At 49.8% G+C, this 71,720-nt stretch overlaps 1 protein-coding gene across 1 annotated transcript; it reads left to right on the forward strand.

The window, feature by feature from the left end:
- The first annotated feature begins 27,131 nt into the window (after positions 1-27,131).
- On the forward strand, positions 27,132-57,733 carry CDH5 (cadherin 5). Its single transcript, XM_032424424.1, has 12 exons — positions 27,132-27,279; positions 38,757-38,975; positions 42,792-43,080; positions 43,260-43,376; positions 44,316-44,480; positions 45,337-45,524; positions 46,300-46,550; positions 49,643-49,785; positions 51,377-51,501; positions 51,834-51,942; positions 54,031-54,276; positions 55,585-57,733. The coding sequence occupies exons 1-12, from the start codon at positions 27,271-27,273 to the stop codon at positions 56,103-56,105; spliced, it is 2,382 nt and encodes a 793-aa protein (XP_032280315.1). The 5' UTR covers positions 27,132-27,270; the 3' UTR covers positions 56,106-57,733.
- Positions 57,734-71,720: the final 13,987 nt, after the last annotated feature.

The following is a 71,720-nucleotide window of genomic DNA, read 5'->3' on the forward strand; positions in this document are numbered from 1 at the left end:
ATCAAGGGCATGAAACTGGTGCTATGCTAAGAAAGGGCTTTCCATGCAGTGGAAGCCCAGTGGGGGAAAGAGATTAACTCTGTCTGGAACAGTGAAGGTAGGCTTCGTGGAGGCCTTCGAGAGATGAATAGAAGTTCTCCAATCACACAAAGTACAGGGGAGTTCTAGGTAGAGGAAGCAGCATATCCACTGATCCCTAGATACAAACAAGCAGGGAATGTTCAAGAAAGGTTTAGGTGATTTGGTTTGGCTGGAACTTGGAATGCTTGAGAAGAACTGGCTGGAGTGGAGACTGAGGAATTACAGAGAAACCTGATAGTGGCTGGCCCCGAATCCCAGAGCGAAGAACTTGGATTTTATTCTGAATATATGGTGGAGCACCCACAGGTGCTCCTGAGCAGGGGACTAGCAGGCCAGACATGGTTTTTGGAAACACGGTTATCGTGGCGAGCATGCGGGCATGAGATGAAGGGCTCCCCTGGCCACAGGGCACGTCTTTCCAGGCTGCACCGCCCAAGCACGAGGCAGCAACCTGGGGGTTGCACTTCTAAGTGAAAGCCAGAAGACAAACACAGGTCTGGAAAAGACAGAAGGCCCACAGTTGGAAAAAACCAGGGAGCTGGAGCAGTTTCCTTCTAAACAGCTGTGGTGTACAAGCATTTGGATTTGGCTTGATTATTTAAATGGAATGTACTTCTCACTGCCTCTCCTTGTTTTATATCAACATCTGAGGTGGCCGCAACAGTATCCAAATGATCCAGGGACTTGCTCAGCACACAGCAGACGCTCAGCCACGAGCCACAGCTGGAGAGCCCATTTTTCTATGGAATTTCCAGCCATAAAAAGACCCAGATGTTCTAAGATGATTTTCTTGGTGCTGAAAAGATGCCAGGTCTTAGCAAAGAACTGCCAAGGAGATGGGTATCTTAGAGTGGGTTCCCTGGAAACAAATTCTCGGATGGATACTTGCATATGGGAGGTTTACCGGGAAGTGTTTCAGGGAGACAGCCCGGTAAGGAAGAGAGGAAGGCAAGGCTGAGTGGAGGGAGAGGCCCACCTGCAGTGCAGCGGCGAATGAGGCTCAGCCAGTGCTACAAGAGTTCTGGGGCACCGAAGGCCCCAGACTGAGGCAAGGAGGCAGGCCTCGAGTTCACTGGCCAAAGGCTTTTATCGAGGAGGAGCATAATGTTGTACACGGAAGTTGCCACCACTCAAGGGTAATTCTCAGTGAATGCTACAGCTATGAAATGAGGTACTCAGCAGCTGAGGGATGAGTGTGAGCCCTGAAGTGGGGAACTGGGCCGAGTACTCCAGTATCCTCCACAGTGGGGATCCAAGTCAGCCTCCTGATCCATAAGCCCCCAAATGATAGACCATGTACTTAGAGCCGATTCAGGAACAAGCCACATTCAAAGGAGGGGACCCTCTGCCCAATTCATGCCACAAACTATGGCCTCTGCAGTCCTCTGGGTCAGCAAAGTGACATCCAAGCTCCAGGGCTGCCTTGCTGGGCAGTGATGCCAGGAACCTATGAGCAACCACAAAGCCCAGCTAGACACCCAAGATGACTCCAGACAGCCGATTCCACTGTCAGTAATCCACACGGGGGGTGGTCCGTCTAGACAAATGTCACCAAGTTTTTTATATTGATGACATGTCTATCAGGGTACCACCAGACTTTCTTAAAATGAAAACTTTTTTAAAACGCACATGCCGCCCCCACTCAGTTCCTACTTCAGAAAGTCTGAGGCTGGGATGAGCCTAGGAATCCATATATTTCAGAAGCTGCACGGTTGATTCCAATGTGCAGGCCTCTTCAAGACCTCTCTCCTAGACCAGCCTGGACTGGCCAGTGTACAGACCTGTGTCAACCTGGGGTCACAGACCCAAAAGCCCCCCAGAGGGCATAGGCAGGTATCCCTATTATGTGAAACGAGCTGAATGAAGGCATCATAAACACAAAGTGGAGAGAGCACATGCCCCCATGTAAGGGAAAATCAGGACTCCGTTCCAACCGATAGTTGCTATGTGGGAATAGGGTCTCACTGAGGCCACAGCTTTCCAAATAAGCAAGAAAGCCAGATTTTTATGTGAAATCTGATTTTTAAAATGCTGGCAATGAATTCAAATATTCTTAAACTTTTGTAAGTCACATACAACCAATCTGTAGATCTAGTTTTGTTCTTGGGGCACCAATTCATGACTTCTGGTGCAGATCCCCCCAGATCAAGCAGGGTGAGGAATCCTATATAGAACAGTATAGACCAATTGGGGTGACCAATATGGACAACTGTGAACTAGGCAGGCTAGCTATCCTGGATTTGACAGCAAGTGTAGTTCTGGATTAATCTGCATAGACCAGTGAATGTGAAAACAGGGGTAGTGCTGGGCTGGAAAGTATAGACTACCCTGGATTTGACAGCATGGAGAGTCCTAGGTTGGGCAGCAGAGACCAGTAGTTCTCAACTGGTGGTGATTTAACCTTTCAGGGGACACTGTTAACGTCTGGAGACATTTTTATTGTCACAACTCGGTGGGGAGAAGCACACTGGCATCTAGTGGGTAGAGGCCAAGGATGCTGCCAAATATCCTACATTGCACAGAACAGCCACCCCCAACCCCAACAAAGAATTATCCATTCAAGAAGTCAATAGTGCCACTGCTGAGAAACAGAACAGACATGCAGACCATCCTGGATGAAAGCATGGACACTGGGTAGAACAGTGTGGAACCATGCAATCCAAAACGATAGCACCAGTCACATACATTTGAATATTTGCAATGTGACTAGTGAAACTAAGGAACGAAATGTTCATTTCATTTTAATTCAATTTATATTTTATGAAATCTCAATACTAATCAAGTTTTCCCAATGAAATATTAACACCTGAATTGAGATGTGCTATAAATATGAAATACATAGCAAATTTCAAAGACATAACACACAAAAACGTAAGATTATCTCATTGATAATTTTATATTGATTATATGTTAATATTTTTTTACCTATTCAGTTAAATAAATATTATTAAAATTGATTTCACCTGTTTCTTTTTACCTTTTTGAATGTGGCTACTAGAAAATTTTGAATCTGCGACACACATTATATTTCTATTGGACGGAGCTGGTGTAGAACATCTTGAATTCTCTAGCACAGATGGTCCTGGGTTGGACAGAAGAGACCACCCTGAATTTGTTAGCATGGATAACTCTGGGCTGAATGAGGCAGACCAGGCTGGATGGGAGAGGCGGGGGGAGGGTAGGGAAAGAGATGGCATGAAGAGGGGACAAGAGGGTGGGTCACACAGGGTGTGGTGGGCCCTGATGAGTAGTTTGTATTTCCCCTGACCTAAGTGAACAGGGAGGCCCTGGAGGGTTGAAGCACATGATGTCATTGGATTTGTGTTTTAGGACAATCCCTCCGGCAACTGAGTGAAAAGTGGGTGGGTATCCTGGATTTACAGCAAGTGTAGTTGCCCCCCTCCCCTCTGGGGGCGACTGGGTGGCTCAGTCAGTTAAGCATCTGCCTTGAGCTCAGGTCATGATCCCGGGGTCCTGGAATCAAGTCCCTAATCAGACTACCTGCTCAGCCCAGAGTCTGCTGCTCTCTCTGCCCCTCCCCCCAGCTTGTGCTTGCTCTCTTTCTTTCTCTCAAATAAGTAAATAAAATCTTAAAAAAAAAAAAAAAAAAGAAACAAAGAAAGAAAGAAAGAAAGAAAAAGACAAGTCTGGCTTTTACACAGAAGATGCCCCGTCAGAGACTCTGACTGCACTTTGCTCCCCATTACATCCCTCATGCCACCTAGTACGTGGGTGACACTGAATAAATACTTGAATGAACCGATCGATCCATCAATAACTTTGGTATTCTGTTCCCTAGTTCAAGGTCAAGCAGATAGCGGAGCCTTTTTCTCACCTTCCTGGAGTACAAATTCATTCCCAGCTCCCACACTTCTATATGAAAAAGAGGAGAGCAAAGACAAGTATCATTTCTTGGAAAGAAAAACCTCTCTGTGGCTGTGTTCCCTCTTCAAATTCAGAGAGAGAGATAAAAGGGATAAAACCCAGCCTCCATGTCCCCTAAACAATTCACTTCTTCTCTGTACAAAGGGAAGAGAGGGGAGAGTGTAGGCAACCAGAATCTCCAGCAGCGGGGGAGTGGGAAACTGGAGAGACATGGGGACAGGGAGGGGTCCCCCCAGCCAGGAGGAAACAGACACTACCTGGGGGTGGGACAGGGGATGGGGCAGAGCACTGCCCCAGGACCCCAATGCCAAGCCCAGAGCAGATACGGTCTATCCAGGCTGTGTGGCCCTGGGCAAGTCAGCACAACCTCTCTGGGCTCGTCCTGCTCCCCAGGGGAGTTACGTGAGCACAGGGGGCAGCACTCAGGGTGCCCTGGCAGAAGTCACTAGATCCCACAAACGCACTGATGGCAGGGCAGGGGAGTGGGTCCAGGGACAGCAGACAGGAGCCCTGGCTGTGTGAGTCCCTGACTCACTGGGCCCCATCTGCCCCAAAGGAGGGGTGAACGGAAATACCCCTAAGCTCCCAGCAAGGCCGCGCAGATGGCAGGATCTCTGTGCGTGCCAGATGTCTGAAGCCCAGGAGAGGGCGGCGAGCCATATGGCTGCCTCTCCCAGAGGGGGCACGGGCTCCTAGGAGGCCTGGAGGGACCCCGTTTCCCACGGGCAGACAGACAAGGTCTCCGCCCATCCTCCATTAGGTCGTTGACAGCTTCAAGGCTGGGGGAAGGAGTTTGTCTCCATGCCCCTTCCCGCAGCCTGGCGCTGCCCACCCCTCCCTCCACCCGCAAGCCTCCCTTACCAGCAGGCAGAACACGTTTTCCTAGAATCAAGGGGAAGGGGGAGCAGCCCCTCTTCCACATAACACGGTTTGTGAGAAACACCAGCAAGGCGTGACAGCTCTGTTGGCTTTCAGATACTCTGCCCTGAAGCGGGCACACCCGGAGGGGTTCTCTCCCCCAGCGCCCCGCCTCCATCTTCACGATCCAGGGCCCCCACTGCCATCCAGCAGGGGAACAACAGGAAACCCCACCTGGAGCTCAACTCAGGAGCAAGGGGGACCTTAGGAAGAGGGAACAGAAAGGACAACATGATGGAGGGACAGGAGAGGCCAGAAACATTGTGCCACACTCAGGAGGAGGGGACGGATGCCCCACACCGGAACACAGAGCCTGGGAGATGCTGAAGGGATCAGAGAAGTCACCCCAGCAGTGTGTGTGATCAGCGGGCGGCAACCAACGAAACGGGAATGGAAAAAAATGATGTTCATTCTCTGCAATTTTCATTATGCTGGGCCCCGCCCTCCCTTCCACAATAAGAGACAGGGCCCGGAGAACATAAACCAAAATATTTACTGAGCACTTCCGATGGGCTGCCCCACCCAGCTTCCAAAACAAAGGTCCTCTGCCGTCCTCCAGAGACTGCTCGCCGGCCCCAGGGTCCCCTCCACTGGCCTCTCTGATACCTACCCGCCCCCCACGCCGGGGGCTTTCACGGCTTTCAGAGGCTGCAGTACCGCCTCCCCCATGACGCATTCCCAACTTCACAGGCCTCCTTTATCTGAATGTTTGCTGCTTTTTAAATATTGACCAATTGCCCGCTTTGTAAGACATGTATACAGTGAAAATCCTGGGATTTTGGGGGTTGGGTTTTTTTTTTTTTTTAAGATTTTATTTATTTGAGAGACAGAAAGAGCCCATGGCGGGGAGGAGGGCAGAGGGAGAGGGACAGACTCCCTGCTGAGTGGGGGGGGGGGGCAGATTGACGCAACCCTAAAATCATGACCTAAGCCCAAGTCGACGCTTAACCAACTGAGCCACCCAGGCACCCCTGAAAATCCTGTTTTAACCATCATAACAAGCTTCTGAGGCTGACTATAGCATTAGCCCCACTTTTCAGATGAGGACACCGAGACCTAGGGCAGCGGCAGTAAACAGTTCATTGCAGCTGGAAGAGACTCAGGCTGTGCATTCCTCCTCACTGTCACCAGCATCTCCATCCCCACCATCTGAGAGGGAAAGGGCCCATGCAGGCTGGCATGCTAAGGAGAAAGAGCACAGACTTTGGAGTTAGACCTGGGTTCGAATCCTGACCCTGTCGCTCACCGGCTCTGATGGGGGTAACCTGCCTCATCTGCCAGGGACTCAACAGTCTCAGCTGCAAACTGGGGTATTGTCATCCTGGCCCCATCAGGTAGCTGAGAGGAGATGAGGCTGCTCGGACAAAGCTCCTTGCCAGGACAGGAGAGGTGGCATTTTGTCATCGCCGCTGTGACAGCAGGTCACAGACAAAGAAACTGAGGCCCAGACTTGCCAAGCAGCTTTCCTAAGATACCGCAGCAGGCAGCTGAGCCGGGCTTCAGACTTGAGCCTCCTGACCCCAAATTCAAGGCTATTCTTTCTCCCTCTGTTTCCTGCTGAACTTGGTTCTAGAACAAAGCAAGCTGGACAACCCAGAGTCCAGCTCCTGCAGAGACCAACAAACAAGGCTTTTCATCCTGGACTGGGATTTGCTTACCGAGCAGCCGCGTGCCCCACTTCCCCTCCGCTCGGGCAAAGAAGACAAAGCTCAGCAGAGCCGGTTCTTCTGGCCCTTCTCCTGAGGCTGGCTGGCCGCTAGCCCCAAGCAGGACTTGGGCAGGGGATTTCGGGAGCCACCCTGCGCTGGGCACTGAGGAAGTGCTGGGCATTTCGTACTCACTGCTGCCCTCTAGTGTCCTTGTGGAGAAGGTCAGTAGCTCCAAGGCTTGGCGTTCATAGGCCAGAAGAGAAAATTTTAAAAAATGAGGGGGAGAGGAAGAAGAGCTGCCCTGGCATTACTGTTTGTAAGAAATGAGACTGTGCCCCTTCCATGGCCTGAAATCCTCTAGTGCTGCCCTCTGGTGGTCGATCTGATAGAGGAGCCAGTAGTCCCAGGGGGCTATCTGAATTTAAAGTAATTAAAATGAAACAAAACTAATCACACTCCAAGTGCTCAGAAAGCACACCGAGAAGGGGTGCTCTATCGGACAGCTCAGACACAGGATGTTTCCACCATCACAGAAAGTTCTGTGGGGCAGTGCTGCTCCAGCAGTCCCCACTGTTGGACTTGGGATGAAACTACTGCTCCCACGGGGGCCTACAGGTCCCTTCCTCTCCAGCTTTATCCTGGGCCACTGCTCCTTCTCAGGCAGTTCTCATTATCCCCATTTGGCAGATGAGAAACTGAGGCTGAGAGAGGTACAGTGATCTTCCCAAAATCAGCACAGCTAATAAATGCTGAAGCCTGAACTTGAACCCGTGTCTGGCCCATAAGCCTTCACCATCTCTCTGGTGCCTATTACCCCCACAACATTAAGGAACAGCCCCTCATCCTGCTCGTCCAAGCTCAGCTTGATCGCCTTCAGGCTCCTGTCCCGACAGCCTCTACAAGGCGGGAGCAGAGATACCCTTCTGCCCATGACCATGACCAGGTCAAAGGCAGAATATCCCGGGTGTGGCCCGGGCTCTTCCCCATCAACAGAAGGAGATGTGCCCTAGCTGCTGGCTTTTATTGGCCAAGAGCCCAGAGTTGACAAAGCAGGGGCAGGAGGGATTCTACAGAGCAGAGATTCTTTTAAGACAAGAAAACAGCGTGGAAGACATTCCTTGATGGCCGTACATGTGAACACAAGTTCACACACAGGATTGCACATGCGAGCTGGTGCGCACCCACACAGTCATGCATACATGCTGACTGACACAGACGTACACACTGGCCTCCACTCACACACACACACACACAAACACGGGCTGGCACACTCTCACACACATACACAGATGAGCACATTCAAGCTTGCACAAGCTTGTTAATATAGATGGCAGTGTCCACACCAGAAGCATTTCAGAAAGACGGCCAAGAAAGTGCGCCCCGACCTAAAGCAGAGCTGTTTCTCTACAGGCAGCGGCCTTCCAGTTTTGTCTTGGATAAATCTCCACGCTCCAGAGACAAGCATCCACAAAGGCTGTTCAGAAGCACACAGATGGCCATAAAGACTGACTACAAGTCAGAAACGTAGGGTGCAGGGACAGGGACAGCACAGGAACACCCAGGCGCTAACCGGGAACCCCCAGGTGACGGTCTGGATGGGGAACGAAAATGGCAGGACCCGGGGAAACAAACACCAGCCTGTCCAGCACCCTGGCCACAAAGTAGATGCCAGAGTCACCTCTAGGCCTCCCCAGGTGCCGCGGGGAGAAGCGGAGGGGCAGACGACCAGGTTGGGTGTGAAATGGGAAGTTTCCAAAGCTCATGGACATTTGCAAAAACACCCAGGGCAAAGAAATGCTCTGACTTTCCATAATAGTCCCAAACAGGAAAGAACCCAAAATATCCATCCACCAAAGAATAGACTGGTATATTCCATGTGGGATACGATGGAATATTACTCCGTGATTAAAGAAGCAAGTACGGACACACACAGCAACAGGAACGAAAGCTTCCTGGCACACACACAGGGAGAGAAGCTAGCCAGAGACAGAAGCGGACTGCATGACTCCCTTCCAGAAAATTCTAGAGCTGGCAACACTAACCTGTGCTGTTAAAAGTCCGGAGCGTGGTGACCTTGGGTGGGGAGGGAGTTAGACACAGACTTAGAAGGGTCACGAAGGGAATTTCTGGGCTGCTGGAGTTCTTTCCTTTCTCACTGAGCTGTACATTTCAGACGTGTGGCCTTCAGTATCCATGCTATACTTCAACAATTGTTTTAAGGGAGAGGGAACCTGCTGGTGAGCAGGTGAGTCTGTCAGAGCCCAGGGCCCTGGGGGGGGGGGGGGGGGGGGCGTCCAGCAAGCGAGGGCTGGTGTTACACCGGCCAGACCTCTGCAGGGGGCGCTCTTCCCACCCATTTGGTCCTGCCATGCCCGCATCCCTGTGGGCGGGTGAACCTGGGCCCCAGCGGAACTTACGAAAGGGATCTTGTAGGAACCATTCCAAGTGAGGATGGACCCCACCCCAGCCCAGAGGGGGCCCTCAGGTGCTTGTGCCACATGCGCACGCACCCACAAGCTGGCTGGGGCTGAACTGCAGGGCCTGCATCGGGCCCATACAGGCGCATGCAGTCTTGAGGAGGAAGAGGATGGGCTCAGTCACACTAAGCTTCAGTGCCTCAGGGTCAAGAAGAGAAACCCAGCCTCTCTGCCTCCACGTCCACCTCAAGGCAGGACCCCTGTGGTGTGGCCCCATTTTCTGGTGCAGCTCTCAGCTCCAGGACCTGTACTCTACCTGCCCTGACTCAACCTCCATGGCTTCAGTTCTGCTGCTGCCTCCTGGGGACTCAGCTTTTCCCATCTCTAAAATGGGGCCGTTACCCCCTTGACAAATGGCTGTGAGGACACAGTGTGGCCATGCTTAGCCTGGCACCTGGCACACAGAACATGCCCAAGTCCAATGTCTGTCCCCTTTGGTCTGCCCCCTTCCCTTGCAAACTGACCAGTGTGGCAGGGTCTCCTGGACTGAGGACAGAATCACCTGGGCCCTTATTAACCATACAGCGGCCTCCCAGGCCCTCCCAGGAGGTTGGGGCTCAGTGGGGCTGGGGCACTGTGTTTTTCACAAGTTCCCTGGTGACTCCCACATTGGAGACATCGGGGCAACTGTGCTGGGCAGTACAGAGTCACCAGGCTCCGGGTGGGATGCTGGACTGGGATTACTGCACCTTTCTTATTTGGTGGTTTCAAGGACTCAAAGATGTTACTATTCTGGGGTGTGTGGTAATCAACTTTCAGACCCCTAGCCTCAAGTCCAAGCAGAGAGCAGGTGCTCAGTCAACTGTATTATTACTGGAGACCCAGCAATGGACCAGGAGGAAGGGCCTCCAGTTAGCTATACAGCAAGCCAGGGCTGGGCCCCCCCAGGCCTCCTAGGTCAGTGAGGTGCCAGACAGGAAATGAAGGGTCCCAGCGGTGGGATACAAAGCTTCAGGACAGTGCAGCCCCCCAGTGGGGACCCCAGGAAACAGACCACAACCGGAAAAACTGCTTCCTGCATTTCTGACTGCCTCCCCCTCCCCCAGCCGTGGGAGCTGCAGACTCTGGGAGGTGCCTTGCCAACGTCCCACAATTTGAGCCCCTCGCAGGCCGTGAGGCAACAAGTGTCAGAACTGCCTGCTGACTTTCACGGGCCCTCAGTACTTCTGCCTTTGTGGGCACCTTCCTCCAGAAACCAAGCGGTTTAAAATTGTATCTTACAACCACATTGGTATAAAGATGAATATAATCCGGTCTGGATTACATTTACTTTTCTTCTGATTTGAAAAGAAATTAGAACAGTTCTGTGGGCCCCGGTAGCCATTTACTATTGTTGCTATAACCAGCTACCATAAATTTAGTGGCTTCAAACAACACAAATGTATTATTTTACAGTTCTGGAGGTCAGAAGTCCGAAATGGGTCTCCACGGGCTTAAATCGAGGTGTGGCAGGGCTGCAATCCTTCCCAGAGGGCTCCAGGGGAGAGTACCCTCCCCTGCCTTTCCCAGCCTCCAGAGGGAGGCACATTCCTGGCTGTGGCCCCACCTCTATCTTCAAAGCCCACCTACTCTCCTGCCCATCTAAGGACCCTTGGGATGACACTGGACATCCTCCCCAGGATAATCCAGACTAACCTCTCTACTTTAAGGTCAGCTAACCAGCAACCCTAATGCCTCTGCAACCTTAATTTCCCTGTGCCACATAGTATAACATACTCGGTTTTCAGGGATGAAGAATGAGCATCTTTGGAAGGCCATTATTCTGCCTACCACAGCCCATACTTTAGTATCTTGGGCCCTGCACTGTCCCTGCCAAGCCTAATGGGAAAATCAGCCTTGAGCATGTGTTCCTACTCGATAGCTGAGAAAATGGAAGCTCAGAGAGTGCAAGCAGTTCCCTAGCGGTCACACAGCATAGAGCTGAGGTGCCAGCTCAGCCTTGCCTGCCTCTGAGTTTGAGAATGGGGTGCACAGCTGGGGTCAGGATCTGGGGGAAGGTCATGCTGGGGCACGAAAGCCATCTGCACCAACAGCATCTGGAAGGGCCTGGCTTCATTGGGGATGGGAAGGTTGACCTAGCTCTTCAGAGCTCCCAGTACTCAAGCAGGAAGGCAATGCTTGCAGGTACTGCCAGTGCGGGGGGCAGGGGTGCCAGGGGCCCCATGATTCACAGCCCAGCAGATGCCTCCCTGGACCAGCGTGCTGATTCTTAATAAAACAGATTCATTTATCTCTGACATTTATGACCAGAGACAGAAATCATGTTGGGGGAAATGTCTTACTTTTCAAAAACACATTTGTTTCTTCCTCATCACCTACCAGTAAGCAGATGTGGGTAAGAGTTATTTATTTGAGGTTCCTATTAACCAGTAATTTCCTTGCTAACACACTATGAAAAATGCAGTTATGCAGGCAAGAACATCCTCTTCAGGGCAGACAAGTCAGGCGGTAGAACTGCGTGGAGACCCTGCCACACCCCTGCAACCTGGGGACCGTGACCCAGTGAGCCCAGAGAGGCCAGCAGCGGATAAGGGGTTGCCCAGCAGAAGTCAAGGACCCTGAACTCTGAGACCGGGAACTGGCGAATTTAAGGGACACCAAGGAAGGGGACGATGGATCATCCTGGAGCCGCAGTGGGGCTGGGAGCAGGACACAAGCATGGTGAAGAAGAGGACGGGTCCAGGACTTGAGCGTGGGGGCCCAGAAGCTCATTAGTGCGCACCCCAGAATAGTAACACCTGTTCACAGAGCGCCTACTGCGTTTTGGGTACTGGCAGACAGCTCCTTTGAACCCCCCAGCGTGATCGCCGTAGCTGACGGGTACTGTACGCTGACTGTGGGTGGTTCTGTCCCTGCATCTCACACGATGCCTGCCAGAAGTATCCCCAGCTTCCCAGGTGAGAAAACCAAGACACAGACAGATTAATTCACCTTCCCATGCTCACAAGCTCAGGGGCTGAGATTCATACTTAAGTGGGTGGGCACCCAAGACAAGAGAGGCAGGCCTCTCCTTGCTCTGCCCGGCTGGTCTGAGGGCCCAAGAGTCTCAAGGAGGCCCCACAGCCTCCCCACTTCTCCAAATCCATCACACACATCAGGTCGGCCAAGCCTGGGTCCTGAGGTTGCTGCCGCCCTCCCACTGACAAGGGGCTCCGGCTAGGAATAGAAGGGAGGCAGGGGAGGGAGGCCGGAATGTCCCTCCTCCCTGGCTGCCTGCCCTGAACCCCTCGCAGATCATTTTCTCTGATGTTTATTTATTAGCCAAGCTGTCTTAAAATTTATGCCAAATCAATGTCATAGCAACAGCTTAGCTGCAAAGATTTATTTCTTTTATTTAAGGTGAAACTAGTTTAGTTTAGAGGCCCCGAGCAAAATCTTAAGTTTGCTGAAAAGAAGCTGCTTGGCAAGAGGATTCCTGGGAAGAACCCCAAAAGCTGGAGCACCCCCGGCAAGCAGCCAGCCTTCAAGGCTAGTGGTTCCCAAGGCCGTGCTATCAACACCACAGAGGAGAAAAGAGGGGGAAGATGCACCACTGAGTAAGGTACTCACGCGCATGGCCTCAGCACACTGGGAAGGGCATGTCTCCCCTCAGCCCTAAATGAGGAAGCTGAGGCACAGAAACGTTGAGAAACTCTTCCAAGCCACCTAGCGTTACGACTAAATATACGGGAATTTTTTGAACCTGGCGACTGAGGGAACTTCCCCCAAGTAAATTCTCTGAGTTTCTGAAGCCACATCATAAAATGAATAAAATAGGACATTTTCCCACAGGAACAATGTAAGATATTCAGCTGGGGTTTCTGATCAATGACTGTGCATCCAGTACATCATAAATATGATGAACCCTGTATCATAAATATAGGTGTACAATAACTATAAATGTCTCAATAATCAGCTGAAATGTAAAACCTAAATGGTCATGTAAAATTTGTCACAAGTCCTAAAACCTGGGAATAAATACAGTGTGCACGTTTGTCATAGGAGAAACCCCAAAGTATTATAAATAACGCACACATGCAGTACGTAAAAAATAGAGTTCTCCCATATCACACACTTGGCTTTCAAGTAGTAAGTTGCTATGGCAGAATTATAGAACTGCAGAGGAAGGAGAGACCTTAAATTGTATTTATCCTAGTCTCCATCTAATGCTGGGATCCTCATCACAATGGCACTGCCAGGGTCTTCCGGCCTCTGCCTACACATCCCATGGGGAGCTCACTACCAACATGGCCTCCTGGTCTACTTTAGGCCAAACTTCCCTGCGGCTGTTCCCCATGCATCTGACAGTAGCTTGAAAGGAATGAACACAGCATTCCCAAAGGGGTCTGGCCGGCGTGGAGCCAGCAGGCCTCGGGGGAGGTCCCGTCATTGATTAAAGCTCTGTCACCAACTAGCTAGCTATGTGACCCTAGGTAAGTTACTTCACCTCCATGAGCCTCAATTTCTCCATCTGTTGAATGGGCATTGATAGCAGTATCTATATCACACATTATTGTAAGGGCCCGGTAAAGTCATCCATGTTAGCTATCATTATTGTTAATATTATCATTATCCCAACCATTGACCAAGCATCCTCAATTTCTTTCATACATGTCTCCCTATCTGTAGGCAGCGTTTCCTGATTTGTTGTTTAAGTGTCAGTGCAAGGCCTTCAATTCATCCTTGTAATGTTACATACGGTTATTTTGAATAATTTCTCTGTCTTGTCAAGACATCCTGACCCTGATGCCCAATGCATTCCCCAATCCACCGGAGCTGGAATAGCTCACTGTGTGGATTAGCAGACAATCAATGTTTTACTCTAAGTCACTGATGAAAAACGCTGATCTAGATGGGCCTGGGATGGAACCCTCTGGCTTACCACTGAAGATCTGCCTCTGGGTCAGTGTTTCCCAAACTGTGTTCCATAGAACCTTTACTTTCCATGAGATACAAATATGTTTTTGGGAATAAGAGAGCCTGTGATCAGATGAGGTTAACACACAACAGATGCTAAAACAGCACTTGCATAAAAAAACAAAGACACAACATCTACTGGTAAGCTTCCAGGCTAGATGGTTTCCCTTACAACAGCATAAACCCTTAGATCTGTTTTGTCCACTAAGTTTTTTTAAAAATATTTTATTTATCTATTTGAGAGAGAGAGAGAGAGCGTATGCACACAAGCAGGGGGGAAGGGCAGAGGGAGAAGGAGAAGCAGACTCCCCACTGAACAGGGATGGGGCTCGATCCCAGGACCCTGAGATCATGACCTGAGCCGAAGGTAGATGTTTAGCTGACTGAGCCACCCAGGTGCCCCGTCCACTGAGATTTAATTTTATATAAGAATTTCAAGCTACAAGAAAAGATGCTCGGGGCACCTGGGTGGTTCTGTTGGTTGGGCGTCTGCCTTCGGCTTGGGATCGAGCCCGGTATGGGACTCCCTTCTCGGCGGGGAGCCTGCTTCTCTCTCTGCCGCTCCCCCTGCTTATACTCTCTCTCTCTCTGTCAAATAAATAAATAAAATCTTTTAAAAAAAAAAGAAAAGATGCTCAACATCTCTAATCATTACAGATATGTAAATCAAAACCACAACAAAATCCCACTTCTCACCCAGCAGGATCCCCGCTACTAAAAAATTTAAATTAAAATTAAAAAAAAAAAAAACACAGATAATAACAAATGCCGGTGAAGACTTGGAAAAATGAGAAGCCACATGCACTGTGGGCGGGGATAGAAAATGAAAAATAGTATGGTGGTTCCTTAAAAAAGTAAAAATATGATTACCATGTGATCCAGCAATTCCACTTCTGAGTATACACCCAAAAGAACTGAGAGTAGAGACTCAAACGGATATGTGTACCCTTATATTTGTGGCAGCATTATTCACAACAGCCAAAAGGTAGAAGCAACCCAAGTGTCCATGGACAGATGAATGGACAAGCAAAGTGTGGTGTATACATACAATGGAATACTATTCAGCCTTCAAAAGGCAGGAAATTCTGACTCATGCTACAATATGAATGAACCCCGAGGACATCATAGTCACACAAACACTGTATGATTCCACTTCTATAAGGTACCTAGAGTAGGCAGATTCATAGAGACAGAGAGCAGAATGGTGGTTGCCAGGGGATGGGGGGAGGGAGAAAGGGAAGTTAGTGTTTAATCGGTATAGACTTTCCATTTTGCGAGATGGAAAGAGTCCTGGAGACAGACGGTGCTGATCGTTGCCCAGCAATGTGAATGTACTTAATGTCACTGAACTACACACGTGCAAATGTTCAGATGGCCAATCTTCTGTTATGTGTACATCCTATGGGTGCCCTGCCCGTAGCCAGTCACTCGCACCTTTCTCAGATGCTTTATTTCTCTCAATGCCCCTGCCCCTGGTGGAACGCCCAGCCGCTCCAGCCCCTGAGAGGTTTCAGGAACTTCCTGGGGGCCCTTGTTTGGTCCCACAGGAGCCAGCAAGGCAGGTAGCAGCCATCAATTTTGACTCATCTCTGTGGGCTCCTCTTCAGACCCTGGGCACCAGCTTTAAGAGGCTGCCCCCCACCCCAGCCACTTCAGGTCCCCCAACTGGGGGCACCACCCCGCCCCACCCCACGCCACTGCCTCTGCCGGAGCCCCTCCCAGGGCTGAGAACAGAACCGCTTGTACCACAAGAAATGGAGCACCCCAAATATTCCATGCTTCTCCCCCTGATGTCTGAGACCAGCACCCCTCTCACACCTGACCCACGGTGGCCATCTGTCAAATGAACCAATGCCCAAACAGAGGTCAGACAGCCCCAAGGGTGGGCTCAGCTCTCTTTCCCCAGTGAATGTCTGTCATTTCAGATTCCTCTCTGCCTCCCCCTCCAGTCCTGCCTGGGACCCAGCCTCCCCAGGGTTATACATATACTTCTGACAGTTGCTAAAGATGGTAAGGCAGACTCTACTCAGGACCGTCACAATAGCTACAGGGACCACTGCAGTGGAGTTTGGGGGGAGAGAGAGGGTGCAACTCCAAACATGCATGGGCAAGAGGGAACTTACAGCCAAGGAGCAAGGTGAGTGGGAGCAGTGGATGGAAATTTAGTAAGAAAAACATAAGGGGTAAGAGGAATTCTGCCTAAACTGACCTACCAGGATTCTTGATCAAGGCAGGCCAGGGAAATGAGACGTTACCTGGGGATGGGCGCCTCTGGTTAAGCTGACTTAGCAGGGTTCTTGCTAAAACTAGATTTTATGAAGAAGTGCACAGACTAGGCCTCGGAGAAAGTTACGGAACCTGCCCAAAGTTTGATCAAGAAGAGTATCTTCTTCCCCAGCCTCTCTCAGAGTTTGCAAATGGACTCTCATCAACAGTGCTTAAACATGAAACCTGCCATCATTCTACTCTCCTTTTCTCAAAAGACGCCTTTTGGACAAATGGGCAGCCCAAGTCTCCCAAAAACATCTGTCTTAAGTAACTGTAAATGGTGGTCTTTCCTCTTCCCATGTGTCCCCTGAGAACAGCGTCATTGGAAGTCCTGGAGATGCTCATTAGTTCCCACTAACGGCCACTAGATGGTGACATCCTGCATCAGTTAAAATTTTCCAAAGAGCTCAGAGAGGAGAACCAACACAGAGGTTCTAAATGCAGCCGCAAAAAAGGAAGGAATGGGAGGAAGGAGGGGAAGTGGAAAACAGGGACATTGGCTTCCAGCCCCTCTTCCTTCTACGTGACTATACAACCTTGGACATGTCCTTAAACTTCCCAGAGCTTCTGCACCTATACAATGGAGCTTGTGGGGGGGACCTACTCCCAAGGCAGTGATTAAAGCCCTGGGTGCACATTAGGACCTGCCAGGGAGCTTTTCAAAACTGTGAAGTTCAACTCCTACTGAGACCACTTAAATCAGAATCTCTAGGTGCGCCTTTCCCTCACGTGGTACTTGGAAAACAGAAAAACAAAAAAAGCTCCCTGGGTAACTGCAGTTGGGGCATGAGGGGAGGGACAGCACTTTAGGGCAGTTCTCTAAGTTTGAGCACACCAAAATCACTTGAAGCTCTTAAATAACACAGACTGCTGAGCCCCACCGAGTTTCTGATTTAGCAGATCTAGGGGAGGGCCCAAGAACTGGCCGATGCTGCTGGTCAGGGCCACGTGCTGAGAGCCACTACCACGGAGGAGGAAAGTGAGCTAATGCACACCAAGCTCTGAGCACTGCCCCTGGCCAAAGGAAGCCCTCCAATGAATATTCCTTTATTTTTTTAAGATTTTATTTATTTATGTATATATTTATTTGACAGAGAGAGAGAGAGCACAAGCAGGGGGAGTGGCAGGCAGAGGGAGAAGCAGACTCCCCGCAGGGCAGGCAGCCCGATGTGGGACTCGATCCCAGGACCCTGGGATCACGACCCGACCTGAGTCACTTAACCAGCTGAGCCACCCAGGCGCCCTCCAATGAATATTCTTTACTCTTTTCCTTAACCCACTGCCATGCTTCCAGGCTATTACGTGGGTCACGCTGGCACCTTCCTGAGCCCAGCTCTGAGGCCAGACACTTGGCCATCTACTAGCTATATATACAGGGATTAATCTTCGAGCCTCAACTTCAGATCTGTAAAATGGGAGTGAAAACTATCTTGCCAGGATATGATGTGAGATGACCTATGTATGGGACCTGACACAGGGTAGCTTTCAAAAAGTAGTAGCTAATCTTCCTGACCTTGGATGAGGGAATGGTTTCTTAGCTTTGATACCAAAGGTACAACAGACAAAAGGAAAAATAGACATAAACTGGACTTCGTTAAAACTAAAAGCTTTTGTATTTCAAAGGACACAATCAAGAAAGCAATGACAACCCAGAGAATGGGAGGAAACATTTGCAAACCGTATATTTTCTGAGGAACTTAGATCCAGGACATATAAAAAAAAACTTCCAACACAACAGCAAAAAGACAAATAACCCAATTAAAAATGGGCAAGTGATCTGAACAGACATTTTCCTAAAGAAGATACACAAACAGCAATAAGCATGAAAAGGTGCTTAACAGCATTAGGCATTTGGGAAATGCAAATCAAACCCACACGGAGGTACCACTTCACACCCACCAGGACGGCTATCATCAAAAAGACAGATATTAACAGGTGTTGGTGAGGATGTGGAGAAATCGGAGCCGCTACACATTGTTGATGCAAATATAAAATGGTGCAGCTGCTTGGGAAAACAATTTAACAATACCTCAAAGATTGAATTTCGAGTTATCATATGATCCAGCAATTCCACTCCAACTATACACTCCAAGAGAATTCAAAACATCTTCACACAAAAACCTGTACACAAGTGTTCACAGCAGTTTCATTCATAACAGCCAAAAAAGTGGCAACAACCCAGATGCCCACCAACTGCTGAATGGATAAACACACGTGGTATATCTATACATGAGAACAGTATTCAGCCATTAAAAGAAATGAAGTCCTAATACGTATTACGACATGGATGGACCTTGAAAACACCGCTGAGTGAAAGCAGCCAGCCACAAAAGGTCACATGGTGTACGATCCCGTCTGTATGAAACGTCCAGAATAGGTGACTCCGTAGAGACAGAAGAGTAGATTAGTGGTTGCCAGGGGCTGAGGGGAATGGGCAGCCACTGCTAACGCGTACCGGGCTTCTTCTGGAGTGATGCAAACGTTCTAGAATTAGATAGTGGTGACTAAAGTACGACCTTGTGAATATACAAAAATGAAGCAAAAAAACATTGAATTGTATGCTTTAAAAGGTGAGCTTTATGATACTTAATTATATTTTGATAAAGCTCTTATTTTTTTTTTTTAAAGATTTTTTTATTTATTTATTTGAGAGAGAGAGAATGAGAGAGCAAGCACATGAGAGGGGGGAGGGTCAGAGGGAGAAGCAGACTCCCTGCCGAGCAAGGAGCCCGATGCGGGACTCTATCCAGGGACTCCAGGATCATGACCTGAGCTGAAGGCAGTCGCTTAACCAACTGAGCCACCCAGGCGCCCTAAAGCTCTTATTTTTAAAAAGCAAGTATCTATATTCTTTACTGTTACTGTTTGTCATGGACAAAATGACTTTTCGATTGAATTTCAGGGAGTTGGAAGGGCTAGAGATTCTTGGGGAGGTGGAATCCAGGCAGTGGAGATGACCCATGCAAAGGCCCTGTGGCCTAACAGAGCACTGTGCTTGTAGGGAACTCAATCCTCCCCTCTCGTATGGCTGGAGCTGAGGGGCGGGGAGTAGAGCTGCAAGGGGCATCAGGGTGTTGAATGCCAGGCTGAGGAGCTTGGACTTTGTCCCAAAGAGTAAAATGATGGTGGCCGTCATGCAGGATCTGGCACAAACAGCAGACTGATGGGAACAGAGGTGGGAGGGGGTGAGATAGGGTGACGGAGGGCCATAGTAGGGGTCCCAGATATGAAGGTGCTGCAGGGCTGGCCTATGGGACAGGAGAAGGTGCAAACCATCCCCCATCAAGCCTTCTTAGTCCCCAGGACTCCAGACACTGCCCACCCCCACACCACAAACCGCACTGCCCTGACCCCAGCCGTCCCTCACCCCAGCAAAGGACCACCATATATTTCCAGTAAGTGTCCCCAGCCAGGACTCAGAGGTGGAAGGAAACTTTCCCAGAAGCACAAACAGTCCTGAGCTGTTCTCAGGATGGTCCCTCAGCCCAAGACAGAGGAACCCCGGATGGCAGCCAGATTCACAGACCCAGAGAGATACAAAACCAGCCCGAGGCTCTGAAGAGCTGTCCACACAGACAAAAGAGCCCCAGGTTCCCCACTCTCCACTGGTCTGGCTGCCCTCCCACTGAAGACAGGCCCAGCTCAGGAGTGCCCCAGCGCCACCCTGCCCCTTTCCTGCCCCCAGTCTTGTTAGAACTGTACTCGAACTGAGAGGTAACAGGCTCAGAGACACCCCTGGGAGCATGAGCTGCAGCCCAGGACTGGGGAAGATTTCTTTTGACTGGTTAGAGTCTCTCGTCTCCCTCCTGGTTCTCATTGGCATGACAGGTGGGTGAAGTGGGGGATCCCCAAGATCTCTGCCAGCCTAAGTGACTAGTCCCATCCAATCTGCCTTGAGTTCTCCCTGGCAGCTTCCTTCCCCAGGACCAGCTCCGACTCCCCTCCCCCAGCTGGACTATGCCCAGAAGACCTGACTCAGGCTATAGGAAAACAGGGAACAGAGTGTGCTGAGGGATCTGGAGACGGCCTGAAGAAGGGATGGATCAGCCCAGGCAGGAAGCAGACGCCCCAGGCTTGCCAGGTTCTGGCCCTGCTGTCACAATGCCATGCTTAGGGCTGGGGCCGGAGCCCTGTCTGTTTGCCCCCTCAAGAGGCAGGACTGACCTGCCCCTGACCCACCTTCCTGCCCTGCAGATGGCAAAGGCTCCGACCCATTGTTCTCCAAGACACTTTGACGGAGGACACAAGGAATGTGCAGCCTGGAGACAGGAAGTCCTGGCTTTCAAGGGGTGAGTTCTCTGCCAGACTCAGGCCTGCCCTCCAGACAGGGAAGCAGGGGCTTTAGTCTCATCCTGCTCCAGCTCGCTGGGCCACCCTGGAGCAAGGCTTTGACTTCTCTGGGCCTCTGCAGGAGACGAGGGTACAGAAGGCTTGGTCAGTGGGGTAAGCGGGGCAGACGATTCCAGGTGATGGAGGAGGAAGGTGCCGCCCCAAGGCCCGGCCCTCCCTTGGCCCGGCTAGAGCCCTCAGTGCATAACGTACCCATAAACACGCAGAGTCAGTCCACGTGGGCACCTGCCATGCTCTACGGGTGCTCTGGCACATACGCATAGAGCCACACAGCTGCCCAGCAGACACACCCTCACATGTACACAGGGGCCCTCCGCACACACTCACGTGGGCCCCACCGTCCACCTCGGCGGACATCATTCTCTGGACTAACATTTATTGAGCACTTACTATATGCCAGTGACTGCTCCATGCACTTGAAGCTTTTCAATCACTCCTTCCAACAACCCCATGAGGAAGGCATGCAATCGCTCTCGTTTTACAGAAGGGGAAACTGAGGCACCAGGCTTGTCCAGGATCAGCGGGACTGTAAGTGGCAGGCATGCCCAGGACATAACAAGGCCCCCTTCAGAACCCTTACCGGCCACTCCCCGGTCCCCTCAGCCCCACAGCACGGGAGCACCGTTTCCTACCAACCTTCCCCGGATGTTGTGGGAGAAAAGTGAGAAACATCTGCGAAAGTGCTGGGCAGATAAGGTATTGTTCTCACTGTCGGGAATTCAATTCCTGCTCAGCCAGTCCTTTCCTGGCCAAGGAGAGGCCTTAGCCCAGCTCCAGCGACTGCACCTGCGGGACAGCGAGGCTTGAGGTTCCCCAGCCTGAGTCCTCGCCTTGGCCTGACCACCGGCCGTGAGCCTGGACCGGGCAATACCCCTAAAGCTCAGGGCTCCTGGGGTCCCTGCCCAGCGTGAGGCCCCAGGTGCGCCCTGCCTGAGCAGCTCTCCACCACCCGCCCCCTCCAGCCAGTCTGCAATGCCCTCTGGCAGAAGCTTGGCGCTGCCCCACATGGGATGGTTTTTCTTTCCCAAGTAGGACTCTGTGCCTTTGACTTTGTCATTCCCTCTGCCTGGCCAGTCCTTCCTCCTGCTTGGGGAACTCCTGTCTACCCTTTCAACATCTTGGGGATCCCAACCTCTGGCAACTCCCCAAGGCCACCTCCAAGTACCCCCACCACAAGGCACATACCTCTGTCACCAACATGACCCCACCTAGTGTAGCCACCACTAATCTGACACATCAAGGGCAAGGACCCAGCCTGGGTCACCTCTGCATCCCCCATACCCAGCACAAAGCTAGGCAAAGCCTGGGCACCATTAACAGTATATTTTAATAATAAATGAGCATAAAACATTATTACACAATGACAGGTTGTCAGAAGTAGGATGATGTAAAATGAGCACTAAACCAGGAACCAGAAAACAAGGACTGGAATCCTGGCTCTGCTACTCGGGAGCTGTGTGAACTTGGGCAAATTATTCAGCCTCTCTGAGCCTTGACTCCCTCACAGGAAAAAAGGAAATATGAATAGTACTGACAATTCTCAGGGCTGTAGGGAGGAATCACCACACAAGAAAATAGGGGAGCGGCCCGCGAGGCTTTGAAACTGGACAAGTTGGGTGTAGGTGGAGTGGAAGCTTCCCAGAGGGCATGATGCTTCCCAGAATGGGAACCTGGGAAGACTGGATGGAGGGTGGGGTGCATCTGAGCTGGGCACTGAAGGGCTGGGAGGGTTTGGGCTGGCAGAGGTAGGAAACAAAGAGCAACCTCGGAGGCAGAAGCTGGAGCAGGAGGACTGGATCTAGGGTGTTCATCAAGGCTCAGCACACACAGGAGGCCTCGTTTGAGCTGGCCAGTGCCACGCCGGGCTTCTTACTTAACGCTGTGAGCTGGGCAGAGCCACAACCCCTCGCAGGGTCATCGTGAATACTGACAAGAAAGTACAGGGCCCGGGGCAGAGACAGCACACAGCTGGTGCTGACTTCATGGCACTGTTGGTGACTGCCAGACCTCCACCCCAGACTCAGAGCTTATCAAGGGTTGATCTCTTTCACTTCCCTGGGCACCCACCCTAAGCCTGGCACAGAGCTGGGCACCCAGCAGGGCGGAGAGATGGACGGATTGATTGATTCGGTGCTTCCTTGAAGCCTTCGAGAAAAGGACCCACTGTGCACTGGAATACACCGCAGAACACCGGGGCACACCTGGCCCCAGGCCTTGGGTCTGCCTCCCTATGCCAGTGGTTATCGACCCATTTAGTCACTCACTCATGCATTCTTTCTTTCAATGAGCCCTGCTCTGTTCCCACCCTGGGCACCCAACGTTGAACCCAGCCCTGTCCCTGCCTGAGGAGCTCTCCCTGTTCCTTGTGGCACCCAGCTGAGGGAAAGACCCCTCCCCTGCTCCTCCTTCCTGCTCCTCTCCCCTCGTGGGCTCCCGGAGCCTACCCCACACAGACTCCCATTCTATTTCCCCTGAAGGTTGGGTCCACCCTCACCCCACCACAGCCAGGGAGCCTCCCCTAAATCCCTGGTGGGCAAAAGGGTTCTTCCTTTGCGTGTAACTAAGCAGGCTGGCCCACAAAGCCCTCTGTGCCTGTAACTCATGGGCCATGTTGCCCTCTCTCCCCTGCAGGCAGGAGCCCAGCAGCAGCCTGGTGAGTCCAACATGCTCAACTGTCCCCTCTGTCCCCACCCAACCTCCACCCAGGGCAAGTCTGACCCTCAGGTATACACACTCCTCAGCAGCTATGGTGTCTGGAGCCATTATCTGGAGAAGAGAGGAAGGAAATGAGAAATACTTCAGCAATCAGAGCAAGCTACTGACAGCATCCATGGAGTACAACCCAGGAGTTTCCTCACAGGAGAATACTCACTGTATCCCCTGCCTATGCGTTCTGTGACACTGTGTGCGTGCTCACGGCATCCTGCGGGGTTTTGCACACAGCCCCTTGCCACTCAGTGCAGGGGTGAAGAGCCCTGTGCACCCATGCAATCCCTGCGGAAGCCACAGATCTGACCCACAGTGGGCTGACTACGGTTGCTAGCAAGCCACGGTGTCAAGTCCATGTATATGGAGCACTCGCCCTGGGCCGGGAACTCACCACAGACAGACACTCAAAGGGGACACGATCCTGATCCTGGGTGGAGGGAGGCCAGATGAGTAGGTGAGCAAGGTGGTGGGCCGTGAAGGGGGTCTTGCAGGATGCTTCAGGAGCCCAGGGAGAGAGCGGAGTGGCAGAGAGGGCAGAGGAGGGGGGTGTTCTGGGTGGACAGGGCGATGACAGAGGCTCTGCAAGCAGGCCAGAGGGCAGAGAGAAGGCAACCCCAGAGGTGGGAGAGCATGAGCAAAGACCCGGAGGTGAGAGGCTGCCTGGCTTCCTTGCCCAGCACTTGGGCCTCCAGCACCGTGGGGAAGAAGGCACAGCACTCCTGTTGATGAGCCCCTACTGTGTGCCAGCCACAGGGGGGCAAGAGAGCTTGGGGGGCGAGGACACAGCCTCCGGAAACAGGCCTGGCTCGGAAGTGCCACTCCAACCCTGACAAGCTCTGATGTAGGAAAGCACGTAACTCGCAGCCTCTGTTTCCCCGTCTCGGCACAGTGGGGATAATGACAGTCCTGTCCCCCAGGGTGCTCTGAGAACTGCAACAGGAGCTCCTGAGAGAGAGCTCCACCCACTGCCCATGCACACAGGCTGTGCTCCCCGGACGTGAGCGCCCGCATGTCCTAGGCCTCAGGGAGCCACTGCCAGCCATCCTGCCTCCATCCACCTGGGCTGGGGCCCAGGAACCTGTATTTTCAACAAACCCTCCCCCAGTGATCCATCCGGAGGCAGGAGGCCTGAAGGCCACGCTTTAAGAAACACCTGCTCAGTAAATGCTTCTTGCTGAGGTCATGCATTTGTGTCATCTTCTTTGATCCTCTGGACAGCCCTGCAGAGTGTGGACAAGTAACCTATTTCACAGGTAAGGAAAGGCTCAGAGAGGTACATCGGCTGCTCCAGGTCACTCAGCAATGAGAGGCCAGGGTAGGATTTGAACCAGGTCTGTAGCTCTCCAAGGATAGCATCACAGGGCCAAGCCCCCAGGCAGCTGTGGTCCTTGCAGAGGCTAGGTAGGTGTCCCAAGGCCCCCCTGCTACACTCCCCAGCCCACCCCACCGCCCCCACGGTCGCTTCCTCCTCCACTGCTAATCAGGTCTCACAGACCATCCCGTTTCCTGCCGGCCCCCCCGGCTGCCTCCTTTGCTCCCGATGGCACTTCCTGGCCTTGTGCCCTCCCAGCACCTCCTCTGCCTGCAGAGGGGTTGGAGCAGAGGCTGGGTGGTGGCAGATATGGGGCATGAGAACCCCAGGGGCCCCAGGAGGCACTAGCCCTCCTCTTGTGGTCTGGACTACCTCTGCACGGAGACCACATCCCTGCCCCAGGGGCACAGGCCTGAATGGCCATCCCCTTGTTTACAGACCACAGGAACTGTAGGCTTCAGGGCATAGTCGACTTCCCCGTGGACTGGGAGTACAAAGGGAATTGGCAGATGGTGCCAAGACAGACCCTGTCCCCATCTGCCACCAGTGCCAAGTCCGAGACCCAGCAGGAAGTAAGGCCAGGCCCAGCCTGGCCCCATGGGCACGTAGACCACACAGCAGGCAGTCGACATAAGCTAAGGGGGTGCGGGGCCGGGAGAATCGGGCCGAGGGACCAGAGACGGAGCGCTGGCCTGTCCTGGCTCCTCTGGGGCCTCCCTCACCCTCCGGCAGGGGAAGGCAGAGTTAAGCCTGTTGGAGAAGAAAACAAGAAAATGCTGCGCCTTTGTTTGTTCATTCCACCGAAAGTGATGGAATGTGCTGGATCCTGTGCAGAGGCCCGCCTCAGGACCGTCCTCCTTCCACAGGTCACTCTTCCCCCTCTAGCATCATTTGGCCTCCCCATCTGCTGGAAGTCCCCTCAGCACAAACGTAGCTTTAAACACACACACACACACACACACACACACACACACACACACACACACACACCCTTCCATTTCTTGCTCCCGTTCACTCTAAGTCTCAGGAAGGAGCTGTGATCACACACATCTCCCCCCTTCATCCCCCTTTGCTGGCCCCTCTAATCTGCCTTGTCTACTCCGTTCCATTTAACCTGCTCTGCCCACAATGGCCCATGACTTCCAGCTTCCAAATCCGCCCTCCCCTCACCCAGGCTGACCCAGCTGATACCCTGTCCTCATCCTCGCCTACTGTCCATAGCCCTGCTCTCTCCCAGCTTTCCCCCTTACCGGCTGGGCTCTCCTAGAAGATCTACAAATCTAGGAGGCTGGAGTCTCCCTCCAGGTAAGTCCATCCACTCCCAGGACCTCAGGTAAATAAGCCATAAATAAGTTCAAGGTTTCTGAACCTCATCTCTAGGCCACCTGTATCCACCCCTCTCCATCTGCCAACCTGGCATCACCACCTGGGGGTCTAAAAGCCATCTCTAACTCGACGTGCCCAAAACAGAGAAATTCCTACATTCCCTTCCCAGAAAATATTCTTCCACCCCGTTCCCCATCTCCGTACTCCTGTCCGAAGACTGTCCAGAGTGCTCCTGGGCAAGAGGCTCGCTCTCTCAGGTCTCTGTTTGCCCAGTCCTATAAAGGAACAAGTTTGGGACTTCCCAACCACTCACCCATGGGAAAACAGAGGCAACCATTCAGAGGACGGATTCCCACTGCTCATCCTGAGAGATTCCAAATCAGCTGAGCTGGAGTAGGGCCCCGGTACCTGCAGGTTACAAAAACTCCTCCTATGACTCTTAAGGTTCACAGAATCTGAGCCCCTCCTGCCCCCAGGTGCTTGGTTCGGATGGACTGATCCCACCTTCAGCTTCATTTTGACTCTTGTTGATCTCAACAGCCATGTGAGGTTGAGGCTCTGATTATCCCCATCTACAGATGAGGAAACTCAGTATCGGGCCACATGACTGGCCCCACAGTCACATCAGAAGCAGAGCTAGGGCACTTAACTCCACTAGATATTCCCACACTCAAATGCCCCCCACAAGCCCCAGCTGCTACCTTAGAGCTAGAACCCATGCCCGCCCCTACCAGGGAGAAGCCAATCTGGCCCTCCAGAGCCAAGAACTGCTGCCTGTTTCCTATCTCCCACCCAGCCCACCCCCAAAAGCCCTGAAGCCTCCCCATCACCTGCAAAGTCTGCCCCTCTCTCAGCATGTCATGGGTCACCTCGGAAGATCTGGCTCCAGGGCCGGGCTGACCCAGGCTGGATCTCTTGCTCTGTACACCCCAGCTGGGTAAAGAAGCACCTTAAACTTAGAGTCTCAGTGCCCTGAGCTATAAAATGGGAGTGATGACACCTACCCTGAGGGTTACAAGGAGAATGAACTAAGGACCCTGGCGGGTGCCAGGCCCAGAGCCCCAGAGCTGAGGCCTGGGGTCAGGGTGTGAGTTGAGCATCCCAGGCCAGATCTAGGCCTAGCGCTCTGTGGGGGTAGCCTGGCCAGGCCAAGGCAGCCGCCCACCACAGAGCCTGCCTATCTGCAGCCAGCCCGGCCCTCACAAAGGAACAATAACAGGAAGCCATCCCAGGGGGAAGTGGGCCAGGGCCAGCTGGAAAACCTGAAGGGGCGGCAGCCAGGCCTCCCTAGTCGGCCGGGTGTGGCTCTCCTCGAGAGGCTATCGGCAGAGCTCCACAAACTCCACAGCAACTCAGCCCCAGACGGACAGTCTGACGGAACGAAGACACCTCTCAGCCCATGAGCACGGTGAGTGACAAATCTCTGCGCCCCACTCTACCCCAGACCATGCTGCGAGGGTGCTCGGCTTCCCTGGGTGTAGAGCAGTTGTTGTCGGGGTCCCAGGGAAGAGCCATTCCTTGGGGGCAGACCGGGTCTCCTCCTGGCTCAGAGCAGGGCCAGGAGAGTGTGCCTAGTGGTGGTGCCACGGGCACAAATGGGCATTCTCAGGATTGGGGGGGGAAGGACTAGGCTCTCCCGCATGGAGACTCTCCAACTCTGTGTGGCTTGAAGGCCCCTTGCCATGATCAGAGAGGGAAGGAGTCTGTCTGAGTTGCCAGCACAGCAGAGGTAGAGGACCGGCACCAGGCCTAGTCTCCCCTTGCGTGGTCCCAAGGCCTGACATCGTCCCTCCTGCCCAAGTTCTGTGCTGGTATTGGGAGAGGAGCCCTGGAAGGGGAGCTCTGAGCCCCAGGCCCTCTCTGTCAGCCAGTGCCCCCATTTTTAGAATAGGCAAGCTGAGGCTTGTCTCTGAGCACCTGAGGCCCTGCCTATGGATCCCTCCCCACCCTGCCTTGGACACTGCAGGGGCCAGGTTTGAGCCATGGGAGCTATAGTCAGATGCCCCAAGGTTGGGCCCCACAGCCCTCATATTTTAGGGAAGTCCCCCCAAAAGAGTTGAAGGCAGGCAGTTTAAGGTGAGATCCCCAGATCTCCCAATCCTTCCCATGTTGCTTTGGGAAAATTACTCAGCACCTCTAAACCTCCACGCTCTTCGTCTGAACAATGGAGACAGGGACTCGTTGTGCAAGCGGTTATGAGAACTGGAGGTGATAGGATAAAAGGTTCTGTCTGACGGAGCTCATGATTCTACTACTGCCAACGAATCCATGAGTTTAGATGCGTCCTTTCTCTGTTCCTCAGGGGAGGCAACTGAGACTGGGCGAAGTAAGAGCGGGAGTGGGGATTTGAACCAGGATCGGCACCCCAAAGCCCAGACTCTTGCCAGTGCCAAGGAGTCCCTCCATGTCTCAGCTTTCTCATCTGTGAGCCAGAGGAAAGCAGTCTTTTCATGAGTCAATTAAAGGAGATGGTGTGCACACCCAGTGCTGGCACCAGGAATGGCTCACGGGAGGGGGGCCTTCAAGAAATCACAGCTGACTGTCGCCGCTACCCCAGAGCTGTGAATGTCGTAAGGTTTTTGACCCCTGAGGTCAGTGTGTCCTCCGCAGGTGGGGGGCGGGGGGGGTGCAAGGGAGAGGATGTGGACTCAGCTCTTCCTCTGGCAAGCACTCCAGGCCAAGCTTGTTCCCTACCCCACGGACGATGCTGCTGTGTGAAGGGGACAGACAGGATCCCCCAGGAGATGAAGGGCACTCTGGGGGAGGCAGGAAGCCTGGGCAGCTCAGAGGACTTAGGGAGGCTGCCGTGGCCACAGGGATTTTTAGAGCAGGAAGTGCCAGGAGGGCTAGCGACACTGAAGGCCCCAGTTGCCAGGACCAGGGGCTCTGGCCCCCCGTCAGGTGGTGGGGAGCAGCAGAGACCAGCCCTCTTTGGACCCCAGTCTGGGGGGCAGCAGGTGATCTCCAAGGGGCCCAGCAGCTGCTAGGCCCCCCGGCAGCCCTGCCAATTCCTGCTTACCATTCTAAGGCAGTAGAGGAGGCACGCACTGGCCTCACAGGGGTTAAGCTGCCCACCCTGCAGCTTCAACCTGACCAATTGTGCTGCAAACAAGAGCCGGACATGGGGGCAGGAAACCAGAGGGGCCACACGTATTTTCTTCCGAAGTTGGCTGACTCACAGCTCTGCTGCTGCCTCGGGGACACAAGGTGAACACAGCGGCCACTCGCTCTAGAAAAATCTTGGGCTTCTCGCCTACGGGGATCCATCCCAGTTACTTCCACACCTCTCCCCACCCCCTCAGCACCCTTGAAGCTACTAAAAGAATTCCCATTTGACAGAGGGGACCGCGGATGCCAAATGCCAAGAGAGACCAAGCCGCCAGTCCCAGGTTACACAGTGAGCATGAGATGGAAGCAAAATAGGGAGTGAGGCCAGCCCTTTCAGACCCTACAGCCCCACCACACTCCATAGTGAAGCTCGGAGCGGGGAAAAGTCAGGGAGGGTTGAACCTGACAGTTTAAGCCACAGAAGCGGGCATGAGGAGCCAAATGATCCTGGAAGGAATGTTCTAAGAGACAGGTCCTGCCCTGAGGAGCTTGGCTTCTGGCTAGAGATACTAAAAAGTCCATCCTAACCCAAGTCCAAGCAGATGCTGGGTGGAAAAATACCAGAAGGCTTCCTGGAGGAGGAACACTGAGAGGTCTTAGGTCTGCTCTGACCTTCAGTCCTCTAATCTCTCTAGGGCAGGGGATGGACCAAATGGTCCCTAAACTCATTCAAGGACCTCCAGTTTGTCTGTCTTGGGACACAGTAACAGTCAGATCCGGGCAGGCACAGATACTGGGAGGAGGGGAAGCAGGGACCCCAGGGCCAGGCAGGCAGCGAATGAGATTTCCTTCTGGATAGGAACAGAGGGGTGTAGGAGGTGGGCCCAGGGCAGAACCAGGAAATGAAGTCAGGTGTGAGCTGGCCAGCCCAGCCCACAGCCATCAGGCTGGAGTGGGTGGGTACGTAAGAGTCAAGACACCTGCATACCTACTGAGCACCAACTGTATACCAGGTTTCACACCGATGATCTCATTTAATCCTCCTGACCAGCAAGGCAGCTACTGTTGCGTCCATTATAGATGAGGGAGCTGGGGTTCAGAGAGGCAAGGGATGGGCCTAAGGCCACACAGCTCTTGAGCAGCTGGGCCAGTACAAATAGGCAGGTATGTGGAGCTCATTCTGTTGCTCCCAATGACTGTCTCAGAGCCTCAGTCAAAGTCAGGAAGCCCAATGAAGACTGGAAAAGGCTCCCTGCTGGGGGTGAGGGTGTTCTCTCCTTGAAGCTTGGAGCTGCCCCCACTAGAAAACAAGGGGTAGACTGGATGATCCTAGAGCCCAGAAACCCAACACAAAATTATTTGAAATCACAAACTAGGCCTGGTGAATTGTTACTATCTACTTGTAAGATTGTACTCTAGATTGAGGGACTGAGTTCAAGTTCAATGGGAATAAATACTGTGACACTGTGATCAGTGAGGTCTACCAGGGGTATGGAAAGGGGTGAGTGACACCCTGGGAGCTCGGTCCGGCCAGGCCTACATAAAAGGTTCCTTGCACAGGGACAGGCACGTGTTCGTCAGAGGATAACCTTGTCGTCCTCAAAGAATCAAAATCCTACTGGTGGTATGTCTGATATGATGGGCCATTCAAAATGCTCTTTGGGGACAAGGAGGAGATTCTCTTGAGCTATACCAAGGATTGCATCTGCTCTGACCACCCAAGGTCTTGCCTGTGAATATGCAAATTTGTGTTTTAAATCCTGCAAGTGAGGAGGGAAGCAGTGACAAGACCAGAACTGGAGACTGAGGCAGGCTGACAGGCAGCAGTGGGGACACTGACACCTCAAGGTCCAGGGCCTTGAGTTCATGCAGCGGGATGCTGGGACCAAGTGGAGACCTAGGTCCAAAACCCGCCTGGTCAGAGACACTCAGGCCAGGAGGCAGAGGCTGTGCTAGGGGCAGGAGTCAATCAGAAGACCTCATCAAGGAGGCAGCCCGGGGCTTGAAAAGAAGTAGAGCATTCACCCAGGGGACACAGCAAGAAAGGGCATTCCACGCAGAGGCAACAGCCTGTGCAAAGAGCCTGCTGGAGAGAGGAAGAGCAATGTGCATTCCAGAAATGTCTAGCTCTCCTCATGGATGGAAGGGGCAGGGAGAGAGGGGAGAGGAAAGCCAGCGGGATGGGCAGGGGCCATGCCATGCTGGGCCCTGAAACCAGGCTCAGGAGTCAGGCTTCATCCTGCTGGGGGTGGAGAGCCAAGGAGGAATGGTCAGCAGGGGAGCAGCATGGTCAGCAAGAAGGGGCCTCAAGACAGGGAAGCGACTGGCAGAACCCCAAAGGAAGGAGATTAGGTCTGGGACCCACAAGAGCAGGTCCCTACCCTGAATTGAGCCACAAACCAAGAGAAAGCCCCAAGGGGCCAGTTAATAGCTGCCCAATCCTGCCCCCCAACACACCCCATGCCAAGGCTCCTAGGGTCTCACCCTTCATCCTCCCAGTATCTCACAGCTGCCAAGGCCCAGTGGTAAATGCTGGGGATCAAGTGGACAATGTGGGAGTCTGGGGATCACTGGCTCCAATCTCTGTCCCAGACTGAGAAGCTCAAGATGGTGGGGTGGGAAAGCAGTGAGGAGAGCCACGCAGGGCCACACAAGGAGCGGGGGCTCCAGCACTTGCCCTTCCCACAGGCACAGCCCCCACATGTTCTGGGCTTTTCCTCCCAAAGCCCAGCCCTTAATCCCTGACCCAGGGCCTCTGGGCTAGAGTCCAGAGCCCGTGGGAGGTTGGGCTGGGACTGATCGTCCTGCCCGCCCTCTGAGGCTTTGCCTGGAGCTGGGTTCAGCTGCCAGATCTTGTCCCAGCTGGTGGGGGTGTACTGCGTGGGAGCAGAGAGGGCAGATGAGTGGGGACAGGGGTGTGTACTGTGTACTTATGTAGACACCGTTGATGGTGTTGTGTGTCCATGTGGTGTGAGGATGTCATGTGTGTATCCCTGACCTGCAAGCTTCTTCTACCCCACCCCAAAGGGCCCTCCAACCTGCCTGATAACACCTTCAGGCCTAGACTCAGCCCCTGAAACCTCAGGCTTGAGCAGGGCTCTGGTCAGGTCAAGGAGCAGGGGTCTGCTGGTACTGGGGGCAGGACTAGCCCAGGGGCACCCGCCAGGCCACTCCGTTGAGGGGCTCCCAGCTGGGTCCAGGCTTCCTAGGGTCTATTTAGCTACAAAAGGAGCAGCTCCAGCTCTTCCCTTCCCCTCCCTTTGTCTCCGTGTCCCCCGAGTCTTTTTTAAACTCACAGAGCTGAGTAGACTTCACAGCACCTTCGAGACCAAACCCCAGTGACAGATGGGGGCAACAAACAGAAAGGGACCAAAGGGATGTTTGCCTGATAGCCCACAGTAAGTCAGAGAGAAGGAAGACTCCCTCCTGGACTGAGACCCTCAAACCAATCTGGGGTCTGCTGGCCCCCTCCTCCAGGTTCCTGCTCTCCTCCATCAGCACACCTCACAATTTAAAACTAGATATTGTTTATCAAACGGTTAGTATCCTAACGTGGGGGTACAGCCTGTGTTTGTTCCCCACATGTAGTTCGGCGCCTGGCACACAGCAGGTGCTCAATAAGTGTTTGCTGAGTGGCTATATAAGCCCAGGGCTCTAGAGAAGGCTTCCAGAAGTGGGGATATGTGACTAAATCCAGGCAGTGGAGAGAGAATGCCAAGTGCAGAGGCCGGGAGGCTGTGACCTGGTGGGTGTTAACATCCTGCAGGCTGGGGCTGCTGCCAGAAGCCCACCAAGCACCCCGGGACCCAGACAGTAACTGGAGGGGAGCAGACAGAGGCACAGGCTCCCACACTTGGCTCCACCTTCAGAGCCACCCCTCAGTCCTCAGGCTCAGCCCAGCCATCTCCATCAGTGGTCCCACCCGCCATGGACGAAGAATTGGACCTGAGAGCTTTCTAAGGCCCCGACCTCCCATCCGGGCAGAGGTGAGCCCCGCTGTCCCCCAGATTCTCTGAGGCTCCTCTGCCCCTTCTCCTGGTTCCATGCCCACTCACCTTAGACCACACACTCTGTCTTCTCGTTCTGGGCCCCCCAGACCTTCCCAGACTGACTGAGGGCACAGAGAGCCCACCCTCATCCAGGAGTGCATTTGGAGCTGCCCCCAAAAGCCACTAACAGGGCTCCAGGGATGGAGCCCCATCACAAATCCTGCATGACAGGGACACGGGCAGGCACCTGGCCTCTGCGTGGAGCTGCCAAGCAGGTCCCCGTGCCCCTCCAGGCTGTTGTCAGGCAAATTCCCGGGGCTGCTCAGCTGGGACTTTCTGAGCATAGAAATCACTTCCAAACTCCTCAGACCCTCTGCTTGTCCGTCATACCCCAATCCACCTGGCAGCATTCCAATAGCTCCCAAACTTGGTGAAGGGAAACCGCTCATAGGAAGGTAAAGAGCTAAAGTAAGCCTGACCCCAGCTGCGGCTCTGACCACATCTCCAGAGGTGCGGCCAAGGGCAATTCTGCTTCCAGCTGTGTGCTCTCCATCAGCAGTAGGAGGAGAAACAACTGTCTGACAAAACCCTTTCTCTTGGCCCCCATTTTGGAGGCCAAATTTCTAACACAAAAGGCAAAAGACCCAAATAAATGTGGCTTTTCAGATGGAAAAGTCCCTCAGGCCCCTCTCAGTTTGGGTGTGGAAGGAGCCCAGGATTCAGAAAAAGAGCTGGGTGAGGGTTCTAGACCTCCCACTTCTGAGTTGTTTGTCTTTGTGCCTCAGTTTCTCCCTCTGGGAAGTGGAGGCGGTAATTCCTATAGCCTGGGGATAATATGAAAACCAACTGAGACAGCATCTATGAAAGCTAAGCATGGAGGATAGCTGTTTATTATCATTACATGTGAGTGTCTCCAAAGAGTCGGACAGAGGGCAACACAGTGGGGAGTGCAGTATTTGGGGTGAAAGGCAGCCTCATTTCAAATCCTGGCTCCATCTCTTGCCACCCTATGACCCGGGATGACTCACTCCACCTGTCTGAGCCTCACCTGCACAGGGGGATTACTGCCAACTACCTTGTAGTCTGCAAGGTTTAAATGAGATACCACACAGCACCGAGGACATGCTCAGGGCTGTCAACCCCATTCCACCGCCCCAGGCAAGAAGGGGCTGGCTTGAGAGGGCACTCCAGGGTAAGCATGCGGATGGACATGGGATTATATGATCCTCATCTCCAAAGGCCTGCCCCCTCGCTCACTGCTCGCTGACAAGGAGCTGAGCACACACAACTCTCCCCCTGCCACACTGGTGACACACCAGTGATGTGGGGTGACCGTGGGCGCCAGGGCCAATCCTGTGTGTCAAGGGATTTCTCTCCAGGGCCCACAGCAGGGCCTCTACTGGACAGAGACTAGAATCCAAGGGGCTTTTCTGCATGTCCAGAGAACACTGTGTGTGTGGAGCCAGCCAAAACCCACCAAGGAGTTAATGTCCCCTGTGAGCCATGTGGCCAAAGCCTGTGACTGGTGGCCTCTGCTTTACTTAAGTCCAGCTTGGTTATTCATTTGGATGATGGCAGCTGTTGGCCCTGAGACCACTAGCCCATCCACGCAGGCCCCAGCCAAGAGAAAGCCATGCTCCTGTCTGCTGTATCAGACAGGGTCCCAGCAGGAAACAGAAGTTACCTGGGGCGGGGGGGTGTCAAACGCAGGGTCTCTATGAAGGAAGTACTACAGAGCTGTGAGCGTGTTAAGGGAACAAACGGGCTGTTGAGGCATACAGAAACCAGCAACAGTGGGAAGCTGTAAGCACCCCAGGGCTGAAGGCACAAAGAGGAGGCGTATTTCCAGAACCCAGTAAGGGACAGAACCGGCGGGCGCTGCCTAACAGGAGCTGCCAGCATGGACAGACGCAGCCACAGCGAGAGATGCAAACCAGAACAGAGAGCAACGGGGAAGAAATAGCCCCCACTTCTCCCCTCCCATCCTCAGAGCTCCTGCTGGAGCCCCTGGTAGCCCAACACTAGGAGTCAGGCCCAGGGTCAGACCCCCTGACACAGAGCAGAGCACAGGGACGGTGCAGGAGGCGCAGACCTGGCAGGGTGGGGACCCGCAAATCCCCAGCCTGATGACTGGGTGTCAAGGAATAAAATGGTAAATCGACTACTCAGTGAAGCAGAACCAGTGTCAGAGAGGATTTGTCCACGTTTGGTTTCATTGTTAGTTACTGTTTTTCACAAATACTTTTGGATTCAGGCCTGAAACCAACGCTGAGAGGTAGATGCTAGTGTTCCCATTGCACAGATGGTGAAACCAAGGCTCCAGGAGGTAAAGCGTCTTGTGCACAGTCATGCAGTGACAAAGCAGTGCAGCTGAGGTACAGGAAGACCACAGAGCCCGCGACCATCACCCCACGCCGCCTGAGCCCAAAGAGGAAAGATTTATGTGTGGCTTGTGGCTGGCCTTGGGGAGTAGGGAAGACACAGATGGGGCATGATGTTCTCCAGGAAGGAGAGGGTGCTGTGATTTGAGCCTGCAGCTGGGCCTGGGCATCAACCCTGGGACCAGGCCCAAGCTTGTGCTGCAATGGGGGATGCCCTGGGAGAGGCCACGATGAGGGGCCAGCCCAGGGTTCCTTTTCATCTCTCACCCCACCATCCCCTGCCCCAGCAGGTCCTGATCACTCCAACTCAGAAGCATACTCCAGGGCCCTCCCCTCCTAACTCCAATCTGGGTGACAGTGACCGCCACCCCCGGGTCTCCCCTCTCCCGGCCTATCTCCTCAGTGCAGCTGCGACCTCTGCAAATCAGACCACATCGCTCTCCCACCCTTTTAAGGAAGAGCTCTCTCCCCAGGCTGCCCTACAAGGCCCCATGCAACCCAATGGTACCCATTTCCAATGGCTGAGCCAACAAACTACCCCAAACACGGTGACTCAAAACAACACAATTTATTTCCTTTTCATCTTACAGTTCTGGAGGGCTGAGGTCTGACAGGGGTTTCAGTGGGCTAAAAATCAGGGCTGCGTTCCTCTGGAGATCTAGGGGATCTATTTCATAGCCTTTTCTGGCTTCAAGAGGCCGCCCACATTCCTTGGCCCGTGGCCGCACATCACACCAATTTCTGTCTCCACTGTCACATCTCCTTTTACCTAATTTTGACTCTCTTGCCTTCATCTTTTAAGGACACTGTATTACATTATGCATAACATGGTGCACATAATCCAGGACCGCCTCCCTATATCAAGATCCTTAACTTCATCATATCTGCTCAAAGTCCTTTTGCCATAGAAAATAACATATACATAGGTTCCAGGGATTCAGACATGGACATCTTTGGGGGGGCTGTCACTCAGCCTGCCACACTGACCTGGTCACCTCTTCCTGTCTCTCACCCCTTGTTGCTCATTTCTACCTGACCTGGGGACTTCTTTTGTTTCTTCAAGCACACCAACCAGTTTTCTACCGCAGGGCCTTTGCATGTGCTGATCCTTCTGCCTGGAATGCCCTTCCCCTGGTATTCCTAAGACTAACACTCAGATGCTGGCTGAAGTGTCATCTCTCTGAGAGGCCTCCCCTGACCTCAGAGTCTTAGTCAGCCACCCCCTCTCTCTGTTGCACCCCCCAATGTATCACTAGCTGGTGTTTTCCATATTTGCTTATTTTCCTGGTGTTCCCACTATAGTGTGCAGTCCCTGAGGACAGGCCCCATGTGCCCTGCTCACTGTTGTACCCCAGTGCCCATTACAGAACCCACATATAGTAGGCACTCAATACCCATTTGGCTCAGTGCATGGGTTCTCACTCCATCCTGTCTAAAGGCCTGAGGACTCTCTCTCCTTGTTTCTCAGTTTCACTTCTGTTTGTTCTACTTTTTCATTTTTGAGTCACTTCTCACTTGAGAGGAAGAAAGAACCAAAACTCAAAGTTCCTTTGTAGGCAAAAAAGGAAATGACCCGCCAGGCCTGGGCCCGGCAAAGCTGGGGCAGGGACATGCTGGCCACCTCCCCTGAGTCAGAACCAGCTTCCTGGCCAGCACGCCCAACCTTCCCAAGTCTTTGTTCACTGCCTTCCTCCCACCTAAAATGGCTACCCTCTCCATGTCCTACCTCAGTGGAGACCAAGCCTCCTCCAGTTCCACCACCTCACAAATGAGGAAACTGAGACCCAGAACCTCTCCCCAGGCACACAGCACATGCATTCTGGGGCATGCTCCAGCGCTCTCTCCCACCCAACCCTGGGAGCCTGCTTCCTCCTGGGCCAGCAGCAGGGATTACAGGGTAGGGGCCTCAGATGCTAAGGTCAGCAGACCCAGAGGCCAGGCTAGCCCAGCGCAGACATACTGGGCCCTCACTGAGGACAGCATGGCGCCAGCGTCTCAGAGGAAATGTTACTAGAGTTTACAAACCTCTGGTAATGTTCAGAATCCAGACTCTCCCTCGGGCCAAGGTGGGGGACAACCTGGGTGGCGGCCTCCCATCCAGCATCCAGTGAGTGGTCCTTCCAAGCAGGAGCCCTGGTTCCCACTCCCACCAACCCGCCCTCTGCCCCTGAACTTACCCAGGAGCCACAGAACAGTGGCACAGGGGCCCAGCATGAGTAGACTAATGGGGTGAATGTTGGGAGAGCACAGTAATAGCCAAAGTCACAGCCTTCACCCACCATAGGGCAGTGGGGAAAAATCCCCCTTCCTAGAATTCAGGATGAAGCCAGGCTCTGATTTGTGGGTGACCCACGATTCAGGTCCAGGCTGATTCCCTGTCCCAAGGGCTGCCTTTCAGGGCCTGCAAGCACACTGGGCCCTGCGCTTGATGCCTGCTTTCATATTCTTCTGTCTCCATCTTGAAATTCTTAATACTTTTTGAACAAAGGGTCCCACGCTTCCATTTTGCACTGGGCCCCACAAATTATGAAGCCAGTCCTGTGAGCCCAGCCCCTCACTCCCCTGCCCTCCCCCACTCCTGCTCTTGCGACAGTTTCTAAACTGATCACCAGCTGTGAGCTCTGGGCCTGGTGAGGGCCTGACCCTCTGGGTTAAGACATTGGGGTTTCCTAAGAGCTTTCTGAAGACAGCATCAAAGCAACACGGCCACAGGGGCTCTCATGCTGGCGGGGGGCATGTTTGTTCAGAGGCGTCTTGAAGTCCCACCCCGCAGCAGCTGCTAGGACAAGAGAGGGCAGTGGGAAAAAACAAGAACTTCGGGGCCAGGCAGACTTGGTTCAAGCCTGGCTCTGGGGCTCACTGTCTAGGCGACCTCGGGAATGTTAACTAAACCCCTCTGTTCTTCGGCTTATTGGTCACGTGAGGGTTATAATTATATCCACTTCGAGAGTAACTAGGAAAATTAAATGAGATGACACCCATAAAGTGCTGGGAACGGTGTCAGGCTTGTAATAAGTACTTGATAAGTGATAGCTGCTGAGGTCAGACACCAAGGCTCTATTCCCAGCCCCACCACCCGCTCCAGTGTGGACTTAACCTCTCGTGCGTAAAAGGAGGGTTACAGGGGCGCCCATGGCACCAGGCTTTGGGAGCTACCGTGAGCATGAGCATCACCCTCTCCTCCAGGAAACCTTCCCTCTAGCCCTCCTGAGGGTTCCACGGTCGCCTGCGCTCGCTTCCACACCAGCACATGTGACACTTGAGGAGGAGGTGTTTCTGTGTCTGCCTCCCTCTCCCAGACCGGGAGCGATTTGGGGGCAGGAACGGCATCTGGTTCTGCTGGTATCAGCAGAGAGGAAAGGACAACAGAGTGAACACATGAGGGAACTTCCGTCGGCAGCAGGGAGTTGCTCACGCGCCAGAGTAGTGACAGCCACGCCTTGGTGGGGTCTCCTCTCTCTCCCCAGATCGGTGCCTCTCAGAAGATGCAGGTGCTCATGCTGCTGCTCGCCTCGGCGGGCACCTGCCTGGGCCTGCTGGTGGCAACTGCGGCGGACACCAGCCCTGCCCGACCGGACTCCCCCGGCCTGCTGCCCACCCACCGGCGCCAGAAGAGAGACTGGATTTGGAACCAGATGCACATTGATGAAGAGAAAAACACCTCGCTGCCCCATTATGTGGGCAAGGTAAGGCTCGGGCCCTGGAGCAGGCGTGGCGGCCGCAGCGGGCGGCCCACAGTGATGGTGGTGGTGGGACCACTGGTGACACATTCCGTCCTGGCTGTCAGGGTGGGGCCGATGGCTGTGAAGGTAATGGTGGTAGAGCGGATAGAGCTGGTAGAAATGGTCATGACGCTGAAGGGAAAGGCGGTGATGGGGACAGCAGACGGAAGCTGACGCCACAGCAGCTGGGGGTGGGGCCGGCCGGGGAATGTCCACTCGCAGCCTGCCCACAACCAGCTAGCTGACTGTGCCCACGGGCTCCTCTGGCTCCCTAGAATGGTTGGGAAATTTCAATGCCTCAGGATGGCCACTCAGAGAGAAAGATGCTTGACCAGGGTCACATGGTGAGACCCAGATAGAGCCTGAAGAGAACCTAGCCCTAGGAAAGCACAGGGTTCCCGACTTCCAACACAAATGTGAACTCTGCATCATAGAGGAAAATGTCATCAACCCACCTACATCTTTCCCAATGGGATAACTGTGCCATGAATCAGCCACTGATGAGAATGGCCAGCCCCGAGGAAAATCTGCAGGGTGAGTAAGGAAGAGCCAGCAGAAAGCGGAAGCCACCTGCATCATGCGCAGCCCTGACACGGAAACCTTCAGAGGGCTCTCCTCTCCCAAGGGTCTTCAAGCAGCAGGAAGAGCGTCAGGCCTGCCATCATCTGCTAAGAGCGTTCACTTGGCACCTGGCATGGAGCCACGCACGGGACAGAGAAGCCACATGCAGTCCCCACCCTGGGAAGGAACAGGGCGCCTGGGAGAGGCATGGATGAGGCTCCAAGGATCGCCTCCTGGCTCCCAAAGACATAATCTGAGGGAAGGAAATCCCTGTTTATCAAGGCCACTGTCCGGAGCCTTTGTTTACAGACTGGTTGGACAATGGGAGTGAGCTCTGAGCAGCCTTCTGAATCCACAAATACGGGTCAGCATGGCTTTCAGCATTAAGATGTTATATCCAAATATAGTGATAATTTAAAAAAAGGGGGACTCCCAGAAACCCATAATCTCAGTCTGATTATGAGAAAAATATCAGATAAATTCCAGTAGAGAAGCATCCTACAAAATACCTGATGAGTACTCATCAAAAACACTGAAAGTCTGAGAAACTGTCATAGTCATGAGGAGCCCAAAGTGATGACTAGATGTAATGGGGTGTCCTGGATGGGCTCCTAGAGCAGAGAGAGGACATGAAGCAAAAACTGAGGGCATCTGTATGAACAATGGACCCCAGTTACTACAAATGTATCAGTATTGGCCCACTAATGATAACAAAGGTACCATACTAACATAAAATGTTGATAATCATGGAAATTGGGAGCAGGATGCATGACAACTCTGTACTATCTTCTCGATTTTTCTATAAATCTAAAACTATTCTAAAAAATTAAATGTTGGAGGAAAGGAGCTTTTTAGTATATGTGCCGCCAAAGTGAGCACAAGGGACGGAGCTTATACTCAAATGGAATCTTATGCAGAATTCCAATAAAATAGGTCAAAGCTCAGTCAGTCCCCATCACTACCCCTGCCCTTGTGGGTCCTAACACACACCGCCCCGCAGAACCAAGTTTGGAACTACCAACGAACCCTAAGCAACTCACACAGAGTCCCAGACTGTCCCTTCTCCTTGAATCCCCACTGTTCCCCCCAAGCCACAGGTTGCAGAGCTGGGGCATTTGCTTCTTGCCTCCTGACCCACTGTTCGTCATATGTCCTGGCCCCTGGGTCTTGGGACCCCCTCATGAACCCGCCTGGCCCCAGCACACCGAGGCCCTGCTCCACCCAAAGCAGAGGGTCCTCACTTCCAGTCCCCACTTCCACACCTTGCAGAGTCTTCTCCAAGTTCTGTCATCTGGCTTCCCACCCCACCACCCCTCACCCCAGTGCTGCTCTCACCAAGGGCTCCAGGGTCTGCACTGCTGCTCAACCCTAGGGATGTCTTCCAGACTCATGGGATTTGACCACACCCTTCTTGACGCTCCCCCTCCTGTCTTGAGACCCACTCTTTCTCGGTTCTCCTCATCAGACACCTTCACTCAGGCTCTTGCTCCCTGGACCCTTACATATTGCCCTTCCTCAGAGTCTCAGCCCTGAGAGCAGGAATAGGGTCTGGCTTACCTCTGTGCTTCCAGTGTGCTGCTTGGCACCTTATAGCCATCCGATTTATATACTTTTAATTGAATTGAACTATATTTTTTGAACATTCTAACCATCTATGGGAGTACCACTTTACATGCATGAAATAGGATTCTCTTATATTCCTAAGTGTCTCTGTTTCTAAGATTCTATAAATGAAACGTTTAGCACTTCTAACCTAATATCTTTTAACATATGGATCTACCATGAATAATAACAGGTATTTATTGAAAGCCTGTGTAAGTTGCTTTACGTACATTAGCTTTCAAATCTTTTTCTAAATCTTGTTCCTGGGGCACCTGGGTGGCTCAGTCAGTTAAGCATCTGCCTTTAGCTCAGGTCATGGTCTCAGGGTCCTGGGATCAAGCCCCGCGGTGGGCTCCCTGCTTGGCCGGCAGTCTGCTTCTCCCTCTGACCCTCCCCTATCTCATGCTCTCTGTCTCTCTCACTCTCTCTCAAATTAATTAATTAATTAAATATTTTTAAAATTTGTTTTAAAAAATGAATAAATCTTGATCCTTAGGGCACTAATAGTGTATGTTACAAACAAAAAGTATTCTTATTGCAATGGGAAATCCTGAGTTAAAGCTCATTAGAGTTTTTTTCTATAGGGCTATGCATTGTAAATCTCCAAGAAGAGAACATTTTATGTACCATTCCAAAACTAAATTGACGGAACCAGTAGTGTGCTGATAAATGTTTGACAACTGGTTCTCCAGGAGAAAAAGTCCTGATTCATAGCATTTGCTCATTTCCATGCGGAAATACTTTCACCATGTCTGTTTCAAGCTCCCAACTTGATGGCACTGAAGGCAGAGTTGTGAAAAGATACATATTAACACCGCACTGTGTGGTATTTCCATCATTCAACATATACATAACCTCAAGAACATAGTAAAATATAGTACAATCATGAGGAAGCAATGAATTTTGAGTAGGCTACCTTTGTTTTTAATAGGATTCATTTAATTGATACATTGATATAACTGGATTTTTAATAATGGCTGTGCTTAACAAGCAGCTCACAAACATTCCTAAAAATATAAGTTGGCTGGCCGGTGCAAGCCATCTCCCAGCTCAATGGGCCCGAATTTTCGTGTGGAACAACAAAAGACACCAGTGTTTCCTGGAACTGACTTTCAAAAGTGCCGTCGTTCTGCCTGTTAGAGCAGCCCATCAGAAGCGATATTATCTCCACTTTACAGATGAGGTTACCACAACTCAGAGAGCTTAAGAGCTGAAGCGACTAGTAAGGGGCAAAATACCCCTTGCCTTCCATTGGCACCAAGTATACTCTTTCACCCAAAAATCTTTTTGTAAGCACCTGCAACGTTCCAAGCACTGCTCTAGGCCTACGAGGGCAGCGTGCTGGGCAAGTCCCACAAATGTGGTGTTCGCAGGGACCTGGCTGAGAACAACGCGTGCTAATGACCAGTCAGAGACGCTTGTGAAAGATGCAGGTGCCACACTTAGGATCCCTGGCCAGCACCACACACGTGTCCACACACGTGCACAAACATGCAGGTGTGCACGCACACACCACTACCTACATACACTTGTACACTCACATGTGTGCGTGCACAACGACATGCACACACAGCCACCTCTGCCCATCCTCAGCTCACGGCGCCTCTTCTTTCCTAGATCAAATCGAGCGTGAACCGCAAGAACGCCAAGTATGTGCTCAAAGGAGACTCTGTGGGCAAGGTCTTCCGGGTCAGGGAGGACACAGGCGACGTGTATGCCTTTGAGAGGCTGGACAGGGAGAAGATCCCGGAGTACCACCTTACTGCCCTTGTGGTAGACAAGAATACCAACCAGAACCTAGAGTCTCCATCCAGCTTCACCATCAAAGTTCACGACGTGAACGACAACTGGCCTGTGTTCACGCACCGGCTGTTCAACGCCTCCGTGCCAGAGATGTCGGCCGTGGGTATGTGCCAGCACTCTGCCCCCGTGCAGGCTCCTCAGACCACCACGCAGCCTTTTCTCCCCCCCAGGGCCTGGGGGAGCTGGGTTAAGGGAACAGCCTGGGCCCCACCTGTCCTCATCTGGAATGGGGCAAGGGGCCAGCAGTCCCAAGGCAGTAACCCCCGGATTCTCTTTCCTCAGGGACCTCCGTCATCCGTGTGACAGCAGTCGATGCAGATGACCCTACTGTGGCAGACCACGCCTCTGTCATGTACCAAATCCTGAAGGGAGAAGAATATTTTGCTATTGATGGTTCCGGTCTGTGTTACTAACGCTCCGGGGCAGGCCCTGGCTTGGAGCAGGGTAGGGGTGGATATTCCATGTGCAGCAGCTGAGCAAAGTCTAGTCTGACAGGTGTCACCTATCACCCAACCACACTATCCTATGGAAACGGTTGCTTCTACCCATTAGGACAAGGTGGCTGATGAGGGGAGAAGGAAGCAGACAGCTGCCAAAACACGGACTCAGTCCAGGAAATAAACCAGGACCCAAGCTGTGACACAAGAAGCAGAAGAGAATGCTGGTTAGCAGCTCTGGGTGTAGAGTAGGACCGATCCAGTTTCCAAACCCACTCCTGCTACTCACTCCCTCCAAAGACCTTAGGCAAGTCAACTAACCTCTGCGAGCCTTAGTTACCTCATCCTGAAGATGGGAAAACGTGTATCCATTTTGCATGGCAGCTGTGAAGCTTAAATGAAATAAAATATAGAGAATACATGGCCCATAGTAAGTATCCACTCAGTGTAACTTTAAAAACCGTAAGGACCGAGTTTGGGGAGCAAGAGAGAAGTCCAGGTGGTCAGGCCTGGGGCACACTGTCTTTCAGAAGGATGGCAAGTACAACAAAGCACAGAGACCACCCCAACCGATGATGTGCCTAGGCAGGCCATCACTAATCCATCATAGCTTTCCACGCTAAGCCTAGCCGTGGCCTCACACTCTTTCTCAACACCACGCCCCACACAGCTAGGACCAATATTGGACCAAACTGTTTGGGCAGCTTTGGTCCAGCAGAGCAGGGTATGAAGCAGGGGCGGGGGGTGGGGGTGGTTGGCCAGCAGTTCTCAGCCCTGGCTGCACAGTGGAATCACCTGGGGAGCTTTTAAGTCAGGGAGTGCTCCCCGGATAGGGCCCAGGCACCGGTATTTTCCAAAAGCCCTCCAAGTAACATGCCTGCTGCTGGCACACTTTTTGCAGGACTCATTTTCACGACAACCAAAACCTTGGACCGAGAGGTGCAGGCCAAGTATGAAATCGTGGTGGAAGCGCGAGATGCCCAGGGCCTCCGTGGGGAGTCAGGCACAGCTATGGTGCTGATCACTCTGCAGGACATCAATGACAATTTCCCCATCTTTACCCAGCGTGAGCTTTTCCCCCAGGGTCCTGGGGAGGACGGGGGTTGGGAGAATCCAGATTCAGTGACCTGGGGGATCTTGTGGAGAAGCCCAGTGTCCCTCTGTTCCTTGACCCCAGGGTGGGTGCAAGGCCCAGGAAAGTCATTTTGGTGCAGGCAGAGGTTCTGCTCCCCATCCCTGCACACGTCCCCAAGGCTGTCCAAATGCCACCCGCCACAGTGCCCTCACAGGTCACAGGGAAATCATGCTCCCTGCTGTGTGCCACCACCGTGCCCTGAATCCCACTACCAGAGAGGAATAGTTTCACCCAGTTTCTACGGGCTCAGAAAAATCCAGGCCCTAGCTAGAAAATCCCTGTGAGCTGGTGAACAGGGGTATGGCAAAGTTCCATATCCAGAGCTGAGGCTGGGCCCTGAGCCCACCCACAGACTGATTCTCTCCCCACAAAAAGTGTCTGACAAGAGCTTTTCCCATGCCTTGGTTAGGGCTGGGGAGGAAAGTCAGACGGTTCATCATTTATACCCTCCAGTGCTGAGGTGTAATTCAGAGGCTCAGCCACCCCAAGGACAGCCTGAAGTGACAGAAGCTAGCTAAAGGTAGAACTTGTCTCTCTTGTCAAATGATAGGTCCCCTAGCAGAGTACCTAGCATGCAGTAGGTGCTCAATTACTATTTGTTAAATGGATGGATGGATAGAAGGACAGATAGAGCAGAACCTCTTTGCCTTGGGACCCCAAATTCCAGAGGTTGTATTACTATTATTATTATTTTATTGTGCCCATTTCCTGTATAAAAATGTATTAGGATAATATAAGGGTCTATCTCATTAACCCAATGCCCTTGGGGGCACCCTATTTGCATCAGCCAAGTACACATTTGCCGTGCCTGAAGACATCCGCGTGGGCAGCTCCCTGGGCTCTCTGTTCGTTGAGGACCCAGACGAGCCCCAGAACCGGATGACCAAGTACAGCATCGTGCAGGGTGAATACAGGGACACCTTCACCATCGAGACGGACCCCAACCACAATGAGGGCATCATCAAGCCCATGAAGGTTTGTAGGCATGAAGCGATGACATCAGATGTGGGGTTTGGGGCTCCCCGCATTCCCAGGACGCATCCAGGGGCTACCGCAAGGTCAGAGGCCATCAAAGGTGTCCATTCTGGGTCAGCTCAGAGCTAGCCTTGCGCTCTTAGAGCTTGTGACCCCGGAGGTGGGAAAGGGGAGCCAGGAGAGAAGGGTCAGTGCCTTAGGCTGGGTTACCCCAGAGGCAGACCTTAAGGCAAGGATTTGGGTGTAAATCATTTACTTGGGAAGTGACGCCCCAGGAGCAGTGCCACATAAAGGGAAGAACACAGGCTCCCTAACTATCAGGTTATCACTGCGGGCAAGGGGGGCACAGTCCCACCGGGGACATCTGAGGAATGGTGTGGAACAGGCCTCAGAGTTGCAGGAGCTGAGCAGGAGGGAGCTGTGGGATTGGCTGAGGGCTCCAGGGGGCTTTCACTCTTGCACTTTCTGGCCTGCCCTGGGCACCCGCGTCACGGAGAGCCCCAGTAGTGTCCTCAACACTTAGAACAGGGCCAGTCACAGAGCTAGGGTTGGGAGGCAGCCCTGAGGCTGCTGAGATGCAGTGGGAGGGGGCAGCCGAAGACAGCCAGCGAGCCCCAGCCACTCTCCCCTTCCCTCCTCTTGATGACCCTGGAAACACCGCTTCTCTGGGCCACAGCTCCCCCTCCCATCTGTAAAACTTGTGGGGTTGCTGTGAAGATCACATGTCACGTGCTTGGCTCAGAGCAGGTACTCGCCATACTTGTCCCTTCCACAGCCCCTGGACTACGAATACATTCAGCAATACACCTTCACCATAGAGGCCACAGACCCCACCATCAACCTCCACTACCTGAGCAGCGTCTCCATCCGAAAAACCGCCCGTGTCATCATCAACGTCACAGATGTGGACGAGCCCCCCAACTTCAAGCAGTCCTTCTACCACTTCCAGCTGCGGGAGAACCAGAAGAAACCTCTGATTGGCTCAGTGCTGGCCACAGACCCTGACGCAGCTCGGCGGAGCATTGGGTAAGGGGGTAGAGGGCGTAAGGGTGGTGATGACCATGACGATCCCAGCATTGAGGTTCTTAACACTTGCTGGACTGACACCAGGACTCAAATGGGGAAAATGGCTTCTCCTGGCACATACATGGGACATGGCAGAGGCAGGACTAGAAGCCCAAGCTCTTCCACTGACGCGAGCGGCCAGGTGGGATCCTGTCTTGCCCAGGCACCCCACCCAGCATGGTCCTGGCCATTAGAACTGTCCAGGGCTGCTCTACCTTACAGTGGCTCCCACAGGTCCATCTAGGGAGATTGGATGGCCAAGAGGGTAACCAACTGAGGACACAGGAGAAACCCCTCCACTAAATATGTTTGACTAAATTTGCCTTCCCAAAACCACAAAAGGAAAAAGTGTTCATTTCACAGTGAAACAACACAAAGATCGACAAAGAAAACATCAATAAACCCCACTCATGCTCATGGTTTGAGGTGGTCCTGTCACACCTTTTCTTCATGACTACACAAACATCTATGTACATTCATGGGGGATTTGTTGTGTCTGTCTGTCTGTCTGTCTGTTCGGGGGTTTTGACTGTTTTTAAAATATTTTGGATCACACCACACCCATTTTATCACCACCTGTTCTATCTCCACTAGACTCCTTGCCCCTACCCTCTGGGACCAAAAATATACATCTAACTCATACATTCTAGAGCCATGTAGCAGTTGATTTTAATCCAATCTCATTTTATTCCAGAGGGGTAGCCAATTGTGCTAGCACCATTTATTAAATAAGTCCTCATTTTCCCACCTTTGTTATATAATATACAAGAATCTATTTCTGAATCCTCTATTCTGTCCACTGTTCTGTGGCAAAGCCATTTTGTTTTATTGCAGCAGCTTTACACTAAAACTTAGTAGATATAAGCCAAGTCCCTCCCTCACTGTTTTTTTACTTTCTACAACTTTTATGCATTCTCAAACATTCACTCTTTCATATGAATTATAAAATTATTTTATCTGTTTTAAAAAAAAATTAGAATTCTAATGAGAATTGTGTTATACCAATTCAGGCAGAATTAGTATTTCTATGATATTAGGTCTTCTTACCAAGGTCAAAAAACATGTTCCCAAAAATGGAGATTTGGGCCACATCGCACAAGCTCTGGGACTACTACAGTTTTCATGGCCGTTCTATTGTAAATAGACTGTAATGATAATTTTTATTTCTTTATTGATCCAAGAATTTATTTAAGAGATTGATTTGATGTTTTTCTTTCCATTTACCAGTGGTAGGGTATTTTTTGTTTTTGCTTTAACTTGTTCTGGGATACAATACAACTGTGTTTGCATTCATTTTTTCTAGAATACCTAAGATTTTGCTTTATATATTTTAATTTTTCTATTCACAAGGGTTCATAACTATTTTACCTTCATTATGACTTGTAACTTTTATCCCTATGAAGTTACCCAATTTGTTCTGCTAAATACTTTACCTTTAGCTCCACACTGCCTGATGTCAAGTTTGCCGGTCCTGTTTTCTTATTACTTATCTTTGCCTGATAGAAGTTTTCCAACCTGTACTTTCAACTTTTCTAACTTCTGCTTTTCACTTGGTATTAAGTTGTCTCTCGAAAATAGAAGGTAGTTGGTTTTGCTTTTTAATCTAAACTGAGATGCTTTGGGTTTAACCTATTTACATTTGTATCATAAATGATATGCTTGATCTTACTTTTTTTATCTTGTTACACATTTCTCATTTCTCAAACTTTATGGTTTTTTTCTTTTCCCCCATATTTGCTATAGAATTTATTTTGTTTTCATTTTTTTTCTCCTGGATGTTTGAATGGAATACATTCATTTTTACTTCTACCAGTGAGACTTACTTCTACCTGTAAAATTAAAAATGTTTTCCTGGACATTTTCTACTTTAAAATATCACACACATACACACACACAGACACACAATTGCTTTCCTATGTATGATAGAGAAATAAATCATTTCATTTAATTTCTCCCAAAGAAGGCTTTTTCTTTATATTTCCTAGTTGGATGAAGTTAAGTTTTCATAAAAAATTTTCAGGACCCACCTCTATGGGTGACACACTTCCTGAGTTCTGGTATGTTTACAGATACCTTAGTTCCTTTGCCTTCTTATGTTAATAACACCAGATGTGCTCCTATAATCCTCAGAGTATAGAAACTTCACTTCAAAAATACTATCAATGTTTCTAGCGTTTAATTTTGTGGGGACATCTCAGGTGAATCTGATTTTCTTCACAAGAACATATTTTTCTGTCTGGACTCTGTTCAGTTCCCTCACATAGCCTTGAAATTCAAAAGTGTCATCAGGATATAGGTAAACATTGATCTCTTTTGGAAAATTATGCCTGATATTAATGACTTCTTTTAATCTGTAGACTTGAGCCTTTCTTAAGATCAGGAAAGTTTTCTTTTAGTGTATCTTTTGTTATTTCTTCTGTTCTATTGGTTCTGGAATTTTCGTCATTAGCAGCAAATATATATGTTATATATTACGTGTTATATATCTCATACACATTCATCTCTCATTTCTTCACACCTTTTTCTTGATTTCTGGAAGAACTTTTCAAATTTTTACTTCATAAACTTAATTTATTTTCAATTATTTCCTATCTATTCCAGCTCCTTTTTTATTTCTTCCTGGCTCCAGTCCAGCTATCTTTTCTTTTTTTTTTTATTATGTTCAATTAGCCAACATACAATACATCATTAGTTTTTGATGTAGTGTTCAATGATTCATTAGTTGCATATAACACCCAGTGCTATCTTTTCATTAATCACAAAAACCAACCCCAGCTCTGGTGTACTGGATTATAGCACCTCCTGCCTCAGCTTTCAAAGTGCTACCGAGGGAGTCTTAAGGCACCACCTTCAGCTCAGCCCGGGTAGCATTGCTAAAATAGATGGGATTATCCCACCACTCTGCATCCCGCTAGGTGGTAGAACACAATGAGCAGTGAGAGGAGGATGGAGGGGCTGCAAGGGATAGATCCTGAAGGGCCTCATCAGTCATGCTGAGAAGTTTGCACTCAGCAAAGAACAATGGAAAACCATGAATTTCTCTCCCCTGGCAGATATTCCATCCGCAAGACCAGTGACAAGGGCCAGTTCTTCCGAATAACCAAGCAAGGGAACATTTACAATGAGAAAGAATTGGACAGAGAAATCTACCCCTGGTATAACCTGACAGTGGAGGCCAAAGAACTGGATTCTAGTGGTGAGTGGCCCCATATGCCAGGGGACCTGGGCTTTTCTCCTTTCCCTCATTCCTTCAAAATAGGCACAATCTGTCATCTCGATCTCTAGAGGTATTATAAGCTCCTGCTGAAGCACCACTTGGCTGGAATAAGTATAGAGCCTCCATCTCCAAGTTGTTCATGGACCAGCAGCATCCACATCACCTGAGACCTTGTTGGGAGAGTAGAATCTTGGGCCACCCCCCAGACTGAATCGGAATCTCATGCACATTCCAGTTTAAGAAGCACAGTCATAAAACAGCCTGCTAGACGTCCCTGTGATGAAAATCACCTAAGACACCTTTTAAACACAGAGCCTTCTCTGGAGGTTCTGGTCCAGTGATCCAGAAATGGGGCCAAGGAGTGTACATCAAACAAATACCACATGATTTTTATTATCATGGATGTTTGGAAAAGACTGCTCGCTGGGAGGGGAGGGAGATGATTTATATGCCGGTCAGTGGGTTGAATTCAAAATCTGAAGTACCCTCCATCTTCAAGACTATTAGGTTCTCCAGCTTAGTGTAACTTTTGCCAGAGGGAAAGGCAAGTATTGGAGTTTTGCATCCTTATAAAACTTAACATGAGAAAAATCGCAGCTGCCCTCCGGAGACGGATTAATATGCCTGCCTTACCCAGGAGACCACCAGGGTTCAGACGGGCGGGTGACTTGACCAAGGCCCTACTGGTGCTACCCTAGAGGGCCCCTGCCTCCTATTGCACTTCTGAGACTTATCATCTCCCCGCATGGCAGTCAAGCCCCAACTGCAATGGGCTCCCGCATGTTTTCCAGATCAGTCTTTGCCCTTTCTTCCCCATCTAATCTCATTCACACAATTTTTAAACTTTAAAAGTAATAGTTTGTTGTTCATTTTAAGATATGAGAGAAAATACAGAAAAAGAGAAGAAAAGCATCCCCTCATAATCCCACCACACGGAGATAATTACTGTTAGCACTTTAGTGTACTTTCTCCGGTCTTTTATTTTTCTATACATATTTTTATATAACTGAGATCATCATATTTATATAAATATCATATCCTGCATTTTTACTTAACCTTATTCCAGAACTATATTCTCATGGCACTAAAATACCTTTTTTTATTACAATTTTTAAATGTAATTTCCATGGGCATTGTAAATGGCCACACATTCCATTCTTTTAAAGTGGTTTAATTTGTTAACCCCATCTCATTTACGTTGTTTACCTTTTAATTATTTTGTGATTAATTAATTTTATTGATTTAGATAAATTACTTTTATTTAAAGTAATTACTTAATTAAACTATTAGATCAATTTGGTTGTTAATTTAATTAAAACCTTCTTTAATTGGTTTGCATTGTCTAACTTTTTGATTCTTACAAGTAACTGTTTAGTAAACATCCCTGTGCATGAAGCTTGATGCCCCCCCCCTCTCCTCTTCCACCCTTTCATCCAGAATGCCATCCCTGGTCTCTCTTCCAGAGGTCCCTATCCCCTCTTCCTGCAAAAAGGGCACCCCTCCAGGATTCCCCATCCACATACCTTCTATCTCTGGGGCTGGCATCATGAGCCCTTTCCACCCCCTGCAGGGTACCCCACAGGCAAAGAATCCATTGTGCAAGTCCACATCGAAATTTTGGATGAGAATGACAACCCTCCAGAGTTCGCCCAGCCCTATGAGCCCAGAGTGTGTGAGAATGCTGCCCAGGGCAAGGTGAGTCTGGCTCAGTTTCGGGGGGGGGCACACACACTGAGGACAGGCTGAGAGGCAGCACCTCCTACCCACAGCCAGCCGGCGTTTCACTGAGCTTAATGTAACCTGCACGACAGCCTTGAGGAAAGGGATTGATATCCCCACGAGAAACTGAGGCCCAGAGGGGATGTGTGAGGAGGGTGGTCCAAAGAGTGGCTTTGTGGAGACCATTTAGGTTAGTGTTGCAGGTGAAATGCAGCCATGGTCAGGTCTGAACCCAAAGTCACCACCACCACTAACCCCCCAGCCACCCCAACACCACCACTGACTGTCCCCCATCTTCCATACTCCAGCTGGTTGTGCAAATCTCGGCAATAGACAAGGACATAACGCCACGAGATGTGAAGTTCAAATTCTCCCTGAGCACCGAGGACAGCAACTTCACCCTCACAGATAATCACGGTATGCATCAAAGTAGTCAGCCTGGCTTCTGGCAGGGGCAGGGTTATTGGAGTCTGGAAGCACCAATATCAAAGACCAAGCCAACAAATGGGGGGGCAGGTCCTGACTAAGGTCAAGTTATGGGATATTTTGTACAACTCCTTACTGGCCTGTGCCATGGTCAGAGCTGCCCTGGCCAAACTGCCAAGTCCACACTCCCCAGAAGATGCTCAGGTCAGCAAGGAATATAGAATAGATATAGGGAGCAGACACTTGCTCAGTTCACTAACGAGCCAAGGGATTCCTTTCCACACCGGATCTCTATGCTCAGCACAACTGCAAATTCTCTATGAACTTTGAGGTCACTACCAAAGAGTCTAAATTGGAAATGTGAAATCCCAAATGCCAAGAATACAGTGAACTTTGTCTTAATTCAGCTACAATGACTACTTACCACCAGGTGGCCCCAGGACAGCATCTGGTCCACTCCTCACAGCCCAGAGGCTGGGATGTCAGTAACGGCCGATCAGAGCTTCTGATGAGCATGTGCTTACAAGGATGATGCTGAGTTGGCTGAACTCTAGCCAAAAGTAGACAGGCTTCCATGGCTTCACCAGCTTCCTGAGAAAAACAGAGAAAAATCCCTCTTGGGCCTCAATAGAGCCATCCTTCACCCACCGCGAGGCGGAATTCCTGCCTATCTCTGATTGGCAAAACTGAGGTTTTGCCAGTGAGGATCCCTGTACCGAACAGCCACCACCACCTGTGAGGAAGGTCAGGGCCCCTGAGAGTGTGAGGCAGACCCAGGGGATCAGCCACAGACCCATCCTTAAGGAGCCTCCTGTGGGACAGGAAAGGTGGCCATGATGTGTTGGCAGTCAATGACAGACCATTCAATTGCTCAGCTGTCTTTAGCAGTAAACAATGTGGCAAAAATACCTGTCACCCCACCCCCCCATGTTCACCTCAATCCTACTTCAGAGAGGGTCTGCACTGGGATAGAAAGTTTAAGTGCCACCCCAGAGGCACCCTACGTACAACCAGGAGGCAAGCCTATTGGTGCCAGATTCACTTACAACATGAATGTCCTATTATGATAGTAAATGAGTATAGTGAGAAAACTCATTTCTCCCATAAAGTATCGGTGACCATATAGCTATTATTTTCGATTATAATAGACATAGTTACTTAATAACAAAATGTAATTAGCTTTCATTTGAAATGTAAATGATGGCCTCCTTTGCTTTTGACCAGCTTCCTGAGTGAGCTGATCCCGAGGGGCTAGATAAATCCTGGAGCAGGGAATCCCTAAATCCTCTGACTGCCGGCATTATAACTTCCCAGGAGCCTGCAAAAGGCAAACTATCTGGCCTCTGCCTGCCCAGAGCCATTGAATCTGAAATGTGAGAGGGGGAGGGGGGGCTGAGGGGAGGGATATGGAGGGGAAGGGAGAGCAGGGTTCTGAAAATCAGCATGCTTAAAAAGCTCTCCGGGGGATTCTTCTGTATGTGGAACCACTGATTGGAGCTGGGAAGGAGAGCCAATATTTGGGCCAGAGCACATTCCCGGTTCCATCCAGCCTACCCAGGAAATCCTCAGTTACCCATGTCATCACTCCCTCCGTGCCCCAGGGAACAAGTGCTTTGTTTTCACTTTCTAGTGGATTTTCAGGAATGGCAGAAACAGCCTTCAAAATTAGCCCAGTGCTAAAAGACTTTTAAACACTTTCTTTTTCCCCATTGTCGAAGCTTGGTATAACGCATTAATTGAGCCAAAAGAGAACCACCTGTTATTGGAGCGGGGTTAGGGAAGAGGAGGTGGGGGTCAGACATATGGGTTGCTCACAGAAACAGAAAGCGAGGATTTTACATTTGGGCCAAGCCATTCTTAGAGGCTAGGTCAAAGCCGCTGCCCAAAATATCCCCTCTCTGGAGGAACAGACCCACACTGAGGCAGGGGATGCAAAGGGTGGAGAAGCAGCCCAGGCTGCATGTGGGCTGGCACAGTCATGGAGGCCTCCCTAGAGGAGGCAGGCCACACTGTCAGTGTGGATGAGCAGACAGGCACTCTGGATAGCAGAGCCTGACTCTGAAGCCCTGGTGTTTCCAGATAACACAGCCAACATCACAGTCAAGTATGGACAGTTTGACCGGGAGCGTGCCAAAGTCCACCACCTGCCTGTGCTCATCTCAGACAATGGGAGGCCGAGCCTCACAAGCACCAGCACGCTGGTCGTGACCATTTGCAAGTGCAACGAGCATGGCGAGTTCACCTACTGTGAGGAGATGGCAGGCCAGGCAGGCGTCAGCATCCAGGTGCTGGTAGCCATCTTCCTCTGCATCCTCACCATCACAGGTCAGTGCCCAGGAGGGTGGGGAGGGGACACTGGGGGCGCTTCAGAGGAGGAGGAAGAGACCAGGGATCCAAGGGGCAACCCTGCCTCCAGCCCATATCCCACCCTGGGCCTCAGGGTTCCACAGCCGGACACAGGGATAGAAGCTCTATCTCCCTGGATGCCTGCATCCTAAGGGTGGGGGTAGAAGTGGGGAAAGGGAGAGTTCATGGCCCTTCCCACACTTTAAAATACTTTACATATATGACATTCATTCATTCAATTTATACATTTTGAGCACTTACTACATTCCAGGCACCGTTCTAGGCATTTATTTACATGAACCCAATTTTGGAAAAAATACCTCTTTTGGAAAAAAAAAAAAAATGGAAAATTTAAAAAATTCTAGCTTAGCTCACCTCCAGTGGCTTTCCTGCCTTTTTTAGGATTCCTACAGCCTTGATTTCTTTTTTTTTTTTTTTCCTTGTTTGGGTCTCAGAAATTTTAGGAGCATTTTAGGCCTTGCTTTGTTTGGGGTTACCCAGGGAAGCAGACCCTGGGACAAGGACTGGGGTACAAGTGATTTATTTTAGAAATGCTTCCAGGAAGCCCTAGAAGGAAGAGTGGGGAGTGAAACAGGGAAGGGAGGCAGCTGATGAAGGAAGAGTTGTCAATACAAGTTAATGGTGTGGGTCCCGGGAGCTTCCTGCCATCTGGGATGGGGAAGCAGTGGGGCACTCACAGCAGGTGTTTATCCACCAGCTCCCCTCAGCTGATGGTTGAGGGCTTCTCCCAAGGGAATAAATTCTCCTGGACTTCACCAGCCCTGAAATGGGGCAGGGGCCAGTCCTCTAGAGGAAGGTTAGAGATCGCCCTGTGCACCAAAATGAAAGGCCCCGGGGATGCTGTGGGGGCACCCGCAATTATCTGCTCCAGGCTTTTCCTGCCAGTGCCCGCCCTGGGTGTGCCACCATCCTGGCGCTTCCCTGGCAGAGAGTCCAGACTCAGACCCCCTTTTAATAATAATGAGTGATAATAATGATAATGACATCACCACCACACACAGAACTGCACTTAACCTCCCAACTACCTTAGCAAATATAAACAAAGCAGAGAAGTCATCATGGGTCTGTCCCATGGAGGTGGGGGGAGGGGGGTTGGCTCTGACCCATGGAAGGGGGAGGAGGGGGCGCGGGTACCCACTAAGTGTCTGGCCCGAACCAACCTGTGCGTCGGCTGAGAGGCTGGGCGGGCTCGGCCACTTCCTGGGAGGAGGGGAGGACGCAGGTGAGCCGCAGGGGCCGGGTCTGACTGGCTCTGACCCGCTGCAGTGATCACCCTCCTCATCTTCCTGCGGCGGCGGCTCCGGAAGCAGGCCCGCGCACACGGCAAGAGCGTGCCCGAGATCCATGAGCAGCTGGTCACCTACGATGAGGAGGGCGGCGGCGAGATGGACACCACCAGCTACGACGTGTCGGTGCTCAACTCCGTGCGGCACGGCGGCGCCAAGCCCCCGCGACCCGCGCTGGACGCGCGGCCGTCCGTCTACGCGCAGCTGCAGAAGCCGCCGCGGCACGCGCCCGCCGCAGCGCATGGCGGGCCGGGGGAGATGGCCGCCATGATCGAGGTGAAGAAGGACGAGGCGGACCACGACGGCGGCGGCCCGCCCTACGACACGCTGCACATCTACGGCTACGAGGGCGCCGAGTCCATCGCCGAGTCCCTCAGCTCCCTGGGCACCGATTCATCCGACTCGGACATCGATTACGACTTCCTCAACGACTGGGGGCCCAGGTTCAAGATGCTGGCCGAGCTGTACCGCTCAGACCCCCAGGAGGAGCTGGTGTACTAGGGGGCCCCGGGCCTCTCGTCTGGGGACCCAAACCACTGCAGCTCGGGCCAGTCGGACACCAGGCACTGAGCCCGCAAATTGTAGCACTGACACCCCAGCCCAGCAGCCCTTCCTCGTGGGTCCCAGAGACTTCACCACCTTGGGTAGCAAACTCCAGGTCCCTGAAAGGTCCAGGAACATATTTCAGTGACAGCTACCCCCCAAATGCTGGAAGATCCAGGCTGGGGTTCTGTCTGGGCTCGGACACCCATAACCCTGTCCCCTGGGACCACGGGTCCCACTCAAAGCCTTTCTGCGGCTCCTCAAAGCAGCTTATGTTCAATTTCCAGGGGGAGATATTCCCTTGAAACCCTGAACCCCCTGGTGAGATTGGGGAGGTCGGGGAGGTCCCGGTGCCTGTCTGCCTGGAGGCAAAGCGCTGGATGGCATGGCCTGTGGGGCAAAACTCTCTGTCAGCCCAGTCCCACGGGAGACTGGAACTGTCCATCAGCCTACCCTGCTTCAACTTCCTCCACTCTCCCAAGTCCCCTACCACTCCCAGCCTCTCCCCAGGCCTGTCAAGAAGGAGGAGGGGGCCCCTTGACAGCTATAGAAGGTGGGTCCTGAAATGACCTCCCTGGCCTGCCACGCCCATAACTACTGTACTAAGCACTGAAAATTCAACCAAAGTCAGGAAAATGGCTTGTTGAATTTTGAAGCAACTGTGAATCCATCCTGGAGGGACAGTGGAGACCAAGTGTGACAGATCACTTGGTGAGGGCAACCTCCACACCCACACCCTTTGGAGAGAGCCTGGAGTAGCTGTGACCCCCCATTTTGAGACTCATCGACAACCCCTCCAGTTTTGCCTGGGAAGTGGAGCAGATGTTCCCAGAACAGAAGACCTCTCCCCTATATGCCTTGCCTGGTCACTCACTCATGCTCTTTCTCTCTTTCCATCTACTCCTTATCTCTTGACTTCAAGGCCCTCAAAATCTGACCCTCAGCAACTCTGGCCAAAGTCCAAACCCAAACATGACTGCACTACAGAACTGTGCCATTTGCCTTTAGGCACCTCGTTGTTGCCACATCTCAGGAAACCCCTGCAGGGCCCCCACACCCTGCAAAAAGCAAGGCCCCTGCTCTGTCCACGCCCTGTGGTTATCTGTGCATCTCCCACTTTCAGCCAAATATGGAACATTACATTGCAAACATGTCCTGGGGAAGTGGCATCACTCAACAAGAGGGGGCAGGACAGGAGGGAAACTCTCCAACTCATCCTTGGTCATGGACTGAGGTTCCCCTCTGAACAAGGGCCCTCACACTTCAGGAGATTGTAGATAACACTGACTTTTTTTTTTTTTAACCAATATCTAGTTTCTGTAATTTTTTTGTTTACTAATAAAACTTACATATTTCTAGCTCTCACAAACATATAGAATAAGGGTTTTTGCATAATAAGCGGGTTGCTATTTAGGTTAACAACTTTAATTTGGGTTTTTTAGTTGGATGAACAAATTCCTGTAACCTTCTTTTTCCTATCATTGTAGTAATTACTCTAGTGATAATGACTATATATAGGCCACACTGGTGCATGGGATGTACTGTATTTTTTTTTATACCTAAATAAAGAAAAATCTTGAAATTCTTTTCTTTCTAGAGCTGAGAAAGCTCATGTGAGACACATACACATCACCACCACCACCATCATCATCAAAGGACACAAGGGGACATTTGCAATTAGGATTTCAGAGACACTCACTCTGCATTGAAGCACAGAATAACACTGGACACCTAGTCCAGCCCTCTTTCTTCCCAGTGCTCAATGCCTTCACTCAGCCTCTGTACATGCCTCCCAATCCCACCTCCACCCTACACAACAGGCAGGGCCTCTGGAAGCTGGGGCTGACACACCATTTGCATTTGGCAAATGGACCAGGGCGGGTGAGATTCATCAGCAGTGAGGGAGGAAATCAATTTCTAATGAGCTGGTTGACAGGAGGGAACAGCTAGCACTGTATTGGGGTGTGTGGACCCAACATTGGAGTCTTGCCTGGAAAACCTCACAATCAAAATGAGAAGAGGAAACCTCCATGTCAGGTCTTGAATTGGGGAGGTATGGGTTGAAGTTTACTTCAACAAGGCCCCTGCTCCTTGACCCCTACCAGCAGGGTTTCCTGGGGACTGTCCTCCAAGGATGATATTTTGTAAAGATCTCAGGGGTCAATTTGTCTTAATTCCAATTTTGCTTTAACTTCCTTTGTGATTTCCTTTTTGATCCATTGGTTATTTGGAATGCATTATTTAATTTTCACATATTTGTGAATTTTTCAAATTTCCTGCTGTTAATGATTTCTATTTTCTTTCCCTTATGGTTAGAGAACATAATTTTTATGATTTCAATCCTTAAAAATTTATTTCTGACTTGTTTTATGCCTTAACATATGTTTTATCCTGGAGAATATTCTGTGTGCATTTGAGAGGAATGTGTATTCTGCTGTTAGTAGTGGAGTATTTTATAGCTGTCTGTTAGATATAGCCAGTTTGTAGTGTTGTTCAACTCTTTTATTCTCTCACTTATCTGTCTAGTTACTCTCTATCCATTATTGAAAGTGGGGTGCTGAAATCTCCAACTATTATAGTTGAATTGTCTATTTCTCCCTTCAATTCTGTCAGTTTTTGCTTCATGTATTTTGAGTCTCTGTTGTTAGGGGCATATAGGTTTATAATTGTTATCCTGAAGGATTGACCCTTTAGCATTATAAAATGTACTTTTGTATCTGGTAACAATTTTTATCAGTCTGTTTCATCTAATATTAGTATAGTCACTCCAGCTCTCTTTCAGTTAGTTTGCATAATGTATCTTTTTCCATCCTTTTACTTTCAACCAATTTGCATTTTTAATAGAAAGTGTGTCTTCTATGGACAAAATATAATTGGATCATGGCAATTTATCCATCCTACCAATCTCTGATTTTTGATTGGCATGTTTAATCCTTTTACACTTAATGTAATTACTATAAGGTGAGATATATGTCTGCTATTTTCCTATTTTTTTCTATATCTTATATCTTTTTTGTTCCTCTATTACCCTATTACTGCCTTCTTTTATGTTAAACAGGTATTTTCTAGCATACCATTTTAATTCTCTTGTCATGTCTTTACTTTTTTTTTTAATTTCCTTAGTGGTTCCCATGAGGTTATATTTAAAATCTTATAACAATCCAGTTAGAATTTTTACTAACGTAATTTAAATACTATACAAAACTTTGCTGCTATATAGCTCTACTCCCTCTCGCCTCCTTTGCACTATCCATTGTTGTACATATTATATTTTTATACATTGTATGACCATCAACATAAATTTATAGTTTTTGCTTTATATACAGTTGTCTTTTAAATCAGATAGAAGGGGGAAAGGTACACACAAAAATATGCCTCTTTAATTTTTTATATCTACCTATACAGTTACCTTTACTGCTGATCTTTATTTCTTCATATGGATTCAAGTTACTGTCTGTGTCTTTTCATTTCAACCTGAATGACTCTCCTTAGTAATTTTTGTAGGGAAAGTCTGGTAGTGAGAAATTCTCTCCATTTTGTTTATCTGGGCATTAATTTTCCTTTATTTTTTCAAAATACAGAATTCTTGACTGATAGCCTTTTTCTTTCAGCACTATGAATGTCATTCCACTGCCTTCTGGCCTCCCTAGCTTCTGATGAGAAATTGGCTATTAATCTTATTGAGGAAACTTTGTATGTGATACATAATTTCTCTGTTATTGCTTTCAATATTCTCTCTGTCTTTGATCTTCAACAGTTTCATTATGATGTGTCTGGGATAAATCTTAACAGTTTATCTTATTGAAGTTCATTGAACTTATTGGATATGTAGATTAATATTTTTATCAAATTTGAAAGTTTGGGGCCATTATCTTTTCAGATATTCTTTCTGCCTCCTTCTCTCTCTTTTTACTCTGGGACACCCATTATGCATATATGAGTATGTCTGATGATGTCCAATAGCTATCTAAGGCTCTATTCATTTTCTTCATTTTTTTTGTTGTTGTTCCTCTGACAAGATAATCTCAATTGATCTATCTTCAAGTTTACTGATCTTTCTTCAGCTCACTCACATCTCTTCTTGAGCTCTTGTGAATTTTTCATTTCATTTATTATATTTTCAACTCCAGAATTTCCATTTGTTTTTGTATTTTTTTTAAATAATTTCTATCTCTTTACTGATATTCTCTTTGGTGAGACATAATCCTCACATTTTTCTTTAGTTCTTTAGACATGGTTTCCTTTAGTTCTTTAGATGTATTTTAAATAACTAGGTTAAACTCTTTGGCTAGTAAGTCCAACATCTGGGTTTCTTTAGAGATAGTTTCTATCAATTGCTTTTTTTTCCCCTACAAATGGGCTATACTTTCTGGTTTCTTTGTATGTCTCATAGTTTTTGTAGAAAGTTGGATATTTTAAGTAATATAACATGGCAACTGTGGAAACCATACCCTTGCTCCCCAAGGTTTGTTGTTTTGGTTTTTGTTGCTGCTGTAGTTTGTTAGTGGCTTTCCTAAACTAATGCTGTAAAATTTGTACCCTTTGTTGTGTGTGGCCACTGAAGTCTCTGCTTGGTGGTAGTCAGCCAATGAGTAGTCAGATACCCCCTTAAATGCCTAAAACCAATAAATCTCTCAGCGCTTGCTGAAAGGCTCTGTGTGTATGTCGGAAAACTTCTTCAAAGCTCAGGCAGGCAGTTTACAACTCAGCCTTAGCCTTCCCTTTCTGACTGCACAGAGCCTCAAGGTCCACCCGAATTGAGAGCTTGGGGTTTCCCCTGGTGTCTCCTGGACATGTGCTTAGCCCTACACATGTGAGTGGCCTTTTAGATTCCCAGGACTATGCCAGAGTTTTTCAAGTGAGTGGACAGCTCATTCCCCAACTTTTCCTTTTAAGATTTTTGGTCAGCTTCTTGTTTGCCTGAGCTGTTATCACTACCTCAGGCAGCTGAGATGTGAAAGGATTACCACTGATTGTTTTCAACAAATGCCTTCAGGAAAAAAAGCTGTTTGCATTGAGCAAATCTCAAGTCAGGTGAAATAAAAGCAAGCTTTAAAATGAGGTCTTCTAGGGGCGCCTGGGTGGCTCAGTCATTATGTGTCTGCCTTTGGCTCAGGTCACTAGCCCAGGGTCCTGGGATAGAGTCCCAAGTCTGGCTCCCTGCTCTGCGGGGAGCCTCCTTATCCCTCTTCCCACTCCCCCTGCTTGTGTTCTCTCTCTCGGTCAAATAAGTAAATAAAATCTTAAAAAAATAAAATAAAACGAGGTCTTCTAAGGACCACCAGATGGGTCAAATAATGACAATTACTTGGGAACTGGGCTTTGGAGGAGCTCCAACACCACTCTTCCCTTTCCAGTCATTGGTAGGCTGCTGATTTTCACTAGGATTGTGGGGCTATTGGGTTTCAAGGCTACTACAGGGCTGAAGAGGGGGGAATGTAACTAGGGTAAGTTAAAAGACCACAAAGATCATGGTTCTTACCAAGATTTAGCCTCTTCTTGTGAATAAACACTCACAGAATTGTTGGAAGTCTTTGGTTAATTCCCAGAGTTCTGAAAAAGTTGATTTTGACAATTTTTTCCAGTGTTTTCATTGTTTTTATGGAAAACAGGATTTCCTTATTCTGCCATTCCTGCGGATGTCAACCCCAACACCACCACCTAGGCTGGCTTTTGAGCTCAGTTTTCCTGCCTATCTAATGTCCAAATTCAGAGGCTTGCCCTCTGAACTCAGAGTTGCCCAACCCCTGGATCTCATGAGATCTGTCCACTACCTTTTCCTCCAAGAAGCCTCTCAGGCTTCACATCACCTCCTATCCCTCCAACCCTCCAGTAGGGTCTGGTTCTGAGCTCCCAGCCACTCTAGCAACCTCCTCTCTTTGGTTCCTGTTTACCCTGAGGTTGGAGGAGTGAAGGCAGGAGGCTTGCCTCTGAATCTGCAGCCTCTGGTAGACACCACAGTAGGGCACAAACCCAGTGCTCCCTGGATTCTGCTAACTATACTGCTCCAGTGAATCCTGGGCCCTGCGCCTGGCAAAAGTGGGCAGGAGCAGCAGAGGCTCAGAGCCCTTCCCCTTACCCCAGGTCAAATCTCTGAGGCTGACATGAAATTCCTCCTCATAGAAGACTAAAGTGAGGCCCAGAAAGGGTTGCAACATGACCAAAGCCACACAGCAAGTTAGAAACTAGTGCTAGAATCCCCCCCTCCTCGTTCCCCCAAAAATGTGGATCTGCAGGTGACTTTCCCAGACCTGGGAGCTGAAGGCTGGACCAGGAAGTGCTATCCATCTCTATTGAGCTGGTCGTGGGAAAAATTACCACTTGGGGGCGCACGACATAAGCAAATGCTCAGCAGCAACCCCAGTGCAGCGCACCCTAATATCCTGATGTGGACCGCAGGCTCTGAGGGTTCTGGGCCTTGACCGAGAACCTGGATCAGAGAGGCAGCCACAAAGTCCAACCCCACAACCCACCTTAGGCTCTGGCTCTGTCCCTCCCCTCCAGCCAGGCTCTGATGTGGGAGAGTCAAGGATCTAGTTCTCCACCTTCCGGAGGAAACAGGACACCTACATCCTCCAGCTATCCTGTTGGCACTGAGAACCTCAACTCATAGGGATCTGCTGGCCCTGGCTGCAGGAGCCTTTGGCTTGTAAGGGTCACAGTCCACTGCACAATCCCTCCCAGTACCAACCCCTGCCTCAGAGTCCATGTCCAGCCCTCCTGCTCTTCACCAAATCAATCCTGGAGGATGGACTCTGGGCCAGAAAGTGTCCATCCCTGTGTGCCCTGGTTCCAGGCACCTCCGAGGTCAAGGATACACATAATAAATCCTACTGTTCTCAAGGTGATGGATTGAGTCCTCTGATCCTCACTACCAAAACCCTAGTCCACCCATGAATCCCCCTTCCAAATATTAGCCTAAGAGGCACACATAAGGTACATCTGCCACAGTGTTAATTTCTGGTTATGTACAAGGCAAAAAATTGGAAACAATGCAAATATCCAACAAGAAATTGGTTAGGTAAATTATGGAAGATCCATTAAAAAAAAAATACTGGACAGCCATTAAAAGTCATGTTGTTGGGACACCTGGGTGGCTCAGTCGGTTAAGCGTCTGCCTTCGGCTCAGGTCATGATCCCAGGATCCTGGGATCGAGTCCCACATCGGGCTTCTTGCTCAGCAAGGAGCCTGTGCTTCTCCCTCTGCCTGCCTCTGTCTCTCTCTCTGATAAATAAATAAAATCCTAAAAAAAATATTTAAAAAAAAAAGTCATGTTGTTACATGGTGATCTTGAGCTGAACTCAAAGTCAAGCAAAAAGGCAGAATCCAATGCATTATTTATAGTCGGATCCCAATTTTTTTTTTTTACTAGTAGATATTCATCTCCAGATTTTGGAATTATGTAATTTTTCTTTTCTTCTTAATTCTGTGTTTTCCAAATTTTCTATATCAGCATGCAGTATGTTTATAATCAGAAAGGATGTTATTTTATGTTATATTTTATGTTAATAGGTAATCACTTACTTCTAATTGAAAACTGAATATGATAAGCAAAGTTTATCCCCAAATATCATTTTTTAACATTGAGTTTTTGTTTTTTAAGTTTACGATTTATTAAAGTAACACTTTTTGTTTTTTAAATTAACCAAACTGCTTTTAAAACCATTGCTTTTGAACCAGGCAAAACTATTGTTGGAAGGTTTGTTAATTTTATTGTTTGTTTTTTTTTTTTAATTTTTGAAAGCATTTATCTGAACTTGGCCATGTGGGACCTTCACCTCTTAGCATTTGGAGTTCTTTAACACCAAATCAGTGCAATTGCAGTCCATGGAATGAGAAAAACCTGGTTTTCCAGACAGGTGATCCTCATATGATTTTCAATGCATAGAAATAGCCTACATTACTCTTTCTCAAAGATATGAGAAAGAGCTGGGACCAATTTTCCACAGCCCATCCAGAGGCCATCTGGGGATGTCTAAGGCTCAAGAATTTCACAGGACTTTGCAATGTGCTCTCCTGGCTTGGGGTGTTAAAAGCACAATTAACTTATTACACTCCTGAATAATGGTTGCTGGAGGGATGGTTAATGATGTTACACAGGAAGCTGTGCAAGGAAGTTTTGGGTTTTGATGGGACTTTGAGCAGGAAGTGAGTCTTCTCATCAAAGGGAAAAAACAAAGCTCTACCTTTGAGTTCAAGGTTTTCCTGGCTAGGCAGAGGGAGACCTTCAGGCAGAGAGCTCTCAGCAGGAGAAAGAAAAGCCCCATCTGGGGCACCACATAAAGCAGCTAACATTTTGCAGAGCACAAAGAGTGAAAAGTGATCTGGGGCTTGCTTGCTTGCTTGCTTGCTTGCTTTCACACCAATTCTGATACAGACATATAACGAAATACTACTGAACAACAAAAAGGAAGGACAAATTGATATGTACAACAACTGGAATGGATTTCAATTGCATTATGCTAAATAAAAGAGGGTAGACTCCAAAGATCCCATTTATTCAACATCTGAAAAAGGCAAAACTAGAGCAAAAGAGAACAGATCAGGATTTCCAGGAGTTGGCAAGGAAGGAAGATTTGACTAAAAAAGAGAAGGTGCACAAGGGAGATTTTTGGGGTGACAGGACCATTCAGTATCTTATCTGTGGCAGTAAACAAGTCTATTTGTCAAAGTCATAGAACTGTACTCCCCTCAAAAATGAATATTACTATATGTAAATATAGAGTAAATTTTTTTTAATCGACATTTTTTTTAATGGAGAGAGATTTCATCAGGGTCTCATTTTATTTTATTATTTTTTTTAGAGAGAGAGAGTGTGTGTGCATGAGCGGGGGGGAGGGGCAGAGGGAGCTAGAGAGAGAATCTTAAGCAGGCCCCATGCCCAGCACAAGACCCAATGCTGGGTTCAATCTCACAACTGTGAGATCATGACCTGAGCCGAAATCAAGAGACGCTTAACTGACTGAGCCACCCAGGTGCCCCTATTTCATTTTAAAAATGATTGGTTACTGGTCACATCATTGGCACACAAGACCCAAATATATGTACCTACGTGTTTATTCTGTCTCTAAAATATCTGTTGAACAATGTGCTAATGAACAAATTCCCTTGATTTTACTCCTGATGTCTCCTGAAGCCCTCTTCTCTAAACTGTGCCAGCCTTAACGGGGCCCTCTTCCTTCTCTACTATGGTATTCCCCAAATTCCCCAATTGCTCTTTCTACCTCTAGCCTCAACCCCCACCAGCCGTTCTCCTGCAGTCACTGAAATTATTTGTCTAAAGTGCAAATAAGATTTTGCACTCCCTTAAACTCAACAGAATTTTTCAAACTTCCCATGGCTCTCCACTGTCAGATGACAGAGCCCAAACTCTTCAGCCTACTACCCAAGGCCCTGCATAATCTGGCTTCTCCTTAACATTTTAATCTCTGTATTGATATATCTGCCTTCGTGCCAAACAGTCTGTCATATTAAGCTGTTGGCCTTTCCTCAGACAAATGGTAGGTTGTCTTATTGGTCAAAATATGCACTGCCCTTCTCTGTGGGAGAGTTACACATCCTTAACCCATTGATGTCAAGCTTGGCCAAGTGATTCAATTTGTTGAATGTGAGTGAAAGAGACACTTGTCACTTTGCAGCAGAAACTTTAAGAACCAGCTCACGGTTCCACCATCTCTAGTCTCTCTGCCACCAGCAATGAACATATAACATGAGTGAAAAATGAACCTTCATTTTTGCAAGCCACTGAGATTTGGGCGGTTGCATGCTATCACAGCATAGCTTAGCTGAACCTGACTGAAATGCTCCATTAGAACATAAGCTCCATAATTGTTCACTTTGTAACCCCTATGCATAGTACAGACACATAGCTGGCACTCAATACATATTTCCTGAACGAACGGATATAGTCAGTGAAAGAATGAACACATGACCTCTAGGCCTTTGCACATGTTGTTCTCTCAGTGAGGGACCATCTCTGCTTCTTCACTTGCCCAAATCCTCCTCAAGTCAAACCTCAAAGATATCCTCCTCCAAGAAGCCTTCCCTGCCCATCACTCTCTCCTCCCTAAGAAATCAGTGTATATTTCTGGTCTCATAATAACCTTCGGTCTTCTTGCCCTGACTATAACACCCTTAGGCAAGGCCAGATCCACCTCCCCTTGCTGGCCCTGTGCCCAGCACACATGGTCCAGAGCAAATGGGTAGATGAATGAATAAAGGAGTAAAGGAGTAGGGAGTTTTCAATTCCTTCAGGTAATCACAGGCTTTCCCCCACTTCAGGCCTTTGCTCATGCTGTTCCCCTGGTAAATCAGTCCCTTCCCCATTTTGCTAGCCTAACCCTTCTAAATCTTTTAGGGTCACCTGTCCCACCCACTATATATCCCTGTCACAGTTAAGTCATTCACTCTCCCCTATTCCCACAAACTTAATACATCCCTTCAACAGAGCCCTTATCACATGGCACTGAGATCTTCTATGGTCTATCTGTCTCTGTGAGCATTGTGAGGGCAGGCCCCGAGTCTGACTCATCCCTATGTCCCCATACCTAAGAATCACAATGACAGCAAAAACAAAGACAATAATAAAGATAACCAACCAGGGTATGCTCTGGTTAAACAGATGAATGAATATTTGAGTGAATGAATGAATGAATGTGAATGGGTTCTAGAATGTTCTTCCATTGTCCCTCAGAAAGCCCAGGCTCATCACTAGAGGAGAACTCTCCGAATGTGATGGGGACTGAGCTGGCTGATGCTTTGTTACCCCAGCTGACTGCTCTCCCAGGGCCCTGCTCCTGTCCCCAACCTCATGGGCCACATGACCCCATCAGTGAGTGCAGGACACTATAAGGATCAGCACACCGTCCGACTTCCCAATCCACCACTGACATCCGGCCTCCCAACCCCCCGCAGCGACCTGGCAGAGGTGTCCCAGAGCATGACTCCAGGGAAGTATGTGCACCAGGTCAGCCCTGGAGCCTCCTCTAATCTGTCACTAACAGGGGACAAATGGAAGAGGGGAGGAATGGAGAAAGATTTGCAGAAAAGGAGGAACAAGAGGGAATCTGCATCCATTCCAAAGTCAACATGCATGGCTAATTGTGTAATTGACTGCAGATGTGATCGGGAACTTGGAATATGACAGTGAACACCCAAGGTCAAGAAACGTTAATCACCTCCACATAATGCTTTCCCTCCTCTGACATTTGCTCCAGAGGATCCCAAGGGAACCAAGGAGAAGAGGGGTGAAAGAAGAAGCAGCACTTATCCAGAACTCATCCTAAAGGCAGACCTCCAGGAACTTCAATCATCTGGAAACCAACCGGGAACCAGAAGCAAATAGAAAGCTTCCCTGTAACTGATCAGTACTCATCAGAAATGTCAAGGTCATGTAAGTAAGGAAAGAAGGAGAAATTCTTACAGACTGGAAGAGTCTGAAGACACACAACCACCATGAGCAATGTGGGATTCTGGAGCAGATCCTGAAACAGAAGAACATTTGAGGAAAACTGGTGAAATTCACCTAAAGTACAACAATTGTATTGTACCACTGTTCATTTCCTGGTTTTGATCACTGGACTATGGTTTTGAAAGTTGTTATCATTAGGGGAAGCTGGATGAAGGATACACATGAACTCCATTTTTGCAATATTTTTTATAGGTCTGAAAGTATCTTACAATAAAAAGTGTGCTTTGTTTTGCCTTCCAAAGGACTTGTACTCAGCCATCGGCCTCCTGCTAAAAATGCAGTCACGCTCACCCAACCTGGTTTTCCTGAATTGTCTGTGAATCTAGCTTATTTATTTAGCAGTCATGGAGATTGTTCGCTCAAGAAACCTACAGTTCTTCTGTGAAGCTTTGAAGTATCAATTGGGAGGAGGAGGAGGAGGAGAGCTGAAAGTGATACATCGAGAAGGGCAGGGAGAGAGAAAGCGCTGTGGTGATGCCATGTGGGACCATTTAGCACCAGGGCAGATTGGCCTGTGCACCTGAAGAACCCGCAGAGGCAGCTCCCTGGTCCAGCTCCGTCACCAGTGTCTTTAGGATCCAGTTCCATTTGTGCAGCAAGTGTTTATGGAGCCTTGAGCCAGACCCTGAGCTGGGGACACTGGGTTCCTGCTCTCCAAAGGCTCACAAATGGGGAGGCACGTGGGCACAAACACAAAAGAAAGTATTACACAATTTCTATCATTCTGAAATGTGAAGTGTGTTAAGGAACCCCAGAGCCCTAATACAGAGCAAGTGATTCAACCTCAGAGGAGACATGGTCAGAGAAGCTGCTGAAGAAGAGGGTCTTCGGAAGTCAGAGGCACCTAGAGCCCGGGGGTTCGGGTGGAGAGTGGTTGGAAGGGAACCTAGCAAGGTGGGCAGAGACCAGATCAGAACGAATCTTGACTCATTTCCAGTGTGGACTTGACTTAGCTAGAGGAAGCTCCTGAAGGTCTTAAGCAAGGACATGGGTTGATTTAAGGAAGCTCCATGGTTGCAGTGTGGAGGAGTGTCCTTTCTTCCAGACTGAATTGAGAAGTTATATCAAGGCCACTGAGTGCCCTGTTTTAGGGGGCGGGATGCCTGCAGCACACTGTGTGAGGGTGAAAATGAACAAGGCGATAGTCCCAACAGAGATGCTGAGAAACAGCTCCTTCCCCGCAGGGCTGAATTCATAAGACTCTGCTGTCCACCAGGCTGCCCTGCCTTTCCCCACGTGTAAAGGCTCAGCTGCTCCATGCTGGGGTGTGAATGGTTCGTGCACTGTGCTGCATTCAGATGGCAGAGTTACTATACTTCTAGGGGACGAGTTCTCCTGGCAGCATTTCAAATCCATCCCAGTCAGCTCAAAACGAATAGCAGACAGACTGCCTCCTAAGGGAGGGACAAAGGGGGGCCTCTCTCTTTCTGACCATCTAGGCTTCTAGCTGTCTCAGCCCTCCTAAGTCGCCAAGCTTAAGAGGAGCAGGTGCAGAGGGCAGCAAAGCCCCCAAGAGCAGTCAAACCCGGTTTAGGATCCTCTGTTCTTCTGAGTCTTGTGGATGTGTGTGGGTGATATGGAGATGTTCCTGAGTCCCCAAGAGTCACCAGAACTCTTGACAGAGAGGACCAGGACAGAAAAGAGAGGCAGGGTTAAGAGTTCCCTTCACACTCACTAGGTGCCCCAACAGAGGGGGCCATAAGCTAAAGATGCTGGAGACCCAGGTCCCAAGCAGTGCTTGCATAAGACCCTTCTGCTGGACCAAGGCACTGAAAGAGCGAGCAATTTGCTACAGGAAGCAGAGCAGGCAAAGGGCAGGGCGGGAACAGAACCAGGTTTTTCTGGCTCCAAACTCAGAGCTCCTGACCCAGTCCAGAGTTAACTTCTCTGTGCTTTCCAGAACTTAGAGCAAAGGCCTCACGCAATCCCCTGTGTTCCAGCCCTACCTCCCACTGGCAAACGCCTCACAAATGCAACAGGCACCTACTATGTGCCAGGCCAGCCCCTCCTGCTCCACATCTCTCCCCTGTAACTATCCTCTAAACGGGTGGTAGAAATGCCTGACACATAGGCAGGTTTTCCATAAATGTTTTCTGCTCCACTGGTTTATTCATACACCATCTTCTTCCAAAGAGAATCAAAGCCACTTAAAAACACATACATACTACGTATAATGTTTTCTCTAACAAGTGAGTAACTAGGAGCAAAGGAAATATACACACATCTCAATTTTTTTAAATAAGTGAGTGAATCAGGACAAGAGAAACACATGCATTACAATTTTTTTAAAATAAGTGAGTGAATTGGGACAAAGGAAAAATAAGGATAAGAAATAAAAGAAAAAGCTCAGGATGGCACTGAAAGACACAATCCCTGCATTTCCCAGAGGTGGACCCCAAAAATTGACTATAAGTAACAACCACTGGAGGGAAGCACCCTCTGTTGTAAGAGTCACAATATTCAAGGGATATCTAAAAATAAACAAGAAGAAAAAAAAAGTTGTTTAGAAGAAGTGAAACTATATTTGTTACTAAGCACGGAAAGAAAGTTGACTGATGGACTGAACAGATATTAGCTCCTTCCCTTTACCCCTTTGCCTGAAATCCCAATCTCTCCTCCACCTTCCAGCTGGGAGCAGCCTAGACTGCTTCAACCGGGCAGATGCACAAAAAAATGGGGCACTCTTTTGCTTTTTTTAAGACTTTTTCTCAAAGTATAATATACGTACATTAAAATGCACATCAGTGTACTATTCAGTGAATTTTCACAAACAAAATACGCCTGTGTACCCAGCACTGAGATCAAGAAACAGCATTACCAGCACACCTAAAACCCCCTCCTAGCCAATACCTCACCAAGGGCAAACTGCCCAGACTTCTAACACCATAGATGTGCTTTTCTTATTTTGGAGCATTATATAAATAGAATCATTCAGTGTCTGGCTTCTCTCGCTCAACCCTATTTGTCAGTTGCCCATACATTTCTTGTAGCTATAGTATGTTTATTCTCATTGCTATATTCCATCATGTGGCTATCCACAATTTATTCTCCTGTAGATGGACAGGTTGATCCATTCTTGGTCAGGAAATAAAGACAATCACAGGTTGCACATGGCTCTTTTTAACTTAGTCAGTAATTAGTTAATAATTTAAGTTCTTTAAGTTCAGAAGATGCCAATGTTATTTTTCTAAACTTTTAAATGAGACTCAAATGCACCATCTGAAAACTGTCAGTCTGGCAGCTGTCATTATTTTGATCACTGAAATCTATTTTTGTAACCAAAGATGTCTCAGTCCTGTGGCCAGGGAACCAAAAAAAAAAAAAACATATAGAAAAGCCATACAATTTTTTTTTTTTTGCTCTTTTGCAATTAGACCTTCAACATTTGTAGACAACATTTATTGAGACTTCACTATGTGTCAGGAACTGTACTAAACATTCTGCTTGTACTATTCCTTTCAACTCTGACAACAACCCTGTGGAATAGTTTCACTTTTATTACTCTCATTTTTCAAGCTTTGTCCTCAGCATTTAGCGTAGGATCTAATACAAACCAGGCACTCAGTAATGCTTATTAAGCAAGGCAGTGAATGAATGATAACAGCTACCATTTATACAGCCTATAGTATATACCAGAAACTGCCAAAAGTTTACATTCATTATCCTATTCAATCTTCCAAAAAAACCTGAGATGACATAGGAGACACCTTTGGGAGTTTTGTCCAACTCACAAATCCCCCACTTTCTCTGAGAACTACCCGCTACTTATGCACACGTCTGTCTGCTAGCTGCCAAGTTTGTGCTATATGCCCCCACCCCTCTGGTCACAGTTGATTGGACCTGAATTAGACACCTAATGCAGCTCAGCCAATCAGATTCTCTCTTGGGAATGCGGACTTGGCATTGAAAGATGGTCAGTTAGTTTCACTTGTGGCCAGAAGTGAGGTGCTATGAACTCACCCCCAACCTGGAGTGTGGACTTTTTATAGAATAATGGGGAAAGAGGAGAGAGGTGCAGAGACATGAGGCAGAGTCCCTCTGGGTTCCCACCTGCTCCTCTGTTCCCCACTCTAGGACCTCAAAAAGCCCAGATTTGGATAGG

Source organism: Phoca vitulina, unplaced genomic scaffold (assembly GCF_004348235.1).
Source record: "Phoca vitulina isolate PV1807 unplaced genomic scaffold, GSC_HSeal_1.0 scaffold30, whole genome shotgun sequence".
Lineage (NCBI taxonomy): Eukaryota > Metazoa > Chordata > Mammalia > Carnivora > Phocidae > Phoca > Phoca vitulina.

Bases quoted from the DNA above. Each gene is read 5' to 3' on its own strand.
- CDH5 (XM_032424424.1), top strand. The intron at 46,551-49,642 runs GTAAGGGGGTAG...CTCCCCTGGCAG, and splicing joins GCAGCTCGGCGGAGCATTGG to ATATTCCATCCGCAAGACCA. The intron at 54,277-55,584 runs GTCAGTGCCCAG...GACCCGCTGCAG, and splicing joins CTGCATCCTCACCATCACAG to TGATCACCCTCCTCATCTTC.